The sequence below is a fragment of the Ovis canadensis genome, chromosome 2, assembly GCF_042477335.2.
Source record: "Ovis canadensis isolate MfBH-ARS-UI-01 breed Bighorn chromosome 2, ARS-UI_OviCan_v2, whole genome shotgun sequence".
NCBI classification, from domain to species: Eukaryota; Metazoa; Chordata; class Mammalia; order Artiodactyla; family Bovidae; genus Ovis; species Ovis canadensis.
The window spans coordinates 137,357,662-137,418,609 of record NC_091246.1 but is presented as its reverse complement, the minus strand read 5'-3'; the positions used below and the strand labels follow the sequence as shown (position 1 = coordinate 137,418,609).

Sequence of the window (60,948 nt, the reverse complement as noted above, 5' to 3'; positions counted from 1 at the left end):
TTGTCTCTCTTTCTATACAGTTTCAGGCCCTCTCATTCGTCACAAAGTTTCTCCATGTGGTCTTTCCAGCAGGATGGCCAAACTTCTTACATGGTGGCTTAGATCTTCCAAAAATACAAAAGTGGAAGCTGCCAGGCTTCTTAAGACCTAAGACCAGAACTGGAATAGCATCACTTCTACCACGTTCTATTCATTAAAACGAATCAAGGTCAGCCCAGAGTCAACATTTGAAGGAACTGCACAAAGGCATGAGCACCTGCAAGCCAGTTTATTGACAGCCATGTTTGGAGATCAGCTGCCAAGATGCACAATAAATATTTATTAAGTAAGCTCATTTATTAATCGCCTTCCACTGTAGCAGAATGCATTCTTATTGTGGACACAGAATGGTTTAAGATCATCACCCTTGTTTTCACTGTGTGCTTACTCAGTTGTGGCTGAATCTTTGCAACCCCATGGACTGTAGCCCACCAGGCTCCTTGGTCCATGGAATTTTCCAGGCAAGATATTGGAGTACGTTGCCATTTCCTCCTCCACGGGATCTTCCTGATCCAGAAATCAAAACCACAGCTCCTGCGGCTCCTGCATTGGCAGACAGATTCTTTATCACTTAAGCCACCTGGGAAGCCCCTTATTTTCCTTATCAAACAGCATTTATATAGTTAAGATTTTCGCACTCTATTCCAAAAAAAAAAAAAGAAAATTAACCAAAAATAAAGCTCTTGGCAGGATTAATAAAGATTTTATTTCAGATATTTTGATTTCATATCATTGCTGTAGTTTAAGGAAAATTAAATGTGAGGAAGTATGTTTGATAACAGTAATTAAAAGTGTATGGACTTAGCCAGAATCCCACATAAAAAATTGAAAAATCAGTTATTTGGAAATCAGGACCCAGGTTCTAGCCCTAGTTTTTAATTTTTATTGGAGTATGGTTGATTTACAATGTCGTTTCCATTTCAGGTGTGCAGCAAAGTGTCTAGCTTTGAAGACTAACACTGACTGAATGTTTGATTTTGGAAGTCTCTCAACTTCAGTTTTCTCAACTGCAAAATGAGATTATGAGAGCTAATAGTTTCCAAACATTTTCTAGCATTTATATCCTTTATTCAAAAGCAGTTGGAGGTAGGGAAAAAAGATATGGGGGAGGAGGGATGTGTCCAGCCCTTACTCAGTCAGAGCACTATTATTTTACATACTGAGTTTTCTTTGGAGGACTGCATTTAAACAAATGGTCCTGTAAATAAAATCTATTTGAAAACGAGAGCTCTGGCCCAAGTCCCCAATCTTATAGATGAGGAATTTTATAGATTTTGTCCCTTTGTCTTCTTCATGCCTGTCATCAGCTCTTGTTCCTTCAGACGACACCCCACCCTGACAGTGGCTCCTGATCCTCAGCTGCCCTACGAGCATAGTATTCTGGGTTAAATGATGCCCAACTTTGTGGGGAATGAGGAATTCAAGATGAAGAACTGCATGGGATTGTGATGTCAAACTCACAAGTTGGTGACAATGATCAGGGAGTGAAAAATACAAAGAAGAAACTCTAATTCTAAATTCCTACCCATGTTAATATTTTAGAAGTGATAGAGAGAATAAGCCAATAAAATATTTTCAAAATCATGCTCTATTATAAACGACATCTTGTAGGACACAAGCGTTCAATTCAAAAAATTACTTAAGTAATAAATGGTATGTTGTTTCCCACAAGAACCCCTGACCAGAAGTTTACATCTAGGACATACTTCACTCGCTAGTATAAAAAATGTTAAGAATGCAGGAACTAACAATGTTCCACTGTCTGATGAGTTCTCTCTGTTCCTTCTGAGACACACAAATAATTGCCAAGTTAAGTGATCTCACTTTTTCACTCTAATTAAGTAACACTTTATTCTTCCAAATCCTCAAGATATATCATAAAACTAAAACTCATAAATGCACATCTTATATAATCATCCAACTGTCTACAATACTTTTCAAGTATCTTTGCGTTGGAATGCAAACAGTATAACATTTCCTGGTCACTGAAGTCTCCTGGTTCCTGTTAATGGTGCTATAAAGCAAGGATACATACTTTCTCTTACATTTCATAGTAACAAGAATGTGTTCTCTTATTAATGTGAACCCTTCTTTTTGATTGAAGACCTCATTAGATCACTGGAAAGGTAATTATTCTTTGCTAAAGGATCAAAGTTCCTAAGACCACAAAAGAGAGCCAAAGAAGATGACGGGGGGTGACTGGCTCTGCATCTTGGTGACCGACCTGAAGCTGCTGTAGGCCAGCCCAGCAGGTAGTTGGGAAACTGAGGATGGACCATGCAGAGCAAGGAAACGCCCGTGACAAACCGGAGCCAGTGCTGCTTGCTTCTCACCGTTTCGCACCTTGAGTATGTGGGTGACCTGACCCAAGTCTTTCCCCTCGCAACAGCCCAGACCCTGGCCCCTGGCCCGGGACTCCAAAAAGCTGAAAGGGATGTGGTAGGAGCTAGGGGAGCTCAGTGCCTGGCTGCTGCCCCCCACCCAAAGGCTGCTGTCAACAGAGTGGGACCCTGCCCTGACCATTCAAGTGTAAAGGCTTCCATCTAACTGCTGCTCTTCACATCTCAGGCAGACTTCTCATGTGACCAGTCCTAACCAGGAGTCATACAGAGAAGAAAGTTCTGGAAAACAGTTCCAACTTAGCTAGGTTGACACAGTACCAAATTAACCACAGTGCCCAGAAGTTCCTTCATGTAAACTCATCCTAAGATGGACTTAAGCCTCTCAAAGGCAACATATATTCATTCAGTAATAAAGCCTACAATAATACAGAATTTTAATTAATGTGTTTATTTGAAAATTTCCCTCAAAATGTTTTCCCTAATATTAGAAACATTGCTACCAGCAAAGAGATACTTATTTTGCTCTTACCTGGATACTCATAAATGTAAATCAACATTCAACAACTTATCACTAGCTGACAATTTTTGAAATGGAAAAGATCCACCTAATACTTCTCCATTTCCACCAAATGGCTTTTATCATTTCAGCTCTTCTCATACTACCATCTTTTTTACTACTCCTGGGTCAAAAAGTATTTAAACTCCAAACAGGAGGCCTTCATTCTCCTGTGCAACATGGCTTTTTCTCAGTACCACCAAGTTTATCTATCAGGACTGTATAAATCTGAACTATGATTATGAATATGAATTGAGTTCAAGCTCTTTCTCACAGAGCTCTATGTCTCATGCAGATCAGAACAGAGGGTATGTCACCCAGGTCTACATCACTGCAAACTCAAGCAGCTCTGACACTGGTAACATCCTTAATACAGCTGAGAGTCCCTACAGATGTCTCTGACCTCATCAAAGAACTCCTCCAGGGAGACAGTCACAAGGTCAGCTTTGCCTAAGACCCTCTCTTGGCCCCCAGGGACACACTCTCCTATTCAGCAGGGCCCCTGGGCTCCAGGAGGAGTACACCCTCTCCCACTTGCTAGAAGAATTAAGAGTCATCCTAGGCACTTAAAGGACTTAATGGAACCTTCTGGAAATCACCATCTTTTCAACCGTATTCCCCTTCTGACAGGAATATCTTCTTAGCAGTGGCATCTGTTAATGTTAGCTAACATATCCCTATGATACGGTGAAAAGTTATCAAGAATTGGAGTAGAAGATCCAAGTTTTGGTTCTGGCACCAGACCTAAGTCTCACTGTAGAAGGTAAACTTCACCTTATGGTGTATGTGTGTTAGGGGGCGGGGTGGGTGGTGGTGAGTGGAAATGAGATGGGAATTTCCATGTTGTGAAGTGCAAATGAGGTAATGGCTATCCTATCTTCAACTATTATGAACCTAACCAGTCCATTATCCATGCCATCAACAAGGAAGCAGCTTCTCCTTCTGTGGGGCCCTATCATTCGGGTGACAGTACTGGAGATGACACAGCTCATTTCACACCACGCAGAGCCACTGTTCCCTTCTATACAGGCCTGCTGTGGACCTGCCCCACCAGGCCTCACTCCCACTTACTGTGAGGTGGGAGGTCTTTCACGTTTAGGGTGAAGGTTGTTATTCTTTCTCCCTGTCTCTCAGGGTCCCTGCTATCCCTCCCTACAGTCCAGCCTTATATTACTCAGGGTTAGAAGGGCATTGTAATGCCGACAGATAAACGCAGAAAACATGTATGTTATGGATATAAATGTCTATTAACATGGAACATGCTTTTCTCCTTCTCTCTAGGTTTTATTTTATGTCACCTATGGTCAACAATTGCAATTTTCCCCCCAATAACATTCCTAGATAAGATCATATATTTGACTTTATTATCCCTACTTTTTTTTCCTTGAAGTTATTTTAAGTATTGTTTATAAAGGCAAACATATAACCAAAACAGCTTAATGAAAAATTAAACCTAATGTCTGCTATATTTACACTTAAAATGCAGAGAAATAAGTATGTGGAAACTATTTCCATTATCTGCTAGATATATAAAATATTTTGTGCATGTACAGATGACTGAAGAATAGTAAGTTTCAGTTTCCTTCTCTCTCTTCCTCCACCCTGACCTTGCTCACATCCTTAGCAACCAGGCAAAATCAACTTCAGACTCTGAAGGGTAGGTTATACACAATCAAAAATATCAACTTTTATTTTAAAATGTTAAACTTGCTACAGGCTGATCAAGAAAGATCAAATATGAATTTTTTTAACATGTAGTATTTGAAATTGGAAAATTTTGGTTTATAACTAATAATTCTTAAGTTGTAAGAACATTTCATGAAGATGTTGCCTGTTTCAAATACTCAATAAGATCTTCTCTCTCACTCTTCTTTTTAAGACCAGCAAAGATCATTTTAGTTCCAGGGATATATTTCTTTGGGTTCTCCAAATATTCCATCAAAGTCTGCTCTCCCCAGATAATGCCTATAAAGGTGAAAATAAGTTTTAAGTTCGCATAATTACATTTATAAAATTTACTTACTGATGTGATCTACATTCGTGAACAAAACCTTACTTTTGGACTCAACAGGAATGCTATTATAACTGAAAATACTTACAGTTTCTGACCTACAAGAAAATTTCAAAATTAGCCTTTGGTGATCTACTGTTTGGGTTTCTTATAGAAATCCAATCCTGTTTAAGATTATCTAAGGTACACCAATGAACCATCAACCCAGACATGTGCCTAAGCAGTATGCCATCCTCCTAGAGTCACAGAGTTCATCTAGAAAAGATCTTAGAGATCAACTGACCCAAATCCTCATTTTGCAGATAAGTAAATGATGACCCAAAGAGAGGGTAATAACTTACTTTAAGATGGCAAGGCTACACAGAGTCAAGAACCTGTGACTAGTAACTCATATTTCCATGTTTGAGGTGGGGGGTTGGTTGGTTGGATTTTTACCAATCACAGCAAGCTGCCTCTGTCTAGATCTCTACCAAAAACTTATGACTTCAGGAATCCAGTTTTAAAACCAGAGAAAAAAGTTGCCTCTAACTTTTTTTCCTTTCTGAAACCAGTCAAAAAGAACATGAACAAAGAGAAATAGAAATGCTAATTCTACTTTTAATAACATTTTTGAGGGAGTGCCTCTTATTACCAAAGTTTTACAATTAGAAAACTACCACGGACATAACACCTGGACCAGAGTGAGAGGACGCTTGTCACTAACTTCAAGACAAAAGTTCCCCAGAATAGGTGACAAATCCTAAGGGGGCAGAGTCATAACCCTTTGGCCCCCAAAGAGTACAGTATATATCGACTGGCTTTGAAAGTCTAAATTCAATTTGATATCATGGAGGGCCAGGGGAGCCAGGATTAAAGAAGAAAATACATCTTTAAAAGAAAGATTCTACCTTGTTACAGGATAGAAGAGAAAGGTACTGGGTAACCCTGGAACTACCAGACTTGGTCAGCTGAAGAGCCAAATAACCCCTCAGCCAACATTCACACATACACATATCTCTAAAATATAACTGTGGGTAAGGAAGACTTCATAACCAACTGGAAAGCTCAGACCTTCACTCTTACTGACCTTCTGCAAATATCCATCCTGATGAATCGTCCTCATCAAAAGATGAGTAGTAATCAAAAAGGAATCAGCATGAAAGAGTACTAAAAACACATACACACAACGTGCACACACACAGCAGAAGGAAATGAAAAAAAGCCAAAAGATAAATGAAATATACACACCAGAAATTATCAGAAGTATCATGACCACACTCCCATGGATTCAAAAGAGATCTTTACAAAGCAAGGGTTTACAGCAGAGCTACAAAGGGTCAAAGAGAAAATGATAAAAACAGAAAACATAAATGACAGCAAAAAGAAAAAAAAAATGAAAAGTTTAAAACAATCAAAGGAAAATAAGTTACAGAAGATAAACAGACAAAAGATATCCCAAATATGTACAACTGATGGCCCAAGTAATATTTCTTTAAAAAACAAATGAGAAAGTATAACATTTTTAAAACATGTAGTCAAGAAAACTTTCAAAAATAAAAGCTCTGAGTCTACCAACTGAAAGAACTATCCCAGGAAAGTCTGAAACAGATGAATCAAGGCTTATAACACAACCCAATAAGTTACTAAATTTTAATAAGAGTTTTATTGAAACTTAGGGGGGAAAGAATAAAATAAAAATAAAACCAATTAACTTATAATGGAAAATAATCAGGCTGGCTTCATATTTCTTCAAAGAATAATCCAACACAAAGCATACAAAATCTTGAGGAACTAAAAGAATCATCCAATTATTTTATGTCTAGCCAAAATATTCAAGTGTAATGGGAATCCATGGATGCTTTCAAACATTAAGAACTAAGATAATATGGCCCCAGTAATTCTTTCTTAGCATAACTACTGATAGATAACCTTCTACCAACCAAAAGATAAATACAGACACTGTGGTAAAAGCTGGGAATAAGCACTAATCCAATCTAAATATAGGACAAGTGTTAAAGCAACTATGGTAATTATAATTACATAGGACATAAATTATATACATCATGTCAGAGCAGAAATAAAAACGTAAGTAGCAAGAGTTAAGAGACAGTATGGAAAAAATGGGAGGTTGTACAACTACTTTGATTTTCTCATCCTCCAGAGTGAAAAACAGACAGATATTAAGCAGTTAAAGAAAATAATAGAGGCATGTGATATAACTTAAAGTATGAATATGACCACTAAAATTATGAAGATGATTCAGCTCAGTTCAGTCACTCAGTTGTGTCTAACTCTTTGCGACCCCATGAATCGCAGCACGCCAGGCCTCCCTGTCCATCACCAACTCCTGGAGTTCATTCAGATTCACGTCCATCGAGTCAGTGATGCCATCCAGCCATCTCATCCTCTGTTGTCCCCTTCTCCTTCAGCCCCCAATCCCTCCCAGCATCAAAGTCTTTTCCAATGGGTCAACTCTTCGCGCCAAAGAGTTGATGCTTTTGAACTGTGGTGTTGGAGAATTGATGCTTTTGAAGATGATTACCATATAAAATTAGTCGGTGAAGGGAAAGGAACAGGGGAGGACAGGGAGACATGAGCATCACTTATATGGTGAATATCCTGTGGAACCATTTGAATGTTCAGATAGTGTAAATGATTTCAAACTATTTATTAAATGATTAGTACATTTATGATTTTATGTGTCCTACTGTCTCTTTATGATAAAAGGAAAAAGATTAATCTCTAATAAGTTAGTTTAGCTAATATGTTAAACCCATGATATGACTTCATTAAAGGTCCAAGAAGAACTGAGTTTGAATCTGAGTTATATCACTTGATAGCACAGAATCCTGGGCAAATCATGAGTTAATTTATTTCTAAAATTTACTCAATTATCATTGCCCTCCAAAAATATTATTTTGACAATAATAATTCTTATCAAGTCTGTCCTTGATCAAGCTGCGCTAAAATATTTTTCAAATCTTTATTTTATTCTAAATAACATTACTTTAAAACCCTGTTAATTTTTACCAGCTTTAGTGAGATATAATTGACGTATAACATTCTCTAAGTTTAAGGTGTACAATATGTTGATTTGATACATTCATATATTGATTTTTCATTACCACCATAGCAAGAGCAAAAAACTCCATCCCATCACATAATTGCCATTGCTTTTTGTAGTAAGAACATTTAAGATATACTCTCTTATCAACTCTCAAGTATATAATACAGCATTATTAGCTATAATCACCATGTTATACATTAGATCCTCTGAACTTGTTAATCTTGTAGCTGGAAGTTTGTATCCTTTGACCAATATCTCTCCATTACCCTAACTCCCCACCCCAGTCACTACTATTCTACTCTCTATTTTCCTAAGCTTGGCTTTTCTAGATTCCACATGCAAGTGATATTATACAGGATTTGTCTTTCTCTGTCTGATTTATTTCACTTAGCATGATGTGCTCAAGATTCATCCAAGTTGTTGCAAATAGCAGGATTTCCTTCTTTCTCGTGGCTGCATAGTATTCTGTTGTGTATAAATAGCATATCTTCTTCATTCTTTCATCATTGATGGGCTCTAGGTCATTTCAATCTCTTGGCTATTGTAAATAATGCTATAATGAACACGGTGGTATAGATACCTCTTCAAGGTTCTATTTTCATTTCCTTTGGATGTATACCCAGGAGTGGGATTACTGGATCATATGGTAGTTGTATTTTTAACTTTTTGAGGAAACTATATACTGTTTCCCACCAACAGTGCAAAGGATTCCCTTTTCTCCACATCCCTGCCAATAATTGTTATTTCCTGTCTTTTGATAACAGCCATTCTAAAGGTGTGAGGTGACAATCTCATTTGCATTACTGGGTTACTAGTGATGATGGCCACCTTTTCGTGTATCTGTTGGCCATCTGTGTATCTTCTTTGGAAAATATCTATTCCCTTCCTCTGTAAATTTTTTAATTTGGCTGTTTGGTTTTCTCTCTATTGAGTTGTATGAGTTCTTTATATATTTTGGATATTAACCCCTTATTAGATACATGATTTCTAAATATGTTCTCCCATTCAGTAGGGTGCCTTTTAATCTTGTTGATTGTCTCTTTTGATGTTCAGAAGCTTTTCAGTTTGATATGCTGTGCTGTGCTTAGTTGCTCAGTTGTGTCCAACTCTGCGACCCCATGGACTATAGCCCGCAAGGCTCCTCTGTCCATGGGGATTCTCCAGGCAAGTATATTGGAGTGGGTTACCAGGCCCTCCTCCAGGGGCTCTTCCCAACCCAGGGATCAAACCCAGGTCTCCCACACTGCAGGCAGATTATTTACCAACTGAGCCACCAGAGAAGCCCAAGAATACTGGAGTGGGTAGCCTATCCCGTCTCTAGAGGATCTTCCCAAACCAGGAATCGAACCACGGCCTCCTGCATTGCAGTGGATTCTTTACCAGCTGAGCTACCAGGGAAGCCCTTAGATTAATATAGTCTCATTTATTTTTGCTCTTTTTGCTTGTGCCTTTGGTGTCATATCCAGAAAAACCACTGTCAACCAATGTGGAAGAGTTTTCCCCTATGCTTTCTTCTAGGAGTTTTATAGTTTCTTTCTTTTTTTTCTTCTAGGAGTTTTATAGTTTCCAGTCTTACATTTAAATCTTTAACGCATTTTAAATTAATTTTTGTCAGTAATATATAAGAGAGTCCAATTTCATTCTGCTACTTATCATTCTTATTTCATTAGTAAAACTAACACTCATATTATATGCCCAAGTAAGTCACAAATACTACTTACACAATCTCACTTGGGAAAATTTTATTTCTAATTGTTAAATAATGTTAAAGACAAGCCTTATAAGCCTTTTATCTTTGACAATAGCCTATAATAAAAGATATACTTGTGATGTTTTAATATGATTTCAAATCAATATTAATAAGCGAAGAAAATGTTAAAAAGAAAGTTTTAAAATGTTGGCAGGTAGAGGGACAATAATAACTGTTCTAAAAAGCAGAACTTTAAAAGTTGACTGTTCTTATAAGAGGATAATGAAATAAAGACACTATAGAAAAATATTACTTGAAAAGCTAAAGAGCCATATAAATGCAAATAATAAATGCAAGTTTAAGACTTCCTGTAATAAGCACAATTCAATTCTCACACTAACTGTGCAGAGTCAGCACAGACTCCAAAGTTTCCAACAAGACTGCCTCACTTTAGACGAGTTGCAAGTTCAGGGTACCCAGCCCATCCAAACTTCTAACCAACTGGCTGTGAATTTAAGGGTTTCCAGGACCCCCTTAGGTACGATAATTCAGTAAAACAATTCACAGCACTCAGGAAAGCACCACTTAAAAATCACAGTTTTACTACAAAGGATACAAATCAGTACCTGCCAAGTGAAGAGACCCATATGGTAAGTTCTGGGAAAGTCACAAACACAGAGGGTCCTGGACCTGTGGAATCAGGACTCATCACCCTTCTAGTACATGGATGTGCTTACCAACAGGAAGCTCAAGCAGAGCTTCCAATTTAAAGCAGTCAGAGTTTTTGATTGGGGTTTCATTACATAGACTTGACTGACTGCATCACTCACTGTGTGCCTGAACTCAATCTCCAGCCCCTACCCCCTATACCTGGAGATTAGACTGATATTACCTAGTCTGAAGTCCCAATTCTCTAATCAAAGAGTTGGTCTTTCCAGCTTGGCCAGTCCCAGCCCTATCAAGAGCCCTACCGAATTTTCTCATTAGCATAAATTCAGGCTGCAATCTCAAGGCCCAACATTGAACAGCAAAGACACTCGTGTGTGTGTGTGTGTGTGCATGTGTGTACGGTTAGTCTCTCAGTTGTGTCTGACTGCTTGTGACTCCATGGACTATATATAACCTGGCAGGCTCCTCTATCCATGGAATTCTCCATACAAAAATACTGGAGTGGGCTGCCATTCCCTACTCCAGGGGATCTTCCTGACCCAGGGATCAAACCCAGATCTCCAGCACTGCAGGCAGACTTTTTTTTTTACCATTTGAGCCACCAGGGCAAACCGTCTTATCACTGGGAAATTCCATTGTTTTACAGATCCCTCCCAAGAACCTGAGATAAAGACCAGACAAATTCTTTATTAAAGAATATCTACTAACCAGCATTTCTACATATACTAAATACAATGATATTGTATTATAACAACTATGCTTCTCAGGTGGCACTAGTGGTAAAGAACCCACCTGACAATGCAGGAGACCTAAGAAACGCGGGCTCGATCCCTGGATTGGGAAGATCCCCTGGAGTAGGAAATGGCAACCCACTCCAGTATTCTTGCCTAGAGAATCCCTTGGACAGAGGCGCCCAGTAGGCTAGAGTCCATGGAGTCGAAAAAAGAGAAATGACTGAAGTGACTTAGCTGAATGTAAGTAATTGTAACAACTACACAGATGTTTTAAAAAGGTGATAAACACCCTTGACTTGACAAAGATTAAACTTTATGTTGCTTTAATATAAGAATTTTTATCAATTGTCTATATATGTATTTTATATGTATGTGGCCATTTTTTGTCGGTGTCCCCTGAATAAAACTGTGTTGAGACCCCTAACCTCTGGTGCCTCAGAATGTGGCTTTGTTTGGAAATAAGGTCATTGCGGCTGTGATTAGCAATGATCACAACTGAAAAGTAAGACAGGCCATACTGAGGAGGACAGGTCTCCCAATCCAGTATTACTAGTATCCTTGCTAGAAGGCCATGTGAACGCAGACACAGGGGGACAATGTAACAATGAAGGCAGAGACAGGAGTCATGCAGCGGAAGGCCCCAAACTCCAAGTTTACTGGCAAACACCCAGAAGCTAGAAAGAAGTAAGGGAGGACTGTCCTCAGGTTTCAGAAACAGCATGGCCATTCCGACTTCCTGATTTACACTTCTAGCCTCCAGAGCTATGAACCCATAAATTTCCACTATTTTAAGCCACCTAAATTATGGTACTTGGTTACAGCAGCTCTAGGAAACTATTACCGCCCTCCAAGGCTAAGATGTAGCGGTAGTGCTCTAAACAGACTTAGCATACACTTCCCGCCTCATCAGACTTTGCCTGGGAACCCAAGTCTAGGAACAAATGGCTTTGCCACTTTTCCATCCTACTAAACGGCATTGCTCTCAAGGCTCTGAGAAAATGAAAAATATCTTATTTTCACATATACACAGAAAAAGCTGGCAATCTAGATGTGTTAATTTTCTTTTACTCAAACCATTTGACTATCCATAAGGTCTCTTTCTCCAAAATTCCAGATAACAAAAATTTCACTACATCTTATCTATCTGTAGTATAAGTAACTCACAATTAATCTTTTTATTGTAATATAAGTGCTGAACATTAAGCTTTCAATTGCTGAGGCAACTCTTTCAAATATATACATTTTGAATAAATGCACTACCAGCTACACAGAGTCCCTTGGACTGCAAGGAGATCAAACCAGTCAATCCTAGATGAAATCAATCCTGAATATTCACTGGAGGGACTGACGCTGAAGCTGAAGCTCCAATACTTTGGCCACCTGACTCTAAGAGCCAACTCACTGGAAAAGACCCTGATGTTGGGAAAGACTGAAGGCAGGAGAAGGAGGGGATGAGAGAGGACGATTTGGTTGGATGGCATCACCCGGCTAAATGGACATGAGTTTGAGCAAGTTCCGGGAGATGGTGAAGGACAGGAAAGCCTGGCGTGTTGCAGTCCATGGGGTCATGGAGAGTCAGACATGGCTGAGCAACTGAGCAACAACTACCCAAGTAGATGGAGAGCCAGGTTGCCCACCCATGAAGTTCCCTTTCTTCAGAAAGTTCTGGTAGACCCACATACCTATTTGACTGACCTTGCTTTTTCCTTCCCATGCTTTAATTTGTGCTTTTATACTTTAAATTCACCAGTAAAGAGTGAACCCATAAAACCCTAGGCAATCCATCCTCAACCCCAATAAAAGCAAAACTCCAAGCCCGTGCTCTCTCTCTCTACCTGCAACCACACTGTGTGGCCCCAGGCATGCTGTGTACCCTCAAGGATCTGTGAGTAATAAACTTTGGTTTTTTCCAGTTTCCTGATATTGTTGCTAAAGTAAAGTGCACCTTGCAATCATATTAAGAAATATAATAGGCTGAGACCAACCCCAAACACTATCTTACTAGAAACATTAATACAGGTTGAAATAAGTAGAATCCTTCTTTTGACAAAAAGCAAGCTATTACATGTGCACTCGAAAATAAAAAATAGTATACAAGATGCCAACTACCCATATTAAAGTCTTTCTCCTACAACATGGTCTGCAAAGCTCAATCAAGTAAGGTAATTTAGTTTATGTTGTTGTTGTCATTTAGTCGCTAAGTCGTATCTTACTCTCTTGCAACCCCATGTACTGTAGACTGCCAGGCTCCTCTGTCCATGGGATTTCGCAGGCAAAAATACTGGAGTGGGTGCCATTTCCTTCTCCAGGGGATCTTCCCAACCCAGAGACTTAACCTTCATCTCCTACACTGGTAGGCAGGTTCTTTACCACTGAGTCACCAAGGAAGCCCAATTTGGTCTATATAAGCAGTATAAAACCTACTAAGAAAATTTTTAGTACTAAATTCAAATCACTAATGAAAGGACTCATAGCTGCCAATAATCTATATTTAAAACTTCTTCAAACACCAAGTAAAGACATCACAAGAAAATGACAAACCAATTATCTCTCATGTAAAAATCTTCAACAAAGTACTAGCAAGTTTAATTCAACAGTACTGTCAAAAGAATTACACACTACAACCAACTGGGATTTATCCCAGGAATGCAAGAATAGTTCAACACAGGGAAATCAATATAATAAAAACATTAATAGAGCAAAAGGAAAAAAAAACACATGGTTATCTCAACAGACACAGAAAAAGCATTTCACAAAATCCAAAACCTTTTCATGATAAAAAACATTCAGCAAACTAGCAATAGAAAGGACCTTGCCTAATGTGAAAAACAGAATTTATGGAAAACCCACAGCTAGCACCATATTCAAGGTAAAAAATGGAAACCTTTCCCTCTAAGATCAGGAACAAGATAAAGATTCTCACTTTTACCAGAGCTATTCAGAACTCTACCAGAAGTCTTAACCAGAGCAATTAGGAAAGAATAACAAATAAAAGCTACTCAGGTTGGAAAGGAAGTAAAACTATCTCTATTTACAGGTGACATAATTCTCTACATAGAAAATGATAAACAATCACAAAAAAAATCTACTAGAGATAATAAATGAATTTAGCAAAGTTGCACAGTACAAGATCAACATGGCCTCTCTGGTGGTGCAGTGGTAAAGAATCCACCTGCCAATGCAGGAGACACAAGAGACATGGGTTTCATCCCTGAATCAGGAAGATCTCCTGGGGTAGGGAATGGCAACCCATTCCAGTATTCTTGCCTGGAAAATTCCACAGACAGAGGAGCCTGATGGGACACAGTTCATGGGGTCACAGAGAGTCGGATGTGACTGATTGAGCACCCACGCCAAAAAGTGGAAAGGCATCCCACGTTCATAGAATATAATGTTAATACCGTTAAAATGACAATACTCACCAAAGCAACTTACAGATATTATGCAATTTCTATCAAAATTCTATAGGCCATTTTTGCTGAAATGGAAAAATGATCTTCAAACTCAGGAAGTTACAAAAGGTCCTGAAAAGCCAAAAAAAAATACTGAAAAATAAAAACACTGTTGGAGGGCTCATCCTTCTGAATTTCAAAATTCATTAGGAAGCTACAATAACCAAAACAGTGTGGCACTAGTATAAGAACAGAAAGGCAATAGGCTGCATTGCTGTATGTCTGCAAGAACAGACATACAGACAAATGGAAGAGAACTGAAAGTCCAAAAGTAAACCTCAACTGATTTTCAACAAGTGAGTAAACTCCATTCAACTGTGAAAGAATGAATCTCTGCAACAAATGGTGCAAGGACAACTAAATAACTACATGCAAAAGAATAAAGTGGGACCACTACCTCACTCTATATAAAAAGTTAATGATAATTAATTAGAGGTAAGACAGTGACCTAAATATAAGAACTAAAACTATTAGAGGAAAATATAGGGTTAATCTTTATGACCTTTGATATGGTGACAGATTCTTAGATTTAACATCCAAAACACTAGCAACATCAACAATAAAAATAAACAGACTTCATACAAATTAAAAACCACTGTTCATCAAAAGACATTATCTTTAAAAATAAAGACAATCTACAGAAAAAGAGAAAAAACTGCAAGTCACTTATCTGATAAGAGTTTAATGTTCAGAATACATGGACACCTCTTGCAGTGCAGTGCAGCACACGTGTGCTCCGTCGTGTCCAACTCTTTGTGACCCCATGAACTGTAGCCCATTAGGCTCCTCTGTCAATGGAACTTTCCAGGCAAGCATACTGGAGTCTTGCTGCCATTTCCTACTCCAGGGGATCTTCCCAACCCAGGGATCGACCCTATGTCTCTTGTGTCTCCTGCATTGGCAGGTGGATTCTTTACCATTGCACCACCTGGAAAGAACTCTTAAAACCTGACAAAAAGTCAACTCAAATGAAAAATGGGTAGAGAATATAAACAGACATTTTTCCAAAGAAAATATACAAATGGCCAACAAGCACATGAAACAACGTTCAACACTATGGATCATTAAGGAAATACAAAGCAAAGCCACCAACGCTACTTCCGACCCACTGTTGCTGTTGTTTTTAGTTGCTAAGTTGTGTCCAACTCTTTTGAGACCCATCAGCTATAGCCTACCAGGTTTCTCTGTCCATGGGATTTCCCAGACAAGAATACTGAAGTGGGTTGCCATTTCCTTCTCCCAGGGATCTTCTCACCCAGGGATCAAACCCGCATCTCCTGTATTGCAGGCAGATTCTTTACTGCTAAGCTACCCGGGAAGCCCTCATATCCACTAAGATGGCAGTAAAAGAGAAGAAAAGGAGGAAATAACAAGTGTGGGTGAGAATACAGAGAAGTAAGAATCCTCCTCCATGCCGATAGAAAAGAAAAACGGTGTAACCACTGTGGAAAATAGTTTGACTTTTCCTCGAAAAGGTAAGTGTAGTTAACTGATCCAGCAATTTCACTCCCAAATATAGATTCAAGGTCACTGAAAACAGGGACTCAAACAAACACTTTTTCACAAATGTTCACAGCAGTACTGTTTAAAATAGGTACAAGCTGGAAATAATACAAACGTCCATCAATTGATGAATGAATAAAAACAATTATATATATATATATACAGACACACATATACATGCAATGGAATAGTACTCAGTAATAAAAAAAAAGTAATAAAGTACTGATACATGCTTCAATTTCAATAAAAATATGCTAAGCAAAAGAAGCCAAACACAAAAGATCATATATTATATGATTCCTTTCATATGAAATATCCAGAGTAGGCAAATCCATAGAGACAGAAGATAGTTCAGTTCAGTTCAGTTCACTTCAGTTGCTCAGCTGTGTCCGACTCTTTGTGACCCCATGAATCGCAGCACGCCAGGCCTCCCTGTCCATCACCATGTCACGGAGTTCACTCAGACTCACGTCTATCGAGTCAGTGATGCCATCCAGCCATCGCATCCTCTGTTGTCCCCTTCTCCTCCTGCCCCCAACCCCTCCCAGCATCAGAGTCTTTTCCAATCAGTCAACACTTCGCATGAGGTGGCCAAAGTCCTGGAGCTTCAGCTTTAGCATCATTCCTTCCAAAGAAATCCCAGACTTGATCTCCTTTAGAATGGACTGGTTGGATCTCCTTGCAGTCCAAGGGACTCTCAAGAGTCTTCTCCAACACCACAGTTCAAAAGCATCAATTCTTCTGTGTTTAGCCTTCTTCACAGTCCAACTCTCACATCCATACATGACCACAGGAAAAACCATAGCCTTGACTAGACGGACCTTTGTTGGCAAAGTAATGTCTCTGCTTTTGAATATACCATCTAGGTTTGTCATAACTTTTCTTCCAAGGAGTAAGTGTCTTTTAATTTCATGGCTGCAGTCACCATCTGCAGTGATTTTGGAGCCCAAAAAAATTAAGTCTGACACTGTTTCTACTGTTTCCCCATCTATCTTCCATGAAGTGATGGGACCAGATGCCATGATCTTCGTTTTCTGAATGTTGAACTTTAAGCCAACCTTTTCACTCTCCTCTTTCACTTTCATCAAGAGGCTTTTTAGTTCCTCTTCACTTTCTGCCATAAGGGCGGTGTCATCTGCATATCTGAGGTTATTGATACTTCTCCCAGCAATCTTGATTCCAGCTTGTGTTTCTTCCAGTCCAGCGTTTCTCATGATGTACTCTGCATATAAGTTAAATAAGCAGAGTGACAATATACAGCCTTGACATAGTCCTTTTCCTATCTGGAACCAGTCTGTCATTCCATGTCCAGTTCTAACTGTTGCTTCCTGACCTGCATACAGATTTCTCAAGAGGCAGGTTAGGTGGTCTGGTATTCCCATCTCTTTCAGAATTTTCCACAGTTTCTTGTGATCCACACAGTCAAAGGCTTTGGCATAGTCGATAAAGCAGAAATAGATGTTTTTATGGAACTCTCTTGGTTTTTCGATGATCCAGCGGATGTTGGCAATTTGATCTCTGGTTCCTCTGCCTTTTCTAAAACCAGCTTGAACATCAGGGAGTTCATGGTTCACATATTGCTGAAGCCTGGCTTGGAGAATTTTGAGCATTACTTTACTAGCATGTGAGATGAGTGCAATTGTGAGGTAGTTTGAACATTCTTTGGCATTGCCTTTCTTTGGGATTGGAATGAAAACTGACCTTTCCCAGTCCTGTGGCCACTGCTGAGTCTTCCAAATTTGCTGGAATATTGAGTGCAGCACTTTCACAGCATCATCTTTCAGGATTTGAAATAGCTCAACTGGAATTCCATCACCTCCACTAGCTTTGTTCATAGTGATGCTTTCTAAGGCCCACTTGACTTCACTTTCCAAGACGTCTGGCTCTAGATTAGTGATCACATCATCATGATTATCTGGGTCATGAAGATCTTTTTTGTACAGTTCTTCTGTGTATTCTTGCCACCTCTTCTTAATATCTTCTGCTTCTGTTAGGTCCAGACCATTTCTGTCCTTTATCAAGCCCATCTTTGCATGAAATGTTCCCTTGGTATCTCTAATTTTCTTGAAGAGATCTCTAGTCTCTCCCATAATGTTCTTTTCCTCTATTTCTTTGCATTGATCACTGAAGAAGGCTTTCTTATCTCTTCTTGCTATTCTTTGGAACTCTGCATTCAGATGCTTGTATCTTTCCTTTTCTCCTTTGCTTTTCGCCTCTCTTCTTTTCACAGCTATTTGTAAGGCCTCCCCAGACAGCCATTTTGCTTTTTTGCATTTCTTTTCCTTGGGGATGATCTTGATCCCTGTCTCCTGTACAATGTCAGGAACTTCATTCCATAGTTCATCAGGCACTCTATCTATCAGATCTAGGCCCTTAAATCTACTTCTCACTTCCACTGTATAATCATAAGGGATTTGATTTAGGTCATACCTGAATGGTCTAGCGGTCTTCCCTACTTTCTTCAATTTGAGTCTGAATTTGGCAATAAGGAGTTCATGATCTGAGCCACAGTCAGCTCCTGGTCTTGTTTTTGTTGACTGTATAGAGCTTCTCCATCTTTGGCTGCAAAGAAAATAATCAATCTGATTTCAATGTTGACCATCTGGTGATGTCCATGTGTAGAGTCTTCTCTTGTGTTGTTGGAAGAGGGTGTTTGCTATGACCAGTGCATTTTCTTGGCAAAACTCTATTAGTCTTTGCCCTGCTTCATTCCATATTCCAAGGCCAAATTTGCCTGTTACTCCAGGTGTTTCTTGACTTCCTACTTTTGCATTTCAGTCCCCTATAGTGAAAAGGACATCTTTTTGGGGTGTTAGTTCTAAATGGTCTTGTAGGTCTTCATAGAACCATTCAACTTCAGTTCCTTCAGCATTACTGGTTGGGGCATAGACTTGGATAACTGTGATATTGAATGGTTTGCCTTGGAGACGAACAGAGATCATTCTGTCGTTTTTGAGATTGCATCCAAGTACTGCATTTCGGACTCTTTTGTTGACCATGATGGCTACTCCATTTCTTCTGTGGGATTCCTGCCCGCAGTAGTAGATATAATGGTCATCTGAGTTAAATTCACCCATTCCAGCAGATAAGTGATTGCCAAAGGCTAGTAGTTAGATATGAGGAGTGATTATTTAATGGGTACAAGGGTTTTTCTGGGATAACAAAAAAGCTTTGAAACTACAGAGGTGGTGATTGTACAACTCTGTGGATACAGTAAATGTTTCTGAATTTTACACTTCAAAATGGCTAGTCGTATTTATCTGAATTTCATCTACTAGAAAAATAAAAAGAAATATAAAATAAAGTAAAATAAAAATATTTCTAAACAGTAGTATAGTAGTGATCTGAAATTTGGAAAAGACTTTGATGCTGGGAAGGACTGGGGGCAGGAGAAGAAGGGGATGACCGAGGATGAGATAGCTGGATGGCATCACTGACTCGATGAACGCGAGTCTGAGTGAACTCCGAGAGTTGGTGATGGACAGGGAGGCTTGGCATGCTGCGATTCATGGGGTCACAAAGAGTCGGACACTACTGAGCAACTGAACTGAACTGAACTGAACTGAAGAAATGCTGAGATCCCAAGAACAGTTCAAAACAGAGCAGTACTTTATTTTTTAAGTGAATGCTAACTATATTTATAAATATATATAGATATCTCCAGGAGTAATAAATTGCTTTGCAAACATATTACAGTCTTTTGCAACTATTTTTAATTTCAACCTAAAATTCACTGCCATCTACATACCTTCTATCAACAAAGAAATGACTGACTATACTTTGTCAAGCTGAAATATAACTGAATATACTTTTTCAAATTGAATATACTATTTCACCCTGCTAAGAATCACTAGCACAAATAGAAAATTACCATTATGCCATTAAAACATAATTTGATTTTTTAAATTTAGTTTATGCTTTTTCAAAATAAATGTATTACAAAAAATGAAGTGCCTTGTATAGGCAAAAAATTAATGCTACAGAGGATTGCTAATTTTGCTGATAAAAACATGACCAGTTATCCAAACACAGATCTTTTGATATACATTAATATTTCTGTAATATCAACATGTGGATTTTGTTTTTAATACTGCAAATTAGGAAATTATTATAATATCAAATCCTGTGCTTTCTTCTTTGTTACAAAGTTTCTGGTTCGCTCCAACAACTGCCTAGCTTTTACCTTTGTTTTTGTTTGCCTCAGTATAAGAAAATCCTGGCGCTTGTCCTGTTTTTCTGCCAAAAAGGCCCCAGAGATTTGGACCAGTCTTGTGTTTTCCACCTTTCTCCACTGTGTGGCACTGAGCACATTTTTGAATAAAGATCTTCTTGCCTGCCTCAGCATCTGCCATTTTGTTCTGCAATGAAACATTAAAACCACAGACCAAAGAAAATATCAGATTTGCAAAGCTGGAGAAAAAGGAATTTCAACACTTTGACTGAAGTATTAATGATATTAAACCAAAATATAATTTAAAGCATGTGCTTTGAATTCTGAGTGCTCAAAAACACAAACATAGCATTGAGTTTTATAAAGAATTATCTCATTTATCAGATTTATTTTTAATTTCTAGCTATAGCTACTTTAGAAACTGCTGTTGGTATAAGCCTAGTTTTACATCGGCCTTCAGACAATTATGGGCTTCCCCGGTGGCTCAGATGGTAAAGCATCTGCCTGCAGTGTGGGAGACCTGGGTTCGATCCCTGGGTTGGGAAGATCCCCTGGAGAAGAAAATGGCAACCCACTCTAGTACTCTTGCATGGAAAATTCCATGGACAGAGGAGCCTGGCAGGCTATAGTCCATGGTGTCACAAAGAGTCAGACACGACTGAGCAACTTCACTTCTTCACTTCTTCAGACAATTATAGTGATTTACATAAATCAATTATCTTCTATTTTTCTTTTCACTTCCAAAAAGTATGTGTGTAAAAAATTATGTGAAGCACATGCCTAAACTGGTGCTTCCTTACTTAAAAATAAAGATAGAACAAGTTGGAAAGATGATTAAAAACAATATTTATTATAAGTACTTATATGCCTGCAATAATAGACAAAACAATAAAATACCATGAAGAATGAGGCTACATATGGAATGAGGCAAGATACATATAATATATAATTTCATGTTTCCTTTACACTCTAAGCAGTAAACAAATCTACCAAGACTAAATCAAGCATTACCTGCAAATAATTAAATAACAATACTGAGTTCAGTCAGTATTAGTATACATAGCAGAAAATGTGTGGTCCTAAGTAGGAAAGATTTTATTTTACAGTGATAGACATACACAATAAATTCTATACAAAGATATTTTTGTTAAGACTGCCAAAAACTCTCCTGTGTACCTAAATAAATGCCTCATCCATCTAAAATGATATAAAAACTAAAATAATTTGAACTTATTGAACAAACGTAGCTTAAAATGCTAATGGCTGCAGTACCCTGGTTTTGTTTTCCTGCAGCTTCTGTTCTTTGAAGAATGGGTGCTGGGGCAGTGGAAGTGGGGATGGATTCCAACGTTAAGAGTTACTGTTACAGACATCATGAAAATTCCTAATTCTTTGACAGGTTCTAGGCACATTTTTACCTTCATAGCTCAATTGAGAAATAGAAAATGTTTGTGGTATTCTGATGATATTGAAAAAACAACATTATTTAACTAAAGTAACTATTCTGGAGAAGGGCATGGCAACCCACTCCAGTATTTTCACCTAGAGAATCCCATGGACAGAGGAGCCTGGCGGGCTACAGTCCATGGGGACACAACTGAAATGACTTAGCACTCAAAATAACTATTACTGTGAAGCTAGTATTTCATATGTAGGTACCATGTGCATGCATCCATGCTAAGTAGCTTCAGTTGTGTCCAGCTCTGTGGGACCCTATGGATTGCAGCCTGCCAGGATCCTCTGTCCATGGGATTCTCCAGGAAAGAATACTGGTGTCAGCTGCCATGCCCCACTCCAGGGGATCTTCCTGACCCAGGGATCGAACTTGTGCTCTCCACTGGCAAGAGATGTAGCTACTGCATTGGCAGGCAGATTCTTTACCACTACCAGCACTACTAGAAATACCACGACTATTTTTTTTTAATCTATGTAGAAACCCAAATCAGTGTCAATAATCCACTTAAACGGAAGACAGAAATTTTCTTTGGGCAGTATCCAAAACAATTCAACTGTTAATCAGTGCTTTAGGTCTAATACAAAGGTAAATAAGAAAACATTTTATCCAAGAGAAGATTACTTTAAAATTCCAAACTTAAATCAGAATACTGTATTCAATTTATAATTAGGTGAGTGCTATCAACTTTCTGGATAGGTACAGAATTCACTGAACCTTTGAATAAAGGACATAGAGAGGAAAACCTGAGTCACAAAAACAAACATAAGGCCTTTAGTAAAATGTATTCACTATACCAGTAAAGCTTATGTAATATAAAAACGTTAGGGAGGGGACATATGTATACTTATGGCTGGTTCATGCTGTTGTATGGCAGAAATCAACTCAACACTGTAAATCAATTATCCACCAATTAAAAATAAATTTTAAAAAAGAATCTAAGAAAATCCAAATGTCATCTCAGTACTAAAGGAAACTTTCTTTCCAATTTTTATATAAAGCAGAAAGATCAGATTGATTTTTATACCAATTAAATTTTACCAGTAATTCAGGAAACTAGACTTTTAAAAAAGGATAAAACAAAATATATTGCTTATTCACACAGATTTTACATGCAAGTCACTAAGAAAATATATACTGTCACTGTTCAAACTATCAGTATTTAACACAAAACACTGCTGCTGTCTTTAATCACTGCTGTGCAAGTATCTAAGACCCCTCTTCAAAGTGCATTAAAACCAGTAGATTCAGCAATGGCAGCGAGGGAGGTCACAGGAAGACCAGGAAGGATCTCAAGGGAAGTCATTTTGTCTTATAATCATTTGGCACTCTACTGGTACTTAGTAATTAAGAAGAAATATCTCACTGAAATAGACAAAGATATGACATCTGGTATGAGAATGATCACTCATCCAAAAACGAATTCTAAAGCTAAATAGACCAAGATAAGAGTAGCAAGCAATTACAAATGCTTACTTAATGCCAGGCATATTCTAATGTGTAAGCCTGTACACATTATTAATGTATTTAATCTCCACGTCAGCCATGTGAGATAGATACTATTACCATCTCCGTTTTTTATGGATGAGAAAAATGAAGCACATAGAGCTCGTTTCAAGTCATAAGCTGATGAAAAGTAGAGAGAGATGGTGAAAGATGAGAGAATTACATCTATAATCCTAGATTTTTAATTTCAATGATTCCCTTCTAAGAGTGATTGAGGCAACCCTGTGTGGAACATAATGTCTGACACACTGCAGCTGCTAAAATGAGTGAAAATACTTAATGAGGAGTAAATGAAAAACTTTTTAATACTGGTACATACCACTGACATTTCTAATTTTTGCCCATAAAAAGAGGAATGTGGTAAGAACAATTAAGATACCATTAAAGTCTAAGAAGTCCATATAACTGAAGTGATGCAAGAGGAAACAGAAGCTCACTGGAATATTTTAAGGATGAATACTACACTGACTTTAAAAAACTAAGTGGGATTATGCATGTTGGAGTGGGAAAAAACACTGGAGTGGAGTGTATCACAAAGATGTGACCCTGGGTAAATCGCTTCATGTCTATGAACCACATGCATAGGTGTTTCTATAGCCTTTCTCCTTTCTAATCTGCTGTACTTGAACCTGTGAATTGGAACAAGAATCCAGCTTTCCAAACTCCTAATTGCCAAAGAAAGTTCAAACTATCGCACAACTGCACTCATCTCACATGCTAGCAGAGTAATGCTCAAAATTGTCCAAGCCAGGCTTCAGCAATATGTGAACCGTGAACTTCCAGATGTTCAAGCTGGGTTTAGAAAAGGCAGAGGAACCAGAGATCAAATTGCCAACATCCACTGGACCATCGAAAAAGGAGGAGAGTTCCAGAAAAACATCTACTGCTGCTTTATTGACTATGCCAAAGCCTTTGACTGTGTGGATCACATCAAACTGGAAAATTCTTCAAGAGATGGGAATACCAGACCACCTGACCTGCCTCCTGAGAAATCTGTGTGAATCTCAAGAAGCAACAGTTAGAAGTGGACATGGAACGACAGACTGGTTCCAAATTAGGAAAGGAGTAGTCAAGGTGGTATATTATATTACCACCCTGCTTATTTAACTTATATGCAGAGTACATCATGCAAAATGCTGGGTTGGATGAAGCACAAGCTTGAATCAAGATTGCCAGGAGAAATATCAGTAACCTCAGATAAGCTTTTGAACTGCGGTGTTGGAGAAGACTCTTGAGAGTCCCTTGGACTGCAATAGAGATCCAACCCGTCCATCCTAAAGGAAATCAGCCCTGAATATTAATTGGAAGGACTGATGCTGAAGGTGAAACTCCGATACTTTGGCCACCTGATGCGAAGAACTGACTCCTTGGAAAACACCCTGATGCTGGGAAAGACTGAAGGCGGGAGAAGGGGAGGACAAAGGATGAGACAGTTGGATGGCATCACGCACTCGATGGACATGAGTTTGAGTAAGCTCTCGGGGTTGGTGATGGACAGGAAGGCTTGACGTGCTACAGTCCACGGGGTCGCAAACAGTCAGACACTGAGAGACTGAATTGAATCTCAGCATGCCACCACCTCCTTTTGGAGGCTGACTTCTGCTAAACATAGGCTCAAAATCAGTCCCATCCAGAAATCAGAAAGGCTGCAGCGAGGCCCCTGGTAGAAACAGTCTTCTGTTGTACTTAGGACTACTCAGGCCCCACCTGGCTAGGGCTAAGGGAGAGCTTCTTACTACCCGGACGGTTGGGATACTCCTCTCTGAGTGAACCCAGGCCTAAATTGTATCGTGGTCCATAATGGTGCTCAGATCACGAGGTCGCAGGTCACTCCCTCCTAGTTAGTCCTACTTACCTCAGGGCCAGCGGCTCCGTCCTCCGCCTCCCTGCAGAACCTAGAGCGTCAACGTGCAGCTGCTGAGCCACAGTCTGTCCTGAGATCAACGCTGGCGATACCGCAGCAGCGCCTCGAAGACTGTACTGCGGGCCCAGCCCAGCATGTGCTTCCGGGACGACGCCAGCCAATGGAAGGCAGGGCTCCGTCGGCACTGCTGATTGGTCCTCAAATCCCACAGGAACGCAACTCTCGCAGGAGCAAAAAAACCTGGCGCTGCAGGGTTGTTACTGATCGAGTCTAAATGTGCCAAAATGTTTATTTCTTTAACTTTTACCTAACTTATGAGTTATCTGTGTATATTCACAGTATATACCAGTTCTTGCTTGAGGTAGGAACTCAACATTTTATGAATGATTCATTAGTGTTTGACTGTGGGAGTCAAATCATGTCAATAAAAGAATAAGGCAAGTGCTTACTGGGGGCAAGACGCTGTGCCAAGCACCTTGGAAGGAAAAACTCTGAAGTTCCAATTATCCATGAGGTATAATCCAGCTGGGGCAAGATTAAAGTACATTAAAAGTTAAGTCATTATAAATGAGCTACATAAAAGTGCAAAAAATAAGAACGGACAGCAAAGTTGCAAGCTGCCTGTTTAATCGCCAAAAGAACAGCAGACTAGAGTATAAATAGAAACAGAATGAGTCCTGGAGGAGCGAAGGAGGGAGATATAAGGGAGAGGACTGAGAAAGCTTTAAGAAGACGAGGGCATTGAAGGCAGACAGGTGAGAAAGCCAAAGCTGTGTTTAGGAAAATGTGAGGGGGAAAGTAGTTCACCTGTGGTTACACGATTACCTCAGTGAGATGTGAGTGGTAAAGGCTATTAACAGAGAAATAAAAATATTAATCTAGCTTATTAAATTTTGTGTTAGGTAAGTGCAAGATTTACCCATATTCTCTGGAGTGCTGTCCAATAGAACTTTCTACTATGATGGAAAATTCAGCGTGGACCCCATCTACCAGCTGCAAGTAACTTTGAGCACTTTAAGTGTGACTCATGTGACTAACTGAATTTTTTATTATTTTAGAGTTAACTTTAATTAATTTTAAATTAAATAGCCACAATTAACAGATGGTTGAATGAAACTAAGTGGTACCTATGTGTTCTGTCCCGTGAGCCACATATTTAAAAGATGTATGTCATCAAATTGAGTCAAAAAGAGAAAAAAATCTGGTTTTAAATATTATTCTCAAACTCAAAGACGACCAAACTCAGGAAATAAAAGGAGACTACCATTTCTTGAGTGCATACCAATGCCAGGTTAGGCACTTGCATACGTTATCAGTAGCCTGTAGACTTATAGATGGGAAAATGGAGACTCTGGACCATATTCATGCAGAACAATCTGAAAGTTACTAATTGATCACCAATAAGTATCAGTGAAAATATTTTAAAATCCAGTAAAAAATTTGCAAATAAGGCAAAGCATTTTTACTTAATTAGATAAATAATTATAATTATACATCCCTGGTGGTTCAGACAGTAAAGAATCTGCCTGCAATGCAGAAGACCCAGGTTCAATCCTTGGGTCGGGAAGATCCCATGGAGAAGAGCATGGCAACCCACTCCAGTATTCTTACCTGAATAATCCCAGGAACAGAGGAGCCTGTTCATATATGTGTGGTCATTACCACAGTCCATAGGGTTGAAAAGAGTCGGACATGACTAAAGCAACTTAGCACACAAAGACTAATATCAATAACCAATAAGCCTTACTGTAATTAGATCATAGTTTAGAGAAATTTTGGAAAGCAATGACAATAATTTATTGTTTTATCCTTGCATTTCAAAAATAAGTTACAATATCATCACTTTAAAACAGATTAGTAAGAACTTATTAAAAATTTCAAGTCAAATCTGAATTTCATGTGAAATTCAGTGTCTATCATTCTAATAATTGTGCATTGTAGGCTACATGTTTTATTTCACTTAATCTGCAATGGCCTAGCATATCTTTTCTCTAATATAAGACAAATTAGTAATCATTCTTTCAAATCTCAGAATTTTCAACTGTTTTACTTCCATGCGATTCATGGTCAAATGTGACTTTATATGATTTGAAACATAAAAAAAATCTGTCATTATTAAGTGATGAAAATGTTCTACAACTGTGGAGATGGTTGCATAACTCTGTGAATACTAAAAAGCAATTAACTGGATTCTTTAAATGGGTGAATCATATATTTGAATTATATAGCAATAAATCTGTTTAAAATAGACAAGTCAAAGAAAAATTTATTCACTATAATTTATAAGTAAATTTCTTATTTTCCTTGAATATGTGGTATTATTTCACATGATTAAACGGTAAAGAAATTTTGCTTTCTCAGCATCACCCAATATTTCTGACTCTGGCTTTGTTCTCTCCAATCTTTCATTCCTTCTAAAATAAAATTAACTATTCTAAAATTCTCAGGATACAAATCAGTAATCTCGTTTTACAAAGAAGAGAGACTTCCCAGAAAATGCTGTTTAAAAAAATTATACATTTGCCACTAGATGGCACTAGTGTTCAAATAGTATTGCTATTATACTGCACTTTTCTTTACATCAATAAAATTATTCTCTTATGACATTGTTTTCATTCACTTTGACTGGTCTGGGCAAGACAAAGAGAAGTGGAAAGTTAAGATTTTTCCTTAACTTGTTAAGCTCCAGTGTAAACAGATCCCTCATTTTGCAGACGTGGGAAGTAATGCAAGGAAAAATTGTACCAATTTTGTGCTAAAGCCTGAGTGAGAACCCAGAATCCCTAACTAGTTGCCATCATACAACTATACAATATTAAGAATGGAGGAGTGTACACCATAGACAAATGGAATAAGAAATTAAATTTCTATCGTACATTGTACACATCTCATTTGATCACTAGGCTATTAGCCCACTATATCTTATCTCAAATAATCCTATCTCGAGAAGCCCAATCTATTAATTTCATAAAGTAAGGAGAGAATCATTTAGCACATATCACTCAATTATAGCACAGTGCCCAACACATAGCAGACCGTCAAAAACATTCCTGAGCTAATAGAATGGATGAATTAATTAAGCTTGCTTATGTGCTAAATTGCTTTAGTCATGTCCAACTCTTTGTGACCCTATGGACTATAGCCCACCAAACTCCTCTGTACATGGGATTCTCCAGGCAATAATACTGAAGTGGGTTGCCATGCCCTCCCCCAGGGGATCCTCCCAACCCAGGGATCAAACCTGCATCTCTTGTCTTCTGCACTAGGCAGACAGGTTCTTTACCACTAGCACCACTTGGGAAGCCCTAATTAAGCTCAACAACTATGCTATTTAGTAGGGTATATTATTTCTGCTTTACAGTTGAGGAAACTGAAGTTGAAAACTTGAAATAATTTGCCCAAGCTCATACACTTCAGTGGCAAAACCATTTAACACAATCTGGTATTAGTTTGCACAATGTATTTTCTTACAAGACTTCCACAATAGAAAAGAAAAGCTCTCTGAGAGCCAACATCATGTCTTTCCTTTTCTCCATTGTATGTCCAGATCCTTACAGAGAGCCTGGATTATGGATGGTACACAATAAACAGTATTTATCTGTTTTCATTCATAGCAACCCAGGTCTTCAAGTTCCATTAACAACAAGCTTTAGAAGTCAGTACAGATTTCCCACTTTACCTGAACTGTAGGGCTTCCCTGGAAAAGGTCAGTTTTCATTCCAATCCCAAGGAAAGGCAATGTCAAACAATGCTCAAACCACTGCACAATTGCACTTATCTCACACGCTAGTAAAGTAATGCTCAAAATTCTCCAAGCCAGGCTTCAGCAATACGTGAACCGTGAACTTCCAGATGTTCAAGCTGGGTTTAGAAAAGGCAGAGGAACCAGAGATCAAATTGCCAACATCCGCTGGATCATCGAAAAAACAGGAGAGTTCCAGAAAAACATCTATTTCTGCTTTACTGACTATGCCAAAGCCTATGACTGTGTGGAGCACAAGAAACTGGAAAATTCTGAAAGAGCTGGGAACACCAGACCACCTGAACTGCCTCTTGAGAAATTTGTATGCAGGTCAGGAAGCAACAGTTAGAACGGAACATGGAACAACAGACTGGTTCCAAATAGGAAAAAGAGTACATCAAGGCTGTATATTGTCACCCTGCTTATTTAACTTCTAAGCAATGGAACCCCACTCCAGTACTCTTACCTGGAAAATCCCATGGACAGAGGAGCCTGGAAGGCTGCAGTCCATGGGGTTGCTAAGGGTCGGACACAACAACTTCACTTTCCCTTTTCACTTTCATGTACTGGAGAAGGAAATGCCAACCCACTCCAGTGTTCTTGCCTGGAGAATCCCACGGATGGGGGAGCCTGGTGGGCTGCTGTCTATGGGGTCACACAGAGTCGGACACGACTGAAGTGACTAAGCAGTAGCAGCTGCATGCAGAGTACATCGTGAGAAACGCTGGGCTGGAAGAAGCGCAAGCTGGAATCAAGATTGCCGGGAGAAATATCAATAACCTCAGATATGCAGATGACACCACTCTTATGGCAGAAAGTGAAGAGGAACTAAAAAGCCTCTTGATGAAACTGAAAGAGGAGAGTGAAAAAGTTGGCTTAAAGCTCAACATTCAGAAAACGAAGATCATGGCATCTGGTCCCATCAGTTCATGGGAAATAGATGGAGAAACAGAGGAAACAGTGTCAGACTTTATTTTTGGGGGGCTCCAAAATCACTGCAGATGGTGACTGCAGCCATGAAATTAAAAGACGCTTCCTCCTTGGAAGGAAAGTTATGACCAACCTAGATAGCATATTGAAAAGCAGAGACATTACTTTGCCAACAAAGGTCTGTCTAGTCAAGGCTATGGTTTCTCCAGTGGTCATGTATGAGTGTGAGAGTTGGACTGTGAAAAAAGCTGTGCACCAAAGAATTGATGCTTTTGAACTGTGGTGTTGGAGAAGACTCTTGAGAGTCCTGCAAGGAGATCCAATCAGTCCATCCTAAAGGAGGTCAGTCCTGAGTGTTCACTGGAAGGACTGATGTTGAAGCTGAAACTCCAGTACTTTGGCCACCTCGTGCAAAGAGTTGACTCACTGGAAAAGACTCTGATGCTGGGAGGGATTGGGGGCAGGAGGAAAAGGGGACGACAGAGGATGAGATGGCTGGATGCCATTACCGACTCAATGGAAGTGAGTTTGAGTGAACTCCGGGAATTGGTGATGGACAGGGAGGCCTGGCATGCTGCGATTCATGGGGTCGCAAAAAGTCGGACACGACTGAGCGACTAAACTGAACTGAACTGATGACTCAGAGGATAAAGAATCTTTCTACAATGCAGGAGATCCCTGTTGGAACCCTGGTTCAGGAAGATCCCCTGGAGAAGAGAATGGCAACCCACTCCAGTATTCATGCCTGGAGAATTGTATGGACAGGGGAGCCAAAGGGTAGCAGAGTCTGACAGGACTGAGCGACTAACACTTTCACTTTAGCTTTCACATTTCTCCTAGCTCCACAGTTGCACTCTTTTTGCCCTCAAACCACGCATGGTTGCTTGTGGGAACCGAGTACATCCCTGGTGGCTCTAATAGTAAAGAACCTGCCTGCCAATGCAAGAGACAAAAAAGATGTGGGTTTGATCCCTGGGACCTGAAGATCCCCTGGAGTAGGAAATGGTAACCCACTCCAGTATTACTGACTGGAGAATCCCATGGACATGGGAGCCTGGTGGGCTATAGTCCATAGCGTTGCAAAGAGTAGGACATGACTGAAGCAATTTAGCAACACAAAGATGGAGTTGTTTTCTGGTTAGGGCTCTGCTGTTTGTATTAATATTTCCGTTGCTTTTTGTTATGCAATGGGCCCCAATTCTTCAACTCAATCTTCTCAACAATAAGACTGGAGTTAGATGATTGGCAGTGAACAGTTTTCAGTTCAGTTCAGTCGCTCAGTTGTGTCCAACTCTTTGAGACTCCATGAATCGCAGCATGCCAGGCCTCCCTATCCATCACCAACTCCCAGAGTTCACTCAGACTCACGTCCATCGAGTCTGTGATGCCATTCAGCCATCTCATCCTCTGTCGTCCCCTTCTCCTCCTGCCCCCAATCCTTCCCAGCATCAGAGTCTTTTCCAATGAGTCAACTCTTCGCATGAGGTGGCCAAAGTACTGGAGTTTCAGCTTTAGCATCATTCTTTCCAAAGAACACCCAGGGCTGATCTCCCTCAGAATGGACTGGTTGGATCTCCTTGCAGTCCAGGGGACTCTCAAGAGTCTTCTCCAACACCACAGTTTAAAAGCATCAATTCTTCGGCACTCAGCTTTCTTCACAGTCCAACTCTCACATCCATACATGACCACTGGAAAAACCATAGCCTTGACTAGACAGACCTTTGTTGGCAAAGCAATGTCTCTGCTTTTCAATATGCTGTCTAGGTTGGTCATAACTTTCCTTCCAAGGAGTAAGCGTCTTTTAATTTCATGGCTGCAGTCACCATCTGCAGTGATTTTGGAGCCCAAAAAAATTAAGTCTGACACTGTTTCTACTGTTTCCCCATCTATTTCCCATGAAGCAATGGGACCAGATGCCATGATCTTCGTTTTCTGAATGTTGAGCTTTAAGCCAACTTTTTCACTCTCCTCTTTCACTTTCATCAAGAGGCTTTTTAGTTCCTCTTCACTTTCTGCCATAAGGGTGGTGTCATCTGCATATCTGAGGTTATTGATATTTCTCCTGGCAATCTTGATTCCAGCTTGCGCTTCTTCCAGCCCAGCGTTTCTCATGATGTACTCTGCATAGAAGTTAAATAAGCAGGGTGACAATATACAGCCTTGACGTACTCTTTTTCCTATTTGGAACCAGTTTGTTGTTCCCTGTCCAGTTCTAACTGTTGCTTCCTGACCTGCATACAAATTTCTCAAAAGGCAGTTCAGGTGGTCTGGTGTTCCCACCTCTTTCAGAATTTTCCACAGTTTCTTGTGATCCACACAGTCAAAGGCTTTGGCATAGTCAATAAAGCAGAAATAGACGTTTTTCTGGAACTCTCTTGGTTTTTCGATGATCCAGAGGATGTTGGCAATTTGATCTCTGGTTCCTCTGCCTTTTCTAAAACCAGCTTGAACATCACGAAGTTCACGTATTGCTGAAGCCTGGCTTGGAGAATTTTGAGCATTACTTTACTAGCGTGTGAGATGAGTGCAATTGTGCAGTAGTTTGAGCATTCTTTTGCATTGCCTTTCTTTGGAATTGGAATGAAAACTGACCTTTTCCAGTCCTGTGGCCACTGCTGAGTTTTCCAAATTTGCTGGCATATTGAGTGTAGCACTTTCACTGCATCATCTTTCAGGATTTGAAATAGCTCAACTGGAATTTAGTCCTATGAAGCTGTTCTAGTGGGCTTACGACCAAGATGGCAGGTTTGGTGGAAGAGTCCATGGGTTGTAGAGGAAGGGTAGAACCAGCAACAGGAAAGCTCTCCCACCAGACAGGGCTCTTCTAGCAACAGGGAACCAGGGTCGAACGCCTTATGTGTGGGCCTTGGTTCCACGCAATTGGGTGCCTGGACTGCGTCGGGCTCCCCCGGGCCGCTAGGGCGCGCTGCAGGCTGCCCACCACCCCTTACCCCGGAAGCCGTCTCACTGCGCGTCCGGCCTGCGCCGGGAGCCAAACTTTTCAGTCTTCCGGAAACGGACCCCGGAGCGGCAACGGCTGGGTGTGGTGCGACGGTCGTGGCTGGCACGGCTGGAGCTAGGAGGAGTAAAGGGGTGCGAGCCTGGATTCCGCCCCGGGTGGAGCACCATGGACGAAGCGGGCAGCTGTGCAAGCGGCGGAGGCTTCCGCCCGGGCGTGGACAACCTGGACGAGCCGCCCAACAGCCGCATCTTCCTGGTGATCAGCAAGTACACTTCCGAGTCGGTGCTGAGGGAGCGCTTCTCGCCCTTTGGGGAAATTCAGGACATCTGGGTGGTGCGCGACAAGCACACCAAGGAGTCCAAGGGCATCGCCTTCGTCAAGTTTGCCCGCAGCTCGCAGGCCTGTAGGGCCATGGAGGAGATGCATGGCCAGTGCCTCACCCCCAGCGACACCAAGCCCATCAAGGTGCGGGTGCCCGGGACCGGGGTGTCTCGGGGGGGGGGGGGCGGAGGGGAGCGGTTTCGGGGTGCGGTAAGGGCAGTGCATTCGCTCGCGGGGGCCGTCTGGGAAGCACCTGGCATTCCGGGGCGAGGCGGGGGAAGGACCACGTTGCAGAGGATTTCCTAGGACCTCCCTGCGCGAAAGTCTGCTAGAGGGTGCGGGAGATACGGGATGCGGAGAGAACACCCGCTTCCGGGTCGGACCAGGTATCTGCGGCTACTCGGGCTGCAGAGCTGCGGTGGCTGGGCCTTCCCCCACTCCCGCCGTCACTAATTCAGCGCCCAACTCCGACCGGATCTGCTATGAGAACTTTTCTTACCCTCCTCTCTCAGACGTCTTGGTTTACCACGTATAAAAGTAGTTAACTTTACTTTTCCCCACATCGGTAAGGTGCTTAAGAACTTGATAAAAGTAGATTTAATTGTGGCCCTCTGAAGTTAGGCATTTTCCCAGTACCAAACACAAGTATACATGTATATAATATTTAAGTGCAGGTAATTAAAACTACTACTGTTGCCTATTTATCACACTTATGTAAAAATTTGTAATTTTTTACAAATTATTATAAATAAACCCCTTTGTGAAGGTATTAATGTCATAGGTTTTGTTATTGCCACTTCTCTTTGAAAGCAGACCAAAATAAACAGCCTCAAAAAGAGCCAAGTCAAAAAAAAAAAAAGAGCCAAGTCAAAATAACAAATAAACAAAAGGAAAACGAGCCAAATCATGGAGATGATAGTGTAAATTGTATTATTATTATATGCTTCTTGGCATACTCCTAATTCATTTTGAAAGTGAAAGTGAAGTCGCTCAGTCGTGTCCGACTCTTTGCGACCCTGTAGACTGCAGCCCAAAAGGCTCCTCTGTCCATGGGATTCTCCAGGCAAGAATACCGGAGTGTGTTGCCATTTCCTTCTCCAGGGGATCTTCCCAACCGAGGGATCGAACCCAGGTCTCCCGCATTGCAGGCAGACACTTGAACCTCTGAGCCACCAGGGAAGCCCATAAATTCATTTTGGTAGTATTTATATTTAGTTTCCACATCTAATTTATCTGTAAAATTAATATACTGACACATGGCAGGAACGGTGATTTTGAGGGTTATCTGATTTAATCTATCCTTTTAGCACAGGGCCTGGTACAAGATAAGCCCTCTTGTACCATGTTTGTGCATAGCAACAGTCTCTTCCCTTTACTTCTTTAGTAGAAAACAAAGGAGCCGGGAAATGCCGACCACACAATAGGCTTTCTGCCTCCTCCCACCTTCTAAACCGTCTGAAATAAGTCAAAACAGATAATCAATGGAGTTAAGTGTAAGGACACAGCATGTAAAATCGAGGGGACAAACTTTCTATAAAGAGTCAACAAATATTTTAGGCTTTGTGAGTCACATACAGTCTCTGTCATACACTCTTTTTTGTTTTTTAACAACCCTCAAAAAAATTTAAAAGCAGTTCTTAGATTATGGACTATAGAAAAACAGGAAGTTGAAGTTTGTTGACTCCTGCACTAGGTTGATAATTTTCATCTTCTTTCAGTTATGATCTTAGCAGAGAGAATTTCTGTACTTTGAATATAACCACAGACGTCTCCTGGGAAACTTTGCTAAATGCCCCAAATTTGAAACATAATGACCCCCTCTTGCCCTGATTAAATTCCTACAAGAGAAGTAAAAGTCTGAACACTAAAATGTATCCTTCCCTTTTAGCCACAGAGAAATTCAATGGTTCCCAGAGATAAAGTTTAAATTTTGGTTGTCATATTGTACACTCAGTTTCAGCCAGCGGGTTTTTGGACTACAGTGCTTAGCTGGACAATCTTCACTCTTCACAGCGTTCACCGTCTTCCACTGCGTTGTAGTGGGGGTTTTTTTGGTGTGGTTTTTTTTTCTGTTTTTCAGTATTTCCAGTTAAATTAATTCAGCTTCAGTTTTCTTCCTGTACTTTGCTTTTGTAAAGTTTCAAAAGTCCTACAAGATAAATAAGAAAATTTTAATAACAGGATTACAGCCAGAAAGGATTGTGCAAATGAGAATCCTGTAAGCGATCAACTATATTATCTTGAGGAAAAGGGTAAAACCTAGAAAGTGGAAGAGTAAAATCTTAGGAGAAATCACCAAGTAGGTGGTTAATTATTATACATATCTACTTAGATATTGTCTCCTCTATCAGAAATTTGAAATGCTCCAATCTTCTAAAATTTAGAAATTTGTGATCTGATGGCAACTCCAGTCACAGAGTACTCAAGACTTTTTTCTCCTGGTGTCTTCTCGTATACTTAAAGGTTCCCTATTTGTATTTCCCTTCAGACCATCCATTACTTAATATATCCCCTGGACTAACTTTCTAGTGGGCTATTTCTGTGTTATTCAGTACTCTCTGCTCAATATCTTACACAGTGTTGGGCGTATGGTACATTTCCTGAAGGAATAATGTGGGAGTAGACGCTCTCTAGGGATGTCTCCAGCTATATCTTGTAAGCAAGGGTCTACACCTCTGTGACAGCTGCTTTTCAAGCACATATAATTACCCTCTTTCAGGATTTCTAAAATGTTTATAAATTCTTTGGTTTTTTAGTTACTGCCAGGTCCTACTCTGGAATTTCATAGGTTCAGGTTTTCCCCACTGAGTGGTGTACAGCTCCTCTTCAAAGACAGAAGAAGAAGACAGAAAAAATTCAAGGGCCCTGTATTATGGTGATTTGCATTAATTCTATTACATTTCTTCAAGTTATGAAAAATAAACATAGCCATTATGCTTGTAGCTCTATAAACAAATCCATAACCGTAGTTAGCACATTCTTCTAGAATAATGTAAAACCAAAGACATTTTTGAAATAAAAGCAATACCACAAAGCAAATTGCACTCAAAATAATAACCTAATGTCACGGATGATATTTCAGTAGGACTAAATCACTAATAGAGAAATAGAGCCTCAGTTCATTGTGTGCATTTTCTTGCTCACATAAGTCATTCAGGTGGTCACTGAGATGATCCAGAATATAGCTGGGTTCTCTTTTTTAAGGATTAATATTAGAAAGCAAACAAAAATATGGCCATCTAGACTTAAATCCAACTCTATCGATATTAAACATAAACTGGCTCCTATTAAAAGTCAGGGATTCTCAGGGTTTTTTTTAAAGGCCAAACTAAGTGCTGTTTACAAGAGATGCAGTTTAAGTATAAAGATACATAGTGGTTGAAAGTATTGAATAAACGAATAGAAAAAGCTGGTAAAAGGACAAGGAAAACTGGTATGGTATCAGACAAAAATGGTCTTCAACAGGAAGAGTATGAACAGAATAATTTCCTAAAAATAAAAATACCAGTCAAAAAGTACAAAATAATTCCAAATGTTTGTGCAGCCAATAATAGAACTTCGGAATACATGAAGCATTATTAATAGAACTAAAAGGAGAAAAGATAAATGCATAATCATATTTTTACACTCAGTCTCTGATAGGAAATGAAGCATGTGTGACATTTTAGTAACACTGTTAATCAGCTATGTAACTGACGTTTATTGAACACTACCCAGCAATCACAGAGTATACATGCTGTCTCAGTGCACTGCCTCTTGCTCTTGGTGTGTGTGTGTGTTAGTCACTCAGTCGTGTAGTCGTGTCCAATTCTTTGCGATCCTGTGAACTATAGCTCACCAGGCTCCTCTGTCCATGGAATTCTCTAGGCAAAAATACTGGAGAGGGTTGCCATTCCCTTCTCTAGGAGATCTTCTCAACCCAGGGATTGAACCCAGGTCTCCCGCATTGTGGACAGATTAAATACAAAAGGAAAAAAAATTTTGAAAAAAATGTAATGTGATTAGTGTTATCTCATAAAAGGTGACTGCAATAAAATTTGCTTTAAAATGTTGTTTGATGAGATGCTATCACATTGTATTTAACCTAACATCAGTCTTACACTAATAATGCAGTAAGCATTCTTAAGAAACAGAAAAACAGTTGCCTGATATTTCTGCATTTTTCTTTGGGTTTTGTTTGTTTCTTAGGTTTTCATTGCTCAGTCCAGATCATCTGGAAGTCACCGAGATGTTGAAGATGAAGAACTTACAAGAATATTTGTTATGATACCAAAGTCCTACACAGAAGAAGATCTACGGGAAAAATTTAAGGTGCTTCTAATAGCTGATGTTTGTGATAATTTACAATCTTAAATTGGTTGTAGAATTAGTAAATCTTATGTTGTTTGAGTTCGATCATTAGATTGGTGGTGGAGAATTAAATAACTTTTTAAGCCACTTATTTCGATCTAGTTTATAAATATTAAAACTAAAATTTTTTTGAAAATATATAAAACCTGGGAAATATTAGTGATGGTGTTTCTCCCCCATTTAGCAAAAATGCAGATTCAGGACATTGAAGTGTAAAGCTCAAGAGTTTTAAGTAAGGTCACATACGTAATTATGTGGTGGGGCCATTATTCATGCCCAGGCTGTCTGAATCCAGAATCTGCTGTTGGTCTTGAAAATTTCAAAGCACCCTCTTAACATTGCTCTCTATTGCCTCTCACAGAGGTGCATCAGGCAAGCCTGAGTGTATGAACTGTACTATCTCACATTTATTGCTAGCTTGTGACGTGTTGATGTACTTATTCACAGAAAGGCTTATTCTTTATAGTTTGTTTTAAAATTAGGCCTTTGAAGGAGTTATATTGAAAGAAAAAAAAATTACCTATAGCTCTCACTTTAGCTACTTTAGTCAGTGAAAGTTATTAGCTATTGTAGTCAGTGAAATTTGGAGACGACTTAAAATCTCTTTTTAGCCATTGAATTTTATATGCAGTGATACACTTTCACAAAAACTATTCAAAAGCAATTTTAAAATTGTCTTTTGAGTTGTAATTTTTTATTATTTTTCAGTACCTTCCCAAGTACTTGTGGGCAACAAGCAAGAAAGAAAACAAGTAATAAAAAGTAATTTTAAAACTTCCTCTGTCCTACCCAAATGAGGATTGAATAAATTACTTCAAAAATAGCAAATACTAAATATATATACTCCATATTTTCTCCAATAGTAAGGAAAAGGTTCATACATTATAAACTTAACAAATTTTTATCCTTTTCTGAGTGAACACATGGCATTTTTATCTACATATAGTAAAGTTACAATTGATATCTATAAAATAAATAATAAACAGGATTTATATCCTGTATTTCTTCCAACATTAAAAGTAAACATTCACCACATATTTCTCACATAGAGTATTAACTTTCTGAGTGAACCAGTATATTTTAAAGGTGTACTTTGAGAAGCACTGCTTTAAAAGAATACATAATGATTTATTTCTGTTTATGTTAAAAGGCAGATAAACAATTATAGATAATATTTACTGAGTGTCGACTATATCCCAGACCCTGTATAGGCACCTTAGGTGTATTTGTTCTTCTAACCCTGAAAACAACCCTCTGGGTAGGTACAGCTATTAGCCCCATTTACCATGTAAGGAGACGGGCTGGGAGAGGGCAACTCAACTGCCCAGTATTTAAGTGGCTGAACCAAGATTTGAGTAAAGACGATTGCAGTCCGGAGTCTCTGCTTAACAATCCCTGAGTAAGGCTTTGAAGCCATCCAGACCATGAACATGCTCATACTCTACCTCCTAGACTTCGGCAAGTAATTTGATTTCTCTAAGGCCCAGTGTCTGTGAAGTGAGCAGTGTAACACATATATCCTTGAAGGACTGTTGTAACAATAAAGTGATATATGTAAAGCAAATGTTCAGTAAATAAAAAGCATCATTATTTTGGTTATGTTATTATTTGGTTTTTATCATCATTAAGATTATTTTTCGAGCACCTTATTAGTTTGTGACATACTTATTCCATTATTAAAAATAGCTGTAAATTCTATTTTCTTTTTTTAGCAAGCAAGAAGATCAGTAAACAAATTTTAAGTTAGTTCTGAAATCTGTTCAGTTTATTAATCTTGACTCCTCTAAGATCATTTCTTTTAACTCTCGTAGGTGTTTGGAGATATCGAGTATTGCAGCATTATTAAGAATAAAGTAACTGGAGAAAGTAAAGGCTTGGGCTATGTTCGGTACTTAAAACCATCACAAGCTGCCCAAGCAATAGAAAACTGTGATCGAAGTAAGAATGTGTTCATTTACCATTGTTATTTGAGAAAGTTCTAATCTAATTATCTTAATAGTGGTTTGTGCTAATAGCCATATCTGCTAATTCAATCTCAGCAATGGTAATTTATATATAGTCTTAGGATGAAAATTATTTGGGGGTTATTATTAAGCGTTCATTGAGGCACTGTTGAAAATTATTAGGGGTTATTATTAAGCGTTCATTGAGGCACTGTCTTGAAAAATATGAGCAATTGCATTAACTCATTAAGTGAAAATGCAGTTGTCCTAGTTTCGTTAGTATTTCCACAGGGTTTTAGGGGTTATTAAATTATTTTAGAATTTTAAGTATTAAAAACATTGACCAACCCTTTCAGGTTGGGTTTTGTTTTTTTAATATTTATTCTTTGTATTTTAAAGAAATTCAAGTAGTCTGTAATATTTGTTCATGTATGACTTAGACCCTAAATAGAAGTAAGTATACTAATAAACATAATTAATAAAGATAGGATTTTTAAGGTTTGCTAACTTTGGAAAGTAAATGCACATTGGGTTAATTTCAAGCTAGAGTGACATTACTGTTACTGGTGTACATTCTGAAGAATTAGAATTTTAGAGACCAAGGAAAATATTCTTTGTTGTCATACTTCTGATTATATTGAGCTTTAGAAATAAAATGTAGAATATTTATTTCAGTTAGTGGGTTTTAGGATATTATAAAATAAATACATACTGGAAATAATTATTGTTAATGAGTAGAAAGCTTAGATAATCTTAAGTTACACACCAAAATTTTCTCTCAGATCCTTCTAACTTTATCAATCAGCCAGAATTAATTGAGTACCTGTGGTATATTCATCAATATAACTAGAGGGATACAAGTGGAATTTATATAGCAACCCTGACATTTAAGGAATTTATAGCTATAAATTTAATAGCCATGAATTAAAATTTATAGCTGTAAATTATCTTGGATAGCCAAGATCTAATAGGCAAAAAATAGTTGAAGAGTTAATGGGATTTTTTAAGCTCTTTGAAAGCAAGGTATATGTCTTTACTTATCAGTTTCTGTCACCCCGAGTACCTAGTACTACTGTTAGTAGTACTCAGTATAGTAGTGAGCCCTCAGTTAAGACTTACTGAGATCTCTAGCAAAGATTTTGTCATTTAGAGTAGTCTCAATAAAAATATGCCAAATGAAAAAGTGTTCAAACGTGTGTGATATTGCCTATCAGTGGTGAAAACCAAGTGCACTGGTGCAGCACGAGAACACATCTGGAGTAGGATTTGCACCTAGTGTAGAGGAACCAGGGCAGATGATGAGAGCAACGTCAGTAAAGACATGAAATATCTAGAAACGAATGTCTTTGCCTAATAGTGTGAAGGCAACAATCTGAGTAAACCTTGTTATTCCTGTTGAGAAAGTAATCTAGGTACATTTGGACCATATACGGGAGGTTATGAAAAGCTCAAGCTTAGTCCACATTAGAATTTCCCTTGAAGATTGCTTCAAGAGAAGAAAAATAGCAAAAACTATTTCAGGATCTTTGATCTAAACACAGTATCAAGAGTGAATTTCCAGAGAAAGAATTCAAAGAGGCTGATTTTATCCTTTTTGGAACCACTGAATAATATGGTGAAAGCTGTGAACCTTCTCCCTTTGAGATACGCCACGTGCACATACACACAAAGCTCATTTTTTGACACCTAGTTAAAACTTGCAACCCAGAGACAAGTAGATCAGTCAAAGGATTGTTGTAATTAATTGAAGAGAATGTAATTTTAAAACAGAGGCAGGGAAATTGGAGTAAAACGTAGCATCCTCTAAGTACATTTCAAAGGAAGAATGTTGATGGCAGTTGGGTGTGCAGAAGCACTGTTAGGTTTTGATGTTGAGAAGCCTGAGGGAATGATGATGTCATGTGTAGTAGGGATTGATTGATCAATGAATGAATGACTGTGATTGATGTCATCTGTAGTGGGGATCGATTGATTGATTGGAAAGGATAGCATAGAACCCCTGACCTTTCATGTCTCTCTTGACCCATAATTTGGGATTCTTGCTGTTTCTCATTTACGCTTTGCTATCTTTCCAAAAAACGAAAAAATAGGTAGGTCTGGTGGAGATGGTTGTTGGTATAGATTTTTTAATACAATTATAAAACTAAATCAAGCAGTAGCAGTCGAGTATATTTGTAAGTGTGCTAAATTTGCTATAAAGTTTGAAATTCATAGATTGTCTTTTTCAGGTTATAGGGCAATCTTGGCTGAACCTAAAAATAAAGCATCTGAATCCTCAGAACAAGATTATTATAGTAATATGAGGCAGGAGACTTTGGGACATGAACCTAGGGTAAATATGTTTTCATTTGGTAAGTAGGCTATCTTTACTTTAATGGTATGAGTAGTAAATATTCAGTCTGATTTGGACGGTTTTTTTAATATTCTTTTATCAGCAGTCTACATCTCACACAGTACATAAGAGAATTTATAGGGGTTTTTTAAAGTTGGTCATGATCCCTAATGTCCTTATTATTTAACGTTTATTTTAAGTTATTTCCAGTTAAGGTTTTTTATGGCTAGTTTTGCATTACCTAAGTGTTAAACTATGTCACTGCCATTATGTGAGGGTGAGTTGCTGCTTATAAGTAGCTGATCAAGAAGTATGGAAAACATACATAGCTATCCCCTCAGTGTGAATCCTAAAATTTTATCCCTAAATTACTGATGCTTTAAAAGTAGGGTTAGAGAAAGGAGAGGAATGACAAAAGTAAAAGTTAAAGAAAGGGGGGAAATGTATGATGATAGTAAGACCTGTAACTGTTACTTGGCATAAACTTCCTTTTAGGTGAAACACTTGGCATATTTTGCAGTTTTGCATAGTTCCTGTGAAATTAGACTACACATTTCTGCTTACATTTTTGAATAGAGGCGAGGAAATGGGGAGAGTTGTCTGTTTTCCTATCCTGTCTCTCCTGATAGTGCTGATGACCAGCATATTACAGAAAACAGTGCCTTTGATCAATGCAGAGGACTCAGTGACAGTTCATTTTATTTTCTAGTACTTAAAATGTTAAATGAATCTTTGAATGAATAGAAATGTAAAGATTTGCTTTTTTTTCTGTATTGTTGGAGAACAACAATCTGAATTTTCAAGTTTTGACAAGAATGACAACAGAGGCCAGGAAGCTATCTCCAAACGCCTGTCAGTTGTATCAAGAGTTCCTTTTACTGAAGAGCAGCTTTTCAGCATTTTTGATATAGTACCAGGCTTGGAATACTGTGAAGTCCAACGAGATCCTTATTCTAATTATGGTAAAATAATGTCTTTATTGTTTGTAAATGTACTGTAGTTTGTTAAAATGGCTTTTCTCCAGTGGCACTTTTTGAAATTTTTTATTGGAGTACAGTTGATTTACAATGTTGTGTTAGATTCAGGTGTACAGTAAAGTGAATCAGTTATACATACACCTATATCCACCCTTTTTTTAGATTCTTTTCCCATATAGGTCACTATGATAGAGTGCTGAGCAGAGTTCCCTGTGCTATACAGTAGGTCCTTATAGCTATCTCAATCCCAATCTCCCAGTTTATCCTCATCCCCCAAGAAAAGCTCCTCAAAAGAATGTGAACTATGTGAGTCTGATCCGAGCCCTCTATTCCCTGCTTTTTGGTTTTCATACATTTATCGCTTCTTCTCTCTATATCATTTCAGCTGCCAAGATGACTGTATATTCTTTTCATAGATCACGTGTCATTTCATTTCCTACTCAGTATGATAGGGAAAATTTTAGAATTTTGAAGTTTATTTCATAGAATTGAAATGTTAAGAAAAATTAGTTGGTGTTTAAGGTGTATCTCTGTCATACAGAAAAGCCAGTGTCTTTAAATTCTTTGGACAGAACTTAAGCTAATGATTGTTTTTTTTAAAAAAATGCCTTATTCATGTTTTTACGAAAATCTGGTCCATATTTTGCTTTATAGGAACGCGACTGTTGAACACATGTATCAGATAATTTTGTTTTCTGACTGTTGAACATGTGTATCAAATAACTTTGTTTTCTGATACATTTGATTATATATTATTAATGTTGTGATATTAGTGTCTTTCTATGTTGTTTTATCTTTGTGACAGCACAGACTCTAGGTATTCAATCTGCTTTCTTTTTAATTCCCATATATTCTCTGCTTTGTTCTAGGTCATGGAGTGGTTCAGTATTTTAATGTAGCATCAGCTATTTACGCAAAATACAAGTTACATGGATTTCAGTACCCTCCTGGGAATCGGATAGGTGTTTCCTTCATTGATGATGGGAGCAATGCAACAGAGTAAGTACCATTCCAGGAGCTAGTCTAAAGCCAAACTTTGGGTGTGTGTGCCATGACTGGGAGAATAAAAGTAGAAAACAATTTACCTCTCAGGTGAAGAGGTTATGTGAAGCAAGTTATTGTTGAGAGACTTGAGTATTTCTCGTTTTCTGTAAGTTACCTGTTCTTATCTCCAGTCTCCTTAGGAAAATGGCAACGCAGATGGTAGCTGCACAGCTTGCATCAATGGTGTGGAATAACGCAAGCCAGCAGCAATTCCTGGTAAGTAGGTAAGAATTTAACCTTGCAGTACACCATTAGGGTGTAGAATAAATGTGGCCTCTGTTTATTACCTGTGTAAGAAAATGTTCAGAGAGATAGTGAAAGACCACATAGGTGCCATGATAACACATCTATTTTCAGCTCTTGACTTATTATAAAATCCCTAAAGTGCAGTTTTTTCTTTTTCTCATTTTGAACCTAATTCTTCAACAGCAGTTTGGAGGAAGTTCTGGATCACAGCTGCCTCAAATCCAAACGGATGTCGCACTACCGTCATGCAAAAAAAAAGCTCCTCCTGACACTCCCGTGAAGGAAAGACTTTTTATTGTGTTTAATCCACATCCTTTGCCTTTAGATGTACTAGAGGATATATTCTGGTAAGATTTCAGTTCCATAGAGTTACATTTTATTTTATTTTACCTTATTATTTAAAACTTAAAAAAATTTTTTGGTTACGCAGCACATAGAATCTTAGTTCCCCAACGAAGGACCAAACCCACACCTTCATTGGAAGTGCAGAGTCATCCCAGGACTTCCCTGGTGGTCCACTAATTAAGACACTGTGCTGTATTGCAAGGCATGGAGGCTCGATCCCTGGTGCGGAACTAAGATCCCATATGCTGTGTAGAGATTTGTTCTGTGGTTTTAAAAAGTCTGTGGTTTTATATCACCTTTAAAAATACATAGTTATTTCCTTTTCTCTATTATTTATATGTCTTAAGTCCCCACGCAGAATTTCCTTTTATTTTGTTTTGAAGACATAAAACATATAGTATTGTTTTGTAAATTACATACATAGAATGAACAAGTCATTTGTTTCTTGATAGAAGACACATGTGTATAGATCTGGCCAATAGAATTCTTTTCCTTTTCCTTTGCAGTTATAATTCAACTGAACAATGATTATTAAGCATCTTCTATTTTGTTAGCACGCTATTGGATCCTTAAGGATAATTACATTGAGTAAAAAATTACTTGATTATAATGCTTGCTATTATATATAATAAGTATTCAAAAGGGGAAGACACTCGTTTCCAGTATAACTTCTTTAACCTTAACATTTTCTTTTTGATCTTTTCCTATTTGCCTTACAACATTAGTGAATTAAAAGATAGATAGAAAACTTGTTAGAGTTTCACAAAATAGCAGCAATGTGGTTCAAGTGTTTTGATTTTTATTTAACTAATTTATTCTGTTTCTTTTTTGAACGTCTCTTCTGTACCTACTAAGTACCAGGGACATTGTGTAAACATTATATCAATATTATGTAAACAAGACATAATAGTTCTTGTCCTCTTAGAACTGATCACATGTAAGAGACAGATAAGTGAATAGGAAATTACAACCTAGAGAGGTTAGTGTTGTGAAAAGGAATGTTCAGGCTATGAAATATATGGGAGGGGCAACAGCTATAGAAAGTCAGTGAATGCTTCTTGAAAGAAGAAAAGATTCTTTGGAGGATATAAATAATTTAGCCAAGGAAGAAACTTGGGCATGTGGGTGGTTATTCCACCAGAGAGAACGTGAAATATAGGATTTAAGAGACTGAGGAAAGATGAAGCAGGGAGAGTTCAAGGACCCAGGTCAAGAAAGGCCCACAAGCTGTTAGGGAGTTTATCCTTTCTCTGGGGCATAAAGAGCTGCCAGAGGGACTGTGTGGGAGGAAACGATCCTATTTGTGTTTTAGAAAAATCACTCAGAAGACAGGGTAGAGAACGAGTTGGGGAGGGGTAAGCCCAGGATGCAGGGAAACTAGTGAAGAAGATATCTGTTATTGTTTTTGTTCAGTTGCCCAGTCCGAATCTTTGCAGCCCCACAGACTGCCACACACCAGGCTTCCCAGTCCTTCACCATCTCCTGGAGCTTACTCATACTCATGTCCATTGAGTACGTGATGCTATCCAACCATCTCATCCTCTGTTGTCCCCTTCACCTCTTGCCTTCTGTCTTTCCCAGCATTGAGGTCTTTAGAGTGAGTCAGCTCTTTGCATCAGGTGGGCAAAGTATTGGAGTTCCACTTCAGCATCAGTCCTTCCAATGAATATTCAGGACTGATTTCCTTTAGGATGGACTGGTTGGATCTCCTTGCTGTACAAAGGACTCTCAAGAGTCTTTTTAGCACCACAGTTCGAAAGCATCAATTCTTTGGTGCTCAGCTTTCTTTATGGTCCCACTCTCACATCCGTACATGACTTTGACTATACAGACCTTTGTTGAAGAAGGTATTAGAATAAACTAAGAAAAAGATAATGATGCTCAGAGTGAGGAAAAAGACCTGAATAAGAGTGAAGAGAAATTAACTGATAGAGGAAATGTTTAACAAGAAAGATTGACACATACTAGAGATTGGATGTGGGGAAAGGAGTGGAAAAGGAGTCCAGAACAGATCCTAACTTTTAGACCTGGGCATATATGCTTATCAGTTTCAGTTGATCTCTCTCTCTTTTTTTTTTTTTTTACTTTCAGTCGTTTTGGTAACCTGATTGAAGTTTACCTTGTGTCAGGAAAAAATGTGGGGTATGCCAAGTATGCTGATAGACTAAGTGCTAATGATGCCATTACCACTTTACATGGCAAGATCCTGAATGGAGTCAGACTCAAAGTTATGTTGGCAGACTCCCCAAGAGAAGAATCTAACAAACGGCAAAGAACTTACTGATTCTTTAGGTAAGGTGTTTATAATATAAATTCTAAAACACATTGGCTAAATAGTATAATGAAAGAAATATATAGAGAATTTCTTTTTAAGGATTTAGAAGTTGTTGGTTAAAAACACTGTGACTTAAAAGTTTGCTGATAATTTTTACAATATATTTTTTAAACTTGGACTTTTTACACTTTAAAAAAAAAGTCTTTTATGTTTACTGGGAGAATGTTTTTGTCCTGTGAAATAAAATCAGATTTCAGTTTAGAAAATTAAATAGTACTTGTGTATGTGTGTGAATGTCTTAGATATTAAGAATTGGACTTCACTATATGGTTACATAAACTTTAAAATTAGAAGACTTCTAAAGATTTTTTTAGCTAACATCTTAAGTTATCAATTAAGGTAATTTATGACAGTCTTAGAGAAGGGCATGACAAACCACTCTAGTATTCTTGCCTGAAGAGTCCCACAGACACAGGAGCCTGATGGGCTACAGTCCGTGGGGTCATAGAGAGTCGGACATGATGAAGTGGCTTAGCATGCACATGACAGTCTTTATAAAGTATGTCTTGACAGGCATTAGTGAAATGCCTAAAAAGCAATATCTAATACAGTTGACCCTTGAACAACGCAAGTTTGAACTGCATGGGTCCACTGTGGACATGTGGATGTTTTCAGTAGTAAGTAATACAATTTACTGAGGTTGGTTGGGTCCAGGGTTGGTTGAATCTGTGGACGTAGAACTGTGGGTATGAAATATCCACATTTATAAAAGGGTTCATGATAAGTGATATGCAGATTTTCAACTGTGTAGAGGGTCACCACACCTAATGTCTACATTGTTCAAGAGTCAATTATAATGCATCTTTTTGGAGCTAAATGGTATTTTTCTGAGCTCATATTTGTGAATAAGTACATTAAAAGTACACATTCAGAAATAAGTGCATTAAAACTACGCATTCATGTACATATGTGTATTTTCAAAAATAACCTTGACGTTTACCAAAAACTCTTGTCAGTTATACATAATGCCACATACAACCTTATGAATGCCTTTTTTTTTTACTATTAAGAAATCAAACCTAAATTTCTATATATAGGACAGTTCACATCTCCACAGTTTGGGGAAACATTGTTAAAAGTTACCATTGTTCAACTCTTTCACTGTTTTATTCTGAAAATGAATTTTGAGTTTCTGGGGAAGCTGAGTGCTTCCCTGTTCCCACACACACACCTGCTTCCAAAGTCCGCTGCTGGTCAAACTGCAGCAGGTGGTAAGCACATCCGATTCAGTTTGAAGTTACTGGCTCAAAAACAGTTTTCTTTTCTGACCAATTATGAGAAATGGCGAGTATCAGAATGAATTGTCTGCGTCCCTAGTGCAGATGACTTTTCCTTGGATGAAGCAAGTCACATGATTACTTCCTCCTTGCAGAAGGCACTTGTCGATAGGAAGTGCCCTCGGGCCATTATGAATATCTCAATTTAGAAATATTTTCAAATGTTACAAAATCCACTCCCATTACTTCATACAGTGTAGAAATATTAAATTTGCCAGTGAAAAAGAATTAATAAGTCTTTCTTAAAGCAGTTTTTTGTCTTTACAAGTAAAATGTTAAGAACTGAATTCGCTTTAGACGAGCTTCTAAAATAGCATGCAAACCTGCTTATTCATGTCTGTGAGTCTTTCAAAATATAGGTAGTAATTCTTACTCTTACTCAAAGAATCTTTGTCCTTAAAAGAGGATAATACTAACTTCTTAATATGGGGAAAATATATAAATTACTCCTGTGAGTGAGCCTTTTATAAAATAATTATTTATATAGTATAGAGAATATTAGACTTAAAATCAGAAGATCTGGAATTGGGATTCCAGCTCTGACACTTAGCAGTGATTTGGCAGTTATCTTCACCTTTCTGAGGCTGAGTTTCTCCACAGGGTTATTGAGAGAAAATGAGTTGGCAAAATTCCTTATAAAATAAAATTTTTAAATACTTTGCAAATGTGAGCTAAAACTCATGCATTGATGACTTCATTGAAACTTTTTATGTCGTCTCATCAAAAACGGTCAGAAATTAAGTTTAATGGTACAAAACCACCTGGCTTTGAGAATGAAGCTTTAAAATAACATGTTTAAGTGTTATACTTCATCCAATTCCTTGATTAGAAGAAGTGTGTCTTCTTCAGCATGACTAGTCATGAAATACAAATCTGTCCTTTTTCCCTGTGTTGAGTGGTTATACGTATTCAGGGCAAAGATATGGTAGGGTCAGGTGAGTTGAAAATGGTAGGACATAATGAACTGTATTGGTTTTGAATGTCTTCTAGTTGCAGCACGGCTTTTTAATTTATTTTTGCTTTGAATCCTCATTTACTGTGGGTTTCATAATGAAATTAGTCTCTGAGAAATAAGCCTAAGATTAACTGAATTGTGCCTAGGAAATCGGAGAAGAAACTGGTCTAAGAATATCACTTTGAAAGTTGTTGAGTTCTATTTTGAGATATATCTGATGTGCAAAATATGTTTCTCTTTCTATTTGAGGAAAACTCAAATTTTAGTATTTTAGAGCATCCTGATCTGTGTGTGTGTGTGTGTGTGTGTGTTTTTATAGGTCCATTTCCTTCTGTTTTTAATCATATAAAACAGTTTGTACAACTATTGATTTTTTCACTTCCTCTGTTTTGTATCCTGACATACTGTTTTGAGGGAAATCCCTCTGAACTTTATCCTTGTTTCTCAGTTATGATTGAACAATTATGGTTAATTGAGTATAGCAACCTAAAAGAACAAAATATTTTAGCATACATACTCTAGTTGGACTCATGGTTAAGAAGACAAATACAAGCACCCACTCAATCAGCCTGGTGTGTAGGGATAAAACCCAAAGCTGTCATCCTCAAATCATACATGATTTTTGTATGCATTTTCCCTCCAAAGATTCAGTACCCACTTGCATCATCCTTCTCAGTAAGTTTGGTTTTGCTTATTTGGGGGCATCTGTGATTAAGCAGATAATATTTGGTGTATTGAAATAAGGGAACAACTAACATTGTAAGAATACTATATACAACAGCTCTTTCCTTTCAGGTGATGATTTTCATACTTGTGTTGTGTTCTTTCTGCAGAACAAAGACTAAATAATGACGTAATCCTCAGCTGACTGACTGAAAATGTGACTGGACGCACTCCCTGTGGACAGTTGACGGCTTTTTTTTCAAATACCTGATAGTTTGTACGCAGCGTTGTTTTGTCTGGGGAGTAAGATTGTTGACATGTGTTTTTCAACCACACATTAATGCTAAAACTAATACAGTAGTTGTTTCTTAGAGTAATATGTTGTTACGTGTGGCAGAAATAAAGTTTTCTTTGGTTAACTAAATCATGCCTTATTTATGTCAAAGATAAGAATGAGAAAAACTATTTAATAGACAGTGTTTAGAAATTTGTTAAATGACATTTCATTGATTTTGAGATGCACATTTTTTCACATTTTTATACTTCTGAAATTGGAAATATTTTGATATCAATCAGTAAATAATTGACAGCCTTTTTTTTTTTCTTTCTCTCTTAGTGGAACATAAAGGTGCTTTCTTCAGTCAGTTGCATCTTAGATTCAATGAAATATGGTAATTGCTACTCAGTCTATACATGTAGATTGGCTCCTTACACTTACTCTGAAGCAAGGGCTAAAAGACATATCATTAGAAATATTTTTATACTTTTTTTGTAGTTATACCAGAATACTTTGTTGGTAATGTTGTACAGATCTTTTAAGATTTTAGATTTTAAGATTTACAGCAGTTTGAGTGATAAGGAAAAATTTTAAGTTATTGTTGATAGTAAGTTTAAATAAATACCAATGGCTTTGGTAAGTGGACATTTTTCCTCTATAAATATAAAATGTAATGGCTGCTCCAAAAATACGACCTATAAGCAATTTTTAGAACAAACTATGATAGGAAGAACAGTCGTTTCAAAAAAAGATTAAAAATTAGGAACTTATTCTGCTTCTATTTTGAAAATCCAAGAAAAAAGTTTTATCTTCTCTTGAGATGAATGATACATATCATAAAGGTATAAAGTTGAGAGTTTGACACCTTAAAAAAGACATTAAGTGGTATACAGTTGTTAAATACCACTTAATTGGTTCCTCATGCATCTTACATCCTGAGTTAAAAACAGTGAAAAGATTAAATTCACTAAGCATAATAATGTATTTCCTACTTGGACATCTCTCTGTTAAAAACTTAAAATCCTTTTTTTGAATCAGTAATTTTAACAAATTTAGATACGAAAATATCCTGTCTTATCTTCCCAGGCAAGACTTACTGAACAAGAATTGAGCCAAGTATCTTTCTGTTAGCCAAAGGCCATATTTTAAAAAGAAAGCCAATGATGTCTTTAGAAATGAAAAACTTCCGAAGAGAGTTAGGGATTAATTACCAATAGATTATTCATCCCAAACTCATTTACTGCACATGTAGTTCCATTTTCACAGATTAGAATTAAATTGTGTCTTGAAGTTTATCTAGCTCTACCACTCGATTAATGCTTGAATTCTCCCCCAGATATTCCTGCCAGATGGTTAATCTAAATAAAAATAGGAAGCTCTCTACTGCCTGAGTCCATTGCATATTTGGTTAATCCTTATAATTGACATAAAACCTGATTTCTTGCCTTTTTACTTATTCACATGGGAGCTATCATATACCCTCCAGCCCTCCAAGTTTTCTGTTCTTCATTTAAGGTGAGATAGCCAGTTCCAGCCGGAGAAGGCAATGGCACCCCACTCCAGTACTCTTGCCTGGAAAATCCCATGGACAGAGGAGCCTGGTAGGCTGCAGTCCATGGGGTCACGAAGAGTTGGACACGACTGAGTGACTTCACTTTCACTTTTCACTTTCATGCACTGGAGAAGGAAATGGCAACCCACTCCAGTGTTCTTGCCTGGAGAATCCCAGGAATGGGGGAGCCTGGTGGGCTGCTGTCTGTGGGGTCGCACAGAGTTGGACACGACTGAAGTGACTTAGGAGCAGCAGCCAGTTCCAGCAAACAGTCGTGATTTCAGTAAGATGCCTTGTCTACTTTGAGTTCTTCATATAAATTCTTAAAAAAATAAAAAAGGTATAATAGTTCTCTGCCTGCAAAACACTTCATTGCTTTTACAGTGTGACTTTCTTTTGCACTTCCTCTCCCAATTGCATTCCTCAGTGAATAATTGTTGCTTTGGCTTCCATGTACATTTAATCTTAATCCTCTCAAACGTTTTGCCTTGTTGCCACTTTCCTGTCTCTTGCAGTTGATCCCTAAAAATTTTAAAGCCAGAATGTCACATTTTTCTTAAAATGAGGAAATTCTAGAACCTAAAAAATAGCATTTAATAATCCAGTGCTTATGTCTTCACCTAAATGTTTACTTCTCAATTGCACTTTTGGTATAAGAATAAAATGTATAGACATTTTGATACCATGCATAACGTCGGTTACTAAAATTGCTAACATAGTGTGGGTTTTATTAGTTTTTTTTTATTTCAAAGAAAATGCTAAGCAATATAGATCAATAAACTTCTCTTTCAAATATATGGTTTGCATAATAAATAACATTTAAAATAAATCCTGATCAGACTTTTTTGTAAATTCATCGTCAGATCTTTTATGGTCGATCACATACTGAAAGCAGCTCTCACTCAGATTTGCTGCTTCTAGAGGTCATGTTCCAAACTATGTTCCTTGAAACACTATTGCCTTGAAAGAAGTCAATAAGTATTTCTTTTGGAAAGAAATTTTCATGGTCCAGTATATTTAGGAAACGTTCAGTTGTTATTAGTTCACAGGTTTTTTTGACCATGAAGCTTCCAGAGCCTTTAATTTGCTGGTGTACCCCAGCCCTGTAACTCTAAAAAAGACCATAGTTTGCACTGTGAATTAAGTGTTTTTAGAGGCATACTACAAACAGGGCATTAGTATTAGAAGGAGTAATTTTTAGGCAAGATTCTCTTGGAATATAAACTATTTTTTATTCATATGGTATGGTGTGGTTTTATTTACAAGCTTTTTTTAAACTTTTTTATCCAACCCTAGATTAAAAATTAATACAAAATACTAAGGGAATTATTACTCGAGAATTTTACCCTTCTCAGAAATGTGTTCTCAACCTACTCAATATTAATGAACAGAAAATAGAAATGAGAGACCTTACCACTAGGTGGTGGTAAAATTGCCACTCAGAAAGTGCAGCGTTCCAGTGGTATCTAAGGTATTGAGCCTGACGTGCTAGAATTTGTATTGTCTAGAGCAGTGGTCCTTAAACTTTGGTGTCTACAAGAGTCACCTCAGGTGTTTGTTTAGAATGCAGGTACACTGATTTTGTTAGGTTTGGGTTGGGTTTTTTGACAAGGTCTCTGAGTGACTGCGCCATTGGCGTTGACTTTGTGGTATACTGACCTAAAGAGATTCCATATTTGGACCTTAGGTTGGACTATTGTAAAAGTAAGACACTGAGAAGTTGCCAAGTTGTTTACCTCGAGCATTTTTTAGAATTAAGCATCTGCTTTCCCTCAATTTATTATCAATAAATATGGATTACCATAAGAAATTGAAAAACGTAAGCCATCTCACAAAATGTCAGGCCAGCTTTTTCCTCTTGGCAGATGTTTTTCGATGTTTCTGAAGGATGGTAATTATTTGCTTTATGTCATTCAAAGCTTCTACCTAATTTTATTTTCTATTTACATTTATTTTGAAGTGAATTATGTTAATAAGTGAATCAGATTTTGGCTCTGAAGAACTTCCTAAATCTGTGTATTCTTTTTAAATGGCAAAGAGCTTGAAGGTGATATCATCAGTATGTAAAAAATTGAAGTAGAAAAATCACAAGGGTACAGAAATCATGTCTGCATATGTGTGTATTACTACAGTCCTAAAGTGAATCTTATAAAATGAATGTTTTTTGGTGCACCTCAAAAATCTTTTGATGTGTTAAGTGCAGTTTACCTGTCAATAACTTCTTATGAACACATAAAGCAAAATATCAGTAAAGGCAGAAACAAGTGAAATATTTATATAGCCTCTTTACCCAGCAATACAACCACATGCAAGTTTTATTTCTTCCATATGTGAGTGGTAAGCTCTAATAATAGTCATGGCTGTTATTTTTACATATGATTTCAGTAAAGAGAAAACATAATGGTCATCCTTACTAGGTAAGAAGCTCCATTTTAATACCTGAATTCTAATAAATGGATTGCATTATTTCCTTTTCTAGAAACAGTAACTCAAGAACAGTGGATCCTGTGAACTGAAGGTATGGTATTGCTAGGGGGTCAAACAGAAACATTTAGTTACAGTATGAAATTGCAGTTCATTCATTACAATGACCATGCTGTATTTAGTCAGAATTGCCCTCAGGAGCATGTGCAGGTCCCACTACACTCAGCAAGTTAACAGGTCCTGTGAGAATCCGCTTGAGTGGTTATCACAGGAAAAGAAAGTCCACTGGCCATCTTATATGAATTGTAGCCACAATCTAAACGTCCAGGTCCACGGGAGCTAGCTAACCTGTGAGCTGACCAAGACTGCGGCTCCTATGGCGTCCTAGAAACTGCCTTCCGACCATACTGCTACAGAAGTGGTGGGAGGAAGGCCTTAGCAGACTGTTAAGGAAAGTTATTGGTGTTTCAGATGCATAAGTCAGGAATGTATGAAAAGGCAAGTTCTGTTTTTCGCAAATAATTGGGAAACTGCTGGGTACAGTAGGGTAACCACAGTGCTTACTCACAGATATTCCTGTTAATCTACACTCTGAACTTTCCTGCCTCTCTTTCCGTTTCTGATCTTGTAGGTAAATGGTGTTACTAGTAATTTTCTTGTTCAGATATTACATTTTCCAGTGTTATTTTATAGGTCACAGCATTTATTAGCACAGAGTTCTTAGGGATTTTGTTTCTTTTATTTTTGTGGGTTTTTTTTTTTAATGCTAAAGTAAGTGATTTAAAGTCATCTAAATAGAGTTATCTACTACTTTACAGGAAGATCTGATATATAAAAATACATAATGTTCCTTTCATCATCAACAAACTCTGTTATTTTGGTTTGGGGCCCCAGTTAAGCACAAAAAAACTTTCTTCCTCTTCCCACATTAGTACATTAGTAATTTAAGAACCGTAGGGGTAAAAAAAAAAAAAAAGAACCGTAGGGGTCCATTGACATTGGAGGAAGGTAGAGAAGGGATCACCTTGCCTGGAGAATCGCAGGGACGGGGGAGCCTGGTGGGCTGCGATCTGTGGGGTCGCACAGAGTCAGACACGACTGAAGGGACGCAGCAGCAGAGAAGGGATCACAGTTTGTTACTTGTAGGACTGACTTTAGGAAGAACCTATAGTAGACGAGGAGAGCCCTGGGACTGACGGACTGACCAGCTTTGTCCGTGTCAAGATTGGATCGACAGTGGCAAAGAGAAAGTACACTTGAAGAGAGTACCCATCTTTTCTTTACCATTGCAAACTCCTGTGAGGGTTCATCTCCCATTAGTACCACATTGGCTTAATCCTTTCATCAGAACTCCAGCAGGGTTCACTGTCTACCGCTTGTGCCCCAAATCTGGAAACTGTAGACACTGTAATATGGTCCCATCTTTCACCCAGCCCAGTCTTAGGTTACTGCAGTGACTCAGTAAGTAATGATAAATAAAATAGAATGGAATTAGATCTCCTTACAACATCCTGCAAGATTAGCAGTGTGCCTGAAATAATACCCAGCTTCTGTTGAATAGCTTTCAGTTACTTGTAATATAGCAATGTATCATGTTTTCTAAGTCTTGTTAATATCTTTGTCTTTAGTTCTCCCAAGAGTGTATTTCATGTGTGATATCAACATGGCCTTTTGAGGCCTGTTTCCTCATCTAGAACATAAAATAATAAAGGCAGTGTAAACACAAATACTTGCAACCCCCTTCTCCCAACTTTCTGCAAAAATACCCTTGAAAACGTTTAAGAAAAAAAATTGGTATCATTCATAGAAACTTGAATAGGTAAGAATAAGTAGATACACGGGTAAGAATAGTAGATACTAGGAGAAATGTTTACTATAAGGCAGTGATGATGTGGATTTTATTTAATAGCCGACTCAAATCCCACGTTGAAAAAACTTGTCACGTAAAACAAGATGATACCTTAGCTTCCCACCTTCTAACACTCCTTATTAACTTGTGTATAAGAAGGCTATACTAATAATTTGAGATAGCTATTGAGAGTCCCATCAGAAAAGGCTTTCATTCTGCATTTCTTAACTAGTGGCCCTGAAGCTGCACCGTCTTGGAACTTTTCCTTAACCAAGAGAACCACAGCTGACATTCACTGGGGTGGAGAGAGTTGTGGAAGAGATCCCACCTCTGACCAGAAGAGCAGTGCTGAATGACAAAGGCAGCGCAAGCAGCCCAGGAAGATCTTCTGCTCATCAGCAGATTTAGAACACTTAGAGCAGGACTTTTTAGAATTCTCATCCTCTATCCTAAGAACTTTGGTCTTACTGCATGAAAATCCCTTAGCCTTTTCCACCCTAAGCCTAGATCTACAGACATCCTTGCGTTTCCTGGAGAAATGGAATGGGCCTGCTATTTCAGACAATGTGCTGGATATCACATCAGCACTTTAGTGAACTCTAAAAGAGCTTAAAGCAGTCCCTGTGGTCTGCCAGTTCTGAAATCAGCCTGGCTAAATGTGTCCTCATTGAGAAATGGGCAAGAGATTTACGCTACTGGCACTTCACAAAAGAAGGCCAAGAAAGGATTGCAGTGTCTTTTGGCAGAGGAAGGGAGGATTGGGTAAATTCTTTAGTCTTTGTGAAGAAACATTAAAACATTCTCTCATTAAAACATTTTTTACTTTGACATTTAATGTAAGTTGAATCTTTAAAATCAGTTAAATGCTCAATAATGCTAGTCATCAAGGAAACATTAAAACCACAGTAAGATACCCCTCCACTGATAAGAGCAGCAAAAATTAAGGTATCAGCAATACCAGATGTTGGTATGAGTGTGGAGCAACAGGATCTCTCATAACCTGCTGATGGGAGTGTAAATTGGTTCAACCACTTGAGAAATATTTGACAACTACCTGTTACTGTTAAAACACACATCTACCCTCAACTCAGCAGTTCCACTGCTAATGTGTGTATCCAAAAAAGAAGAATACATGTACCGAAGACATATGAACTTTATTGGTAGCTCAAAGTAGAAGCAACCCCTGATGTCCATCAGCAGAATGGATACTGTGAAGTACTCTATAGTGAGGAAATGAGCTAACTTGCTTGCTACATGTAATAATTTGGATGAATCTTACAAACATACTGACCAAGGAGCCAACAAAAGAAAATGCTATATGATTCCCACTTGTGAAAGGGTTCAGAAACAAAACTTAAGCAGAATTAATTGGAGAAGGGTCACAGAGGGATAAAAGGGGGCTTATGGTATACTGGTAACCTTGTCTGTCTTGATCAGCGTGGTGATAACTTTGTGATAAGCTTTTTGAGTTGTGCTTTTTATGTTTTATGCATTTTTTGTATTTGTCTTACACATCATTTTAAAGTTTTGGTTTCTTAATGTATTAAATAGTATCAACATGAGGCTAATGAAACAGACACTCCTGCAGTGTAAGAGAACAGCAGTAGTCTGAGGCATTTAGAAAGAAGGGCTTTCTGTATCCATCCAATACATTTAAAGCAGGAAGTATTAGAAAATACCTGCATCAGCTCCTACTCTGGTACAACAGGGCATTATGACAAGGACACAAGAAGAGAGAGAGAAGGAAAAGACAGGGAGAAGCTAAGTTAAAAGTTGTGTCAGAAATAGCAAACAGTCACAGAAAATCTAACCCATAATGAAGAACAGTAACTATCACACTGATTGCAGAATCTTACAGGTTCTCATGAACCAGCAAAGGGAAGACAGAGGGGTTCCCCCAACTTGTTATCAACCAGATTAAAGCTGTCTTCATCAGTGTTCTAAACTGTGCTTAATAAGCTCTCCTCGGAGGAATTCTGCAACTTAAATAAGTTACAATAAATCAAAAGCACCGACACATGAATATATTGAGAGAAAAGGTGGAGATACAAAAGGCTGATAATGAAGATGTATCCTTTGAATAATAGATGTTCCCAAAGAAGGCAAGATGCATTAAACAAAAAAATAGTTTTGGTAGAAGAAACCTTGATTTTTAAAAGGGCTCAAGTCTGAAGATCATCAGCACATTAGATGCCAGCTGGAATGGAACAGTGTCTATAGGGTTGTGTAGTTCAGGATTTCTTTACTCCAGATGTGAAGGTAACAAAAGGATTCTGTGATGTTCATTGTACTGCTGATTTGGAAAAAAGTACTATATAGGAAAAAAGTACTTGAATATAATCAATACACTGCCAGAATGAATCAAAATTCAGAATAAAAGAATGAGGAAAGATGAGTCAATGAGTATTGAAATCAGTGCAACTGTTAGAGTAATACGGGTAATTATTGTAAATCTAAAATTGAAAGCACAATTTATTAAATAATCTTAATCTTTGAGTGAAGGTCAAGAAAGTATGGAAATTTCCCTTTTTTTGTGGGGGCTGGAGAATGAAGTGAAGAGAAATTCTTTTGTAAAGAAAAATTAAAAGTTACTGTGTTTTTTACTTGGAAAATTAAGTGTAAATTTAACAGTGAAATCTGTCAGGGTGGATAACAATAACAGAATGTCTCTTGTCAAAGTCCTTGAAAAAGACATGAGTGAAACTGTATATGAGACAAAAGTAAAAAGGAGCATTTAAGATCAAAACTTTAGATGATTTAAATTCTAAAAAGAAAGTGAAATAATTTGCTTCTTCCAAGAGACTTTTAAATCGAATCTTGTCATGTACATGTGACACAAAAAGTATCTCAGAGTAAAATTTACAGGAGGAGGTATAAGGCTTAATAACAGCATGTACACTAATACAGTTACACTCAGTAGTGAAGACAGCAAACCTTAATATTTATATGCAGGATAACAGGATTAAAATATAGAAGTACAAAAATGGTTTAGAGATTGTGCTGAAGACTTACCACAATTGCCTGTGAATTGTAACACTAATCAAATAGAAGGGAGAAATTACTCTTAAAAAGAAAAAAAAAAGATACATATGGTGATGAGAATTACATTTTCTCAAATAAAATAGTTTACAAATTGATCAGATCGTAATATTGACAAATAACAAAGCCAGCAGAGGAGACCCAGAAAGATAACTTCTGAATACCAGCTGATTTAGAATATTTAACCGCAGGATTAAAAACAACATGGGGGGAAAAAATCCTTAAACTTGTTCTTTTCAGCCTTTGTCCTAAAGACAAATTGCAAGGAAATCACCCTTTTCTACACTAAGCCTAGATCCTTTGCGCTTCCTTGAATTTCCCAGAGGAATGAAATGGATCATTGTTTGTTGTCCATATGGTGGACATAACATCACATCTGAGTGGAGTGTAAAAGCTGAAAGCAGTCCTTGGAGCTTCAAGATTTCCCTGAAGTGCATGTTAAAGGGCAGAAGTTGTGCAGGGCATGTTCTTTGATCACAGGATAATAAACCCAGAAAATAATAAAAGCACAAGCACCTGAATAATAATTTTTGAAAAACTCTTCTAAACAGCTATTTTGTCAAGAAAAGTATGGTAAAACGCAGTGAAAACAGCAGAAATAGAGGCTAACATGTAATGCCGAAAGGCAAATTGATGGTCACTCATAGAGTGAATGAATTAAACCTGCAGCACTAGAAGCAAAAGTAACAAAGATAGGATTGACCTTGCTGCTGCTGCTAAGTCGCTTCAGTCTTGTCTGACTCTGTGCGACCTCATAGACGGCAGCCCACCAGGCTCCGCTGTCCCTGGGATCCTCCAGGCAAGAACACTGGAGTGGGTTGCCATTTCTTCCTCCAATGCATGAAAGTGAAAAGTGAAAGTGAAGTCGCTCAGTCGTGTTCGACTCTTCGCGACCCCATGGACTGCAGCCCACCAGGCTCCTCCACCCATGGGCTTTTCGAGGGAAGAGTACTGGAATGAAGTGCCATTGCCTTCTCCAGGATTGACCTTATCTGACACCAAAACTTAAGACAATTTAGTATCAAAGTTATACCTTCTGAGTTCACCCAGTAATACAGATGCAAACCTAAGAATTCTAGAAAGTACAAATAATACGTCCAAAAAACAATTTACCATTTCTATGTAGGGTTTATCCTTCAGTGAAAAAGCAGCTTACTTTAAAAATCAAAACCGTTACTTTAATGTATAGCTTAACACAGCCATAATGAGATCTGTTGACCTGTTGGTTGCTTGTCCATTTTTGTGATCACACGAATGCCATAGACTTTTTAGGATATGCGTGGTTTACTCGAAACAGTCACTGGCTGGTGGGGTAGGATTAGCCTGATTTACTTCAGTAAATCAGTGCCTAATCTTCATCTCTAACTGTATGACTCCTGTATAATAAGACGGCACAGAATGGCTATTGGTGAAGCAATCAAAGTGTTTAGAACTATTTCTTAGAAAAATAGCTAAATTTACTGAACTCTTAACTATTTGCCAGGCTAATTGGTTTGCATGCATTTCAAAACCTGTGAAGTAGGTACTATTATTCCTGTTTTACAGAAAAGCTGAAATACATTCAAAGAAATGAGTGGGAAATCATCTTTTCCAAAATCACAAGTGGGGAAGCGGGTCATCTTATGTAGCCAGTCTTCATCAAAACCTATGCTCTTAACCTCTACACCAAGTATCAACGGCTGTAACAAGGAATTCAGAAACTACTTCACAAATTTATATTTATGCAGCAACAGGAAGTCCTTCTAAAATTATGGAATAGCATTGGAATAATGTGTAATATTTAGTGAAAGCAAGCAGGATACAAAATTATATACATAGTGTGATTTATAATTTTTTTAAGCTAGAATGAGTTTGAAAACCCAGCGTGTGTGTGTTTGCTTTTCACTATTGTCCCTGCTTTTTTTTTTAATCTAAAATGTATAAAGTCTATTGTGTCCCCTATAAGATCATAAGTTTTTGTAAACAAACTCTTTATTTTTGTAACCTCAAGCCGAGCTATCCTGTTTACACATAATGGGTGCAAAATTTTTGTCCAACTGGAATACAACATAAAGGAATCCTATGTGTGTTTCTTACTAGAGATTCTGTAAAGTCCATATTCTCTATAAATATTCTAATATTTATATGCCTTTTTAAAAACTGGGGCCCTACTTATGAGATTCATTTTCAAAGGTTCTGCTAATTTTAATTTCAAGTTTATGTTTTTGTTCTTTTGCGTTCCTATTGGAGACTAAACAGTCTACATACAAATCTCAGTGGTATTTAAAAATAATAGCATACATTGAACTCTATGTCACTACTGTTCTAAGCACTTGTAAACATTTTCCCACTTAGCTGTCATAACAGTTC

The 60,948-nt window shown here is 38.1% G+C and overlaps 2 protein-coding genes across 3 annotated transcripts; one reads left to right on the top strand and one right to left on the bottom strand.

Annotated features, from left to right (window-relative positions):
* Positions 1–4,753: 4,753 nt before the first annotated feature.
* LOC138433829 (cytochrome c 2) lies at positions 4,754–20,394 on the bottom strand. Its single transcript, XM_069577107.1, has 2 exons — positions 20,226–20,394; positions 4,754–4,902 (listed from the first exon to the last, which is right to left on the bottom strand). The coding sequence occupies exons 1-2, from the start codon at positions 20,392–20,394 to the stop codon at positions 4,754–4,756; spliced, it is 318 nt and encodes a 105-aa protein (XP_069433208.1).
* Positions 20,395–32,658: 12,264 nt separating this feature from the next.
* Positions 32,659–49,882, top strand: RBM45 (RNA binding motif protein 45). 2 transcript variants are annotated; one of them, XM_069577101.1, is made up of 10 exons: positions 32,659–33,135; positions 37,180–37,302; positions 39,153–39,279; positions 41,513–41,635; positions 42,399–42,578; positions 43,463–43,592; positions 43,769–43,853; positions 44,067–44,230; positions 46,320–46,520; positions 49,629–49,882. In XM_069577101.1, the coding sequence occupies exons 1-9, from the start codon at positions 32,836–32,838 to the stop codon at positions 46,510–46,512; spliced, it is 1,425 nt and encodes a 474-aa protein (XP_069433202.1). In that variant the 5' UTR covers positions 32,659–32,835; the 3' UTR covers positions 46,513–46,520; positions 49,629–49,882. The 2 variants fall into 2 exon arrangements, with proteins under 2 accessions (XP_069433202.1, XP_069433203.1); XM_069577102.1 differs by having other exon boundaries at positions 32,664–33,135; positions 44,070–44,230.
* The last annotated feature ends 11,066 nt before the right edge of the window (positions 49,883–60,948 follow it).

What these genes read in the sequence shown, in the direction of transcription:
- LOC138433829 (XM_069577107.1), bottom strand. Translation starts at nt 20,394, where the DNA reads ATGGCAGATGCTGAGGCAGGCAAGAAGATCTTTATTCAAAAATGTGCT. An exon ending in TGAGGCAAACAAAAACAAAG is followed by an intron (nt 4,903 to 20,225) that starts GTAAAAGCTAGG and finishes TCACCTTTATAG; the next exon opens with GCATTATCTGGGGAGAGCAG.
- RBM45 (XM_069577101.1), top strand. Translation starts at nt 32,836, where the DNA reads ATGGACGAAGCGGGCAGCTGTGCAAGCGGCGGAGGCTTCCGCCCGGGC. An exon ending in AATAGAAAACTGTGATCGAA is followed by an intron (nt 39,280 to 41,512) that starts GTAAGAATGTGT and finishes TGTCTTTTTCAG; the next exon opens with GTTATAGGGCAATCTTGGCT. An exon ending in GATGGGAGCAATGCAACAGA is followed by an intron (nt 43,593 to 43,768) that starts GTAAGTACCATT and finishes TCTTATCTCCAG; the next exon opens with TCTCCTTAGGAAAATGGCAA.